At 47.3% G+C, this 72089-nt stretch overlaps 1 pseudogene; it reads left to right on the top strand.

Annotated features, from left to right (window-relative positions):
* Positions 1 to 36735: 36735 nt before the first annotated feature.
* LOC123129661 (uncharacterized) lies at positions 36736 to 37634 on the top strand (annotated as a pseudogene).
* The last annotated feature ends 34455 nt before the right edge of the window (positions 37635 to 72089 follow it).

The following is a 72089-nucleotide window of genomic DNA, read 5'->3' as shown; positions in this document are numbered from 1 at the left end:
CAGAGTTGACTGGATCCTTGAAAGCAAACTCAACGGGCTCCTCGTTAGCGAACTCGTCTCCCGGCTCTACCCAAACAAGACAAACAAGCAACAAGCATACAATCAACCACGTGCAAACTCAAACAACACAATGCAAGGATGATATGCTATGCGGGATGCGATGCGGGATGCAAAATGCAAGATTTGACAGGAAATGCATGAACCTGGCCTCAACTTGGAAAACCAAGTGTGCCACTGGAAAGATGAGATGAAATCTCTTGGAAATGATATAAAGAACACCGGAATCGGAGTTACGGTTTAGAAATGGCAAGCGATTCAAAAAATGACACCGGTCTGCGATTTACAGCAAGTAGGCATCTAAATGCAACGAAATGAACATCCTACAGCCACCAAACATGATAACAAAATACATGGCAGGGATGCACACAAGATGCTTAACAAAAGTCTAGCACTCAGCTACGAACAATTCATCCATTAAGAGGTTCAAACAAGCATGGCAAAAACGCAAATGGTAAAACAGATATCAGACTTAGTGAAATTAACACTTGTCTGGAGTTTCAGATCATATAGCCCTCTTCGGAGTAACAAAACAACATGCTACAGGACCTAAACATGACAAAGAAAGACATGGCATGGAGCTACTCAACAAGCTTAACAAAAGTCCCTTAGTGACCTTGAGCCAAAAGGGATCATAAAATATACTAACAAGCACACGAACATAGCAAAAACATAATCAGTTTTCAGACTTAGTGAAAACTGAGACATGCTGAAATATAACTCAAGTAGGCATGTTTACGAGCTCGATGCACTCACCACGGTGCAAGTCATGGCAAGACAAGCATACACCCATGGATAAGGCACAAAATACAAGCCATACATGGCAAGAACAATGGCATAGCACGCACGGATCAACTACAATAACATCGGCAAAATCGCAAACAAGTTGACGATCTGCCCCGATTCGCAACGAAGCAAAAGTAGAGCTCGATTGACTCAAGCTAGGGTGCTCCATTATTGCAAACAAAGACATGGATGGATAGAGCACTACAAGATTAACAAAACTCCCTTACTGATCATCCTCAAAATAGGCACAGATCACTAGGAAACAACAAGAACATAAGGCATCATGAGATAAACAGCTCCAGGACAGTGAAATCACTAAGTCCCTGAAAACAGAATTAGCAAGTGCACCACTTTGCAAGCTTGCACAAGTCACCACACACATCCTAAAAATACATGGGTTGCACCTCTAGAGAGATGACAAAACCCTTATCAAAACATATGAAGAACTCACGGGCATATCATGCACACAAAAATCATGGCAAAAATGACAAAAGTGCTAAACGGAGTAGCAGGTCTGACAATTAACTCAATTAGCCCTCTTCTAACAGCATTTCGAGCATCAAGATGAGCTCAAATAAAAATAATGCAATGGAATGAAATGATGTACTCTCTGAGTTGAACATTTTGATATGCTATATGCATGAATCGGAGCTACGGATGCAAAGTTACGGAGCCGCGAACATGTGCACTTGGGCTAAAAATCCTGGGGACTTGGTGAAATTATACCCTCTGGAAACTGGATGGGGTGATGCGGGACGAGGAGATCCGGGCGGAGACGACGGCGTTTGGATCGCTGAACTGGTGGATCTGGTCCACCTGACCAGATCGGATCCGGCCGGAGCTCCGGCGAGGCGAGGTCTTCGGCGAGCGGCGGATGGCGGCCGGGGCGGTAGCGGCCGGCGGCCGAGGTGGCGGCGGACGGCGGGCACTGCGGGCGGCGCCGGCGATGCGGTGGCGGAGGCCGGCGACCGGCAAGGCGGCGGGGAGAGCGGGTCGGCTCGAGCGGCGCGAACGGCGAGGGAGCTCGCCGAGGCGGAGCTCGCCGGCGGCGGGGAGAGCGGTGAAGGCGGCGGGGCACTCGGGCGGCGCGGTGGCGGAGTGAGGAGTGCAGGCCAGGAGGGCCCGCGGCGGGCTTCGGCGGGCCGGCCGTGCGGCGAAGTGGGCGCGGCGGCTCGCCCTGTCAGTGGGCGACACGTGGCGCAGTGGGGGCGTCGGACATGTCCGGCCGGCGAGATTTCATCCGGCCGCGTGTGGAGAGGGAGAGGGTTAGGGTTTGATCCGGAATTTGGAATGGGGGGTGTATATATAGGCATAGAGGGAGCTAGGAGAGTCCAAATGAGGTGCGGTTTTCGGCCACGCGATCGTGATCGAACACTCTAGGACATGGAGCAGAGTTTGGTGGATTTTGGACCAAATTGGAGGGGTGTTGGGCTGCAACACACACGAGGCCTTTTCGGTCCCTCGGTTAACCGTTGGAGTATCGAACGAAGTCCAAATGGTACGAAACTTGACAGGCGGTCTACCAGTAGTAAACCAAGGCTGCTTGGCAAGTCTCGGTCCAATCCGGAAATGTTTAATCCCCACACACGAAAGAAAGCTAGAAATGACCACCGGAGGAGAACGAAGCGCCGGAATGCAAAACGGACAACGGGGAAAATGCTCGAATGCATGAGACGAACACGCATGCAAATGCAATGCACATGATGACATGATATGAGATGCATGACAACGACAACAACACACGGAGACAAAACCCAAACCCGAGGAAATAAAATAACTTAACGCCGGAAACGGCAACAGTTGGAGTACAAATTGGGAAAGTTACATCCGGGGTGTTACACCCCCAGACCACGAAGGGCCAAGTGATGGGGATAGTTTGGAGGGCGGTGGGTGGCATATGGCTTTGGTTTGCAAAAAGCTGGCAACCGACGCATCATTGGACTAAGTCCTGGGCGTCTGCCCGGGCCATCGGCCAATAAAAGCCTGTATGGAAGGCCTTGCTTACAAGGGACCGAGCTGCAGCGTGATGACCGCCGAGACCAGCATGAATTTCAGCCAGGAGGTTCCGCCCTTCCTCTTCATAGATGCACCTTTGAAGGACTCCGGTAGTGCTTTTCTTATAAAGCTCTCCCTCATGGACTTTATAGGCTTTAGATCGCCGCACTATGCAGCGTGCCTCATTTTGGTCCTCGGGGAGTTCATGCCTAGTAAGGTAGGCAAGGAATGGTTCTGTCCACGGGGCGATGATAGCCATTATTACGTGGGCTGAAGGTGTTATTTCATTGGCAGAGCCTCTAATTATGTCAGAGTGTTCGGTGTCGGGCAGTGCGGTTGGGTCCAGACTATTATTGCCGGGTTCCCCTTCCCATACTACGGATGGCTTGAACAACCTTTCCAAGAAGATGTTAGGGGGGACTACATCACGTTTTGCGCCGATGCGTGCCAGGACATCTGCCGCCTGATTATTTTCCCGGGCTATATGGTGAAATTCGAGCCCTTCGAACCGAGCTAACATTTTTAGGACGGCATTGCGATAAGCTGCCATTTTTGGATCCTTGGCATCAAAGTCTCCATTTGTTTGGGATATTGCGAGGTTCAAGTCCCCGCACACCTCTAGGTGTTGAATGCCCATGGATACTGCCATCCGGAGACCATGTAAAAGGGTGTCATATTCGGCTGCATTGTTGGAGTATGTGTACATTATCTGGAGTACGTATTGAACTGTGTCTCCTGTGGGGGACGTCAAAACGACGCCAGCCCCTAGACTGGCCAACATTTTGGAGTCGTCGAAGTGCATGACCCAGTTTGAATATGTGTCGTACTCTTTAGGGAGTTCGGCCTCCGTCCATTCTGCAATGAAGTCGGCCAAAATTTGCGACTTGATAGCTCGCCGTGGCTTGTAAGTTATGTCGAACGGGAGGAGCTCAATGGCCCATTTTGCAATCCAGCCCGTCGTGTGACGGTTGTTTATAATATCGTTAAGTGGCACTTCCGAGGCTACCATTATTGAACACTCTTGAAAGTAGTGTCGCAGCTTCCGGGATGCCATAAATACCGCGTACGCAATCTTTTGATAATGCGGGTACCGTGACTTGCACGGAGTAAGGACAGTGGACACATAGTAGACCGGCTTTTGAAGGGGGAATTTATGTCTGTCCGTTTCTCGTTCGACGACGAGCACTGCGCTTACGACCTGATGGGTTGCTGCAATGTATAATAGAATTGGTTCGCCAATGTTTGGTGCGGCCAGGACTGGGTTTGTTGCCAAGATGGCTTTTATTTCGTTGAGTCCGGCCGTGGTTGCATCCGTCCACTCGAAGTGTTCGGTGCACCGAAGGAGGCGGTAAAGGGGTAGGGCCTTTTCTCCCAAGCGGGAGATAAAGCGGCTTAGGGCCGCCACACATCCGGTTAATTTTTGTATTTGTTTGAGGTCCTTCGGGATATCCAATTGTGACAGAGCTCGGATCTTGGCTGGATTTGCTTCAATTCCTCTACCGGATACAATGAAGCCCAAGAGCTTTCCGGCTGGAACGCCGAAAACGCATTTTTCCGGGTTGAGCTTGATGTCGTATGTTCGGAGGTTATCGAATGTTAGCCTCAAGTCGTCTACTAGAGATTCGACATGTCTTGTTTTAACGACCACATCATCTATGTATGCCTCCACTGTTTTGCCGATCTGGTTTGCCGGACATGTCTGAATCATGCGTTGATATGTTGCGCCGGCGTTTTTGAGCCTGAAGGGCATTGTGTTGAAGCAGAATGGGCCGTATGGTGTGATGAATGCCGTTGCGGCTTGGTCTGACTCTGCCATCTTTATTTGATGGTAGCCGGAGTATGCGTCGAGGAAACACAACGAATCGTGTCCTGCGATAGCGTCGATAATTTGATCGATGCGGGGGAGGGGGAAGGATCCTTTGGGCAAGCCTTGTTAAGGTCTTTAAAATCAATGCACAGGCGCCAGGATTTGTCCTTCTTTGGTACCATCACCAGGTTGGCTAGCCAGTCCGGGTGTTTTATATCTTTGATGAATCCGGCCTCCAATAGCTTGGCTAGTTCCTCTCCCATGGCATGTCTCTTAGGTTCGGAAAAACACCGAAGAGCTTGTTTGACTGGCTTGAATCCTTTTAGGATATTTAAGCTGTGTTCGGCTAGCCTGCGTGGGATTCCTGGCATGTCTGAAGGGTGCCAGGCAAAAATGTCCCAGTTCTCTCGTAGGAACTCTCGCAGTGTGGTGTCTACATCAGGGTTTAACTGTGCCCCGATGGAAGCTGTTTTATTGGGGTCTGTTGGATGGACCTGGAATTTGACTATTTCGTCCGCCAGTTTAAAGGAGGTGGACTTGGATCTTTTGTCGAGTATCACATCGTCCCTATTCACCATGGAGCGCAGCGCAGTCAGTTCCTCAGCTGCTAGGGCTTCGGATAGTGCCTCGAGGGCCAGTGCGGCTGTCTTGTTTTCGGCGCGGAGTGCTATGTCCGGATCACTAGCGAGAGTGATGATTCTGGTAGGCCCGGGCATCTTGAGCTTCATGTACCCGTAATGGGGTATTGCTTGGAAGATTGTAAACGCTTCCCGCCCTAGCAGAGAGTGGTATCCGCTACTGAACGGGGCCACCTGGAACGTGACCTCTTCGGACCTGTAATTATCCGGCGTGCCGAACACCACATCTAGTGTGATTTTTCCTGTATAGCGCGCTTCCCGACTGGGGATTCTTCCTCTAAAGGTTGTGCTGCTTCGCTCAATGCGGTTCCAGTCTATTTCCATTTTTTGAAGGGTTTCCTCATAAATGAGGTTCAATCCGCTGCCGCCATCCATGAGTACCTTGGTAAGACGAAAGCCGTCCACTATTGGACTGAGGACCAATGCGGCTGGTGCTCGGGCTGTTCGGAATTTAGGTTCATCACTAGCGTTAAAAGTAAAAGCCGTGTCACTCCATGGGTTTATTGTTGCTACTTGGTAGACTTCGGCAAGGCCGCAGAGTGTTCTTTTTCGCATATTATTTGATGCGAAAGTCTCGAAGACTATTAATACCGTACTGGTGTCTCTGGGGTGGCTTTCTGTGGCTTGTGGAATTAGAAGGTCTTCGCCAATTTTTGCCACCTGCCGGAGTATCCAACATGCTCTAAGGCTGTGAGTTGGTGTGGCGCCCTCTGCACTGTGAATTTTGCAGGGTCCATTAAGCCATCCTTCTAGTACGGTTCCATGCCCTGTAGAGGGCTTTTGCTTTTTGGTATTGAACCCGGGTGTCTGGCGATGATGCACCCTTTTATTTCGGACTGGGTTTGTATTCAGGGCCGGATTGTCCCAAAATTTTATTTTGGTTTTCCAGGCGCTTTCCATCACACAGTACTTTCGTACTATGGACGCCAAGTCAGTGAAGCGTGTAATATCACGGCGACTTATGGCGTTGAGGATTCCCTTGTCCGTGCAATTATTGCAGAAGAATGAAATTGCGTCTTCCTCGCGGCAGTCCTTTATCCTGTCCATAGCCAGGAGGAATCTGGCCCAGTAATGATGTACTGTTTCTTCAGGCTCTTGCCTAATTTGGGATAGATCGCTTATGTACAGGTGGGTGAGTGGAATCAAATCCGAAACCTCACCCAATCTGAGACCCAGAGGCCAAGGAGTTTCCGAACTTGGAAGTTTGGATTCTTGGATGTTGTCCAATGAATCTAGCCCGTCGCCTGACTTCAAGTTCAGGTCTTGAGTGATGTCCTCCCCTCCGCGGGTATCTGGCTTGGAGGGATCGGGAATTCGGACATAGCTAGTCCTTAAGATAGATGAAGGGTCGCCGCACTGTCCCTCTACCACGGCAACATGATGGGTGACCTAGGGAGAGTTAATCTCTCTCAGATCGGGTTTAGGCCCAATCTGGTCGTAATCTGTAGCGACTCCCAGGGCGGCGATGCGATCCAACAGCTCATTTAGGGAAGAGAGCTCCATTGGATCTAGCTGCTCGGCGAATTCCGAGCTGACGTGAAGATTGCTTTCGATGACCCGAGAGGTCATCGTCGGCGCAGCAGCCAAACAGGCGGTCATAAGGAAACCACCTAGCCTGAGAGTTTGGCCGACAGCCAAAGCTCCCTTAGCAATGGTGCCATCTTTAAAGACGGGATGAGGCATCCTTCCTGATGGGGACGGCACAAAGGAACTTTCAATGAAAGCACTAATGTCGGTGTCAAAACTGGCGGATCCCGGGTAGGGGGTCCCGAACTGTGCATCTAGGCGGATGGTAACAAGAGACAAGGGACATGATGTTTTTACCCAGGTTCGGGCCCTCTCGATGGAGGTAAAACCCTACTCCTGCTTGATTAATATTGATGATGTGGGTAGTACAAGAGTAGATCTACCAAGAGATCAAGGAGGCTAAACCCTAGAAGCTAGCCTATGGTATGATTGTTGTTTCTACGGACTAAAACCCTCCGGTTTATATAGACACCGGAGAGGGCTAGGGTTACACAGAGTCGGTTACAATGGTAGGAGATCTACATATCCGTATCGCCAAGCTTGCCTTCCACGCCAAGGAAAGTCCCTTCCGGACACGGGACGAAGTCTTCAATCTTGTATCTTCATAGTCCAGGAGTCCGGCCGAAGGTATAGTCCGGCTATCCGAACACCCCCTAATCCAGGACTCCCTCACACCCTAATCCAGGTCTCCCTCAGTAGCCCCTGAACCAGGCTTCAATGATGATGAGTCCGGCGCGCAGTGTTGCCTTCGGCATTGCAAGGCGGGTTCCTCCTTCGAATACACCATGGAAGAGTTTGAAATACAAGGATAGTGTCCGACCCTGCAAAGTAAGTTCCACATTCCACCGTAGAGAGAATAATATTTCCACAAATCTAATCTGCTGACACATTATTACAGCATGACATCACGCCACGGCCCGGTCATTATTCGAACCGTTTTTCTTAACGAGCTCCGCACATAACGCGAGGCGGATTACTTAACACGTCTTGTCAAAGCAGAGATCGTGTTCCCCTTATCACGAGATTCTCATCAATACAAACGTGGGTAACCAACCGTGCCTGTTGGTATGAATCCAAGATCTTAGGTAAGTCTCAAACAGCCACGAGGAGGACACCTGATATTCACCCTCTTTATAAAGGGGACAAGGGTTTTTCTTTTCCCTCCCGTGCTCAATCGAATCCTTCCCCTGCCTCGAGTTCTAACACCCAAAGCTCAAGTCAGGTGCTTCAGACCTTCAACTATGTCCGGATCTGACCTTCAAGGTCGGTGGATGCCTTCCTTCGTCACAGAGGAGGACATCAAAAAGTTGAGAGAGGCCAGATATCTGATCGACGAAATTTCACATAGGCTGCCCGCCCGAGGGCAGGTCGTCCCTACTCCCGAACCCAATGAGAGCGTCGTGTTTGTCTCCCACTTCCTCCGAGAGCTAGGCCTCGCTCTGGATCCCTTTGTTAGGGGTCTTATGTTCTATTACGGGCTGGATTTTCACGATCTGGCCCCCGATTCCCTTCTTCACATCTCGTCATTTATTGTCGTATGTGAGGCCTTCCTCCGCATTACCCCTCACTTCGGCCTGTGGCTCAAGACCTTCGATGTGAAGCCGAAGATGATCGAGGGGCAGCATGCAGCATGCAGAGGTGCTTTAATAAGCAAAGTCGCTGACGCTCCATGGCCATAGGGTTCCTTCCCAGAGGTGTCCGGATTGTGGCAGCGGGAGTGGTTTTACATCACAGCTCCCCGAAGTGACAAGTGGGTAGTTGCCCCTACCTTTCGCTCGGGCCGCCCACCATAACTGATGTCATGGATCAGCAGGGGGCTGAGCTGGGGTCCAGCCAAGGACGTGCCAATACTGCAAAGCCATATCTGAGATCTCTTCTAGGGAGATTTCAGCCTGGTTATGGTAATGCAAGTTATGCTGGTTCGTCGAGTCCAACCTTGCAAACGCCAGCCCCTCCGCATGTGGGAATTCAACCCGAAAGGACCGTGTGCTATTCAGCATTTCCTCAGCATGACACATGAAGAGATGTACAAATCGTCCTTCGGACCCCAAATAGAGTGTCCGGACACCACCGAGGACGTGGGCCTGAGCTGCAACCGCCCCGTTGCCCAAGTAAGTAATCCCATGCCGAACCTGCTGTCCTTTTATTTATCATGGCATCATTCTAAAGAGCCACCTTTTGACCAGGACTGGATAACAAAGGCGATGATGATCAGGTGTTCGGACCCCCTTCCCGAGGGCTTGGACAATCCGGTACTGGACAATATGCTCGAGCCGGCGCCTTATCCAGTGTCCTCAAAGGAAGATGATGGGGGGAATAAAGAGGGCGAAAGAGGCCTCACTCGCATCTTATTCCAGCCGGGGGAATGAGAACCTCCGCGAGGGAGGACAATCAAAGGGAAGAATTTGACATTCTCTCTCCCCGGGTAAGGAAGAGGACTACCTCTGAAGATCCGAAAACTAAGGTTTCCAAACGGGAGAAGAAACCTTCATCAGAGGGTCCTACCTCGGAGGGTATTCTTGCCGCACAGTGCCCACGCGGAGATCAGCCCTCTACCGAGCTGTAAGTAATCGAGAAGTACTTTAATAGTGGAAATATCCTACCTTACTTCCGAAGACAATAACCAGTGCTTATAAATTGTAGTCCGGATCGTAGCCCGTCTCGACAGAGTTCGTCTTCGGGGGATCTTCTTCCGGAGATGATGGAGAGTGAAATGCCTCCCCCCGACACCCTGCCTCATGAAACGGGCGACCTTGAAGTGTCGTCGCGAAGGGTATCTCCGGATCCACTAAGGCCGGAGGTAACCCTTTGGCTACCCGGGATTCCCAGTATCTGGCTCTTAAAGAGAGCGATAGCAAGGGTCCGTACAGTGTGCGGTCGGACGCGCTGAAGGATCTTCTGGGCAAGCGGCCATCTCGGAAGCGCATCGTACGCTAATGGGTATGGTAATTGAAAGGATTTCATCCGCTGAAAGCAGTTTGCATGAAGCTTTTATGAGTCTGCTGAAAGGCTTCGAGGTACGTGAAATAATGTATGTTTATAACAGTATCGCATATGTTAGGTATGCCCTATGCAGATAGTAGGCCCTAAGACTCTAGTTGTCGTCGGAAGCGGCGGTAAACAGAGGATCGTAGTTGTCGGTGTCAAAATCGGCGGATCTCGGGTAGGGGGTCCCGAACTGTGCGTCTAGGCCGGATGGTAACAGGAGGCTGGGGACACTTTGTTTTACCCAGGTTCGGGCCCTCTCGATGGAGTTTATCCCCTACTCCTGCTTGAATAATATTGATGATATGGGTAGTACAAGAGTAGATCTACCACGAGATCAAGGAGGCTGAACCCTAGAAGCTAGCCTATGGTATGATTGTTGTGTATGGAGTTGATTCTGTCCTACGGACTACAACCCTCCAGTTTATATAGACATCGGATAGGGTTAGGGTTACACAGAGTCGGTTACAATGGTAGGAGATCTTGAATATCCGCATCACCAAGCTTGCCTTCCACGCCAAGGAAAGTCCCATCCGGACACGGGACGAAGTCTTCAATCTTGTATCTTCATAGTCCAGGAGTCCGGCTGAAGGTATAGTCCGGCTACCCGAACACCCCCTAATCCAGGACTCCCTTAGTAGCCCTCGAACCAGGCTTCAATGACGACGAGTCCGGCGCGCAAGTTGTCCGGCATTGCAAGGCGGGTTCTTCTCCAAATCTTGTGTACCTGTAGGAATAATGTCCGATTCTTGTAGTGCCCCTCGGCTTCCATGCCCAATAATGGCCGTCTTCCACGTATAAAGCAGATGCGAAAAGCCAGGGCATTTTTACATTCACACCCCTGGCCGTATAAACGAGCCACATATTTAACGGGATGGGGATTTAGATCCAAACCACATCTTCTTCTTTCCGCGAGTGATCATCAGAGCGCTTCCAGCAAAGGTCTATTCCAACATGACCAGCCGCCGTAGCTCCTCCCCTCGCCCCTCCGGTCCCAAACCCGGGGACTGGGAGAGTTGTACCATCCCGAATAGCAAGTTAGCGTCACTTCAAGCCCAGGGATTCCTCCCCCAGGCAGGCATGGTCCCGGTCCGAGCCGGTCTCGCCACCTATAATGGCGGAAAACAAGCGGAGAGCACCCCCAATCCTTCTAGAGGAGAGCGGGTGTGCCTCGTCCCCCATCTATTAAGGGGACTGGGATTTCCAATTCACCCATTTCTCCGCGGGCTTCTGGAGTTTTACGGCCTCCAACTGCACAATCTCACGCCCGCCTCCGTGTTGCATATTGCGGGCTTCGTCGCCCTTTGCGAGCTATTTTTAGGCGTTGAGGCTCATTTCGCACTGCGGAAGAGGTTATTCTGCTTGGTGCCCTGTTCTCAGAAGGGGTCCATATACCAAGTGGGCGGAGCCGAAGTATGGCGCATCGCCGGGACCGGATACCTATCTGGAACCCCAAAGGAAGCGTCCGAGGACTGGCCTTCGGAATGGTTTTATATAGATGACATCCCGCTACCGGACCCTATCCAGGTCGGTCTCCCTGAGTTCAACAGTGCTCCATTGAAGAAACGCTTGAGCTGGCGTGCGCGGAGCTCTCAGAGAGAAAACGACAGAGACGTCCTTTATCTGATGGGCCGGATAAGACTGTTGGCTCATTCTGGACTAACCATGATTGGAGTCATGGCCACATGCATTATGCGGGGGGTGCAGCCGCTTCAATATAGAGTCCACCCAATGTGGGAATTCAACGGGGAGGATGACACCACCCGTTACGGCCGTAAAGGGCCGGACTCGGCTGCTGCTCTAGAAAAGATCTTATCCTCTTTGTACAAGGAAGAAAAGGAGGAATTCCTCCGCGTCAATCCGCAGGACGGATTCAGTATGTACGATCCTCCAAGTTGGGTAAGTGAACAATTGCACTTTGTTTGTTTTATACTCCCATGGTTAGATAGGTAGTCTAACGACTTCAATGCAGGAACTGCGACAGGAGGTAAAGAATATAAGCAGCTGCCCTCCACAGCCCGAGGATCCAGAATGGTCCCTCGATCCGGACTCCGAAGAGGATCCGGACATATCGGTGGAGCTTATCGACAGGGTGTTCTATCAGCTAAGCAAGGACAATACCTTGGTAGCCATCACAGCTGATTACCCAGGATTAATCCCGGCCTCCCAGGTGACGGAAACCGAAGTCTTATTCCCTTGAGAGGGACTCCCCTCTCGTGTATTTTGGCGTTTCTGACGACAACCGTGTTTTGCAGGGGAGATTTCCAAGGAAAGGGGCCGAACCTACGGCGGCTAGCCAACGAGGGGCCGCAGAGCCCCATAGGGCAAAAAGGACTGAAGTCCGGACTGAAATGCCGGCGCAAAGGTATAGTGCACCCTCTGTTTCCCTGGAGTTATTCTGTCAGGGTATATTAACGTCCGTGCTATCTTCAGGACGAAGAGACCTCGCCGGACTACATCCGGAGAGGTTGCCAATCGCGCCTCCACCAGCCAGGCTCCAACGTCTGGCCAGGAAGCGGAGGCGAGTACAAGGCGCGCACCGGACGTTCCTCCGACAGAGGGTGTGGACAGGCTGTCCGCCACAAATTCAGAAGTGGAGAGTGCCATGAACCACAGGCGTCGCCGGACAACTCTACGTGACGCTTGTTTCTCCCGAGAGGCTTTAGATGCCTTTAATTCGGGAGATGCGTACCTTCGTGCCGCTCAAAATGGTTTAGCCAGAGCCACGGAGCAGTATGTGAAAGACATACGGGTAAGAAAATTTTGGTTAAATATATATATATATGCCAGTAGCCCCCGAGACTTGAAACAGTTAGAGCAACTGATTTAAGGATCTTTTAATATGCAGGTTCTTATAGAGAAGAATATTGTACTGTCTCAGGAGCTGGAAAAGTGCAAGGCCCAACTAGAGGCCGCACTAGCCGCAGCAGGGGAGTCCAAAGAGACCCCCTTAGGTAAGATACACTTCGAAAGAGTAGTACTGTGCGGTCTGGGTGTAAATCTGACAAATCATATTGCAGATGGTGCCGGACTCGATCCGGACAAACAACAACTCTTACGCCAGCTAAAGGCCGGTGAGAGTATGTTGACAAGGGTGAGGCGAGAGAAGAATGATCTTCAGGATGCCAACACCAAGTTGGACGTCGAACTTAAAGATGTTCGTGGCCAGCTGTCGGACTTCACGAAGGAGAATTAGCGACTTCGACGCGGCATTTTTAGTGAGTGCTTGAACGAACTTTGAAAAAAGAGTTCGGTGAGGAAGTCGACTAACAGAGTAATGTCTGTAGGTATGCTCACAGGTCGTCCTGCAGAGGAGATGCCCGGTTCCACGGGTGACCTTCTTCTCGAACTCATGCAACTGCACAAACGAATTTGGCAGGCGATGCGAGGTGTTGCCCAAGCCTTATGGCCTGCCCACTCCATGCCCGAGGGCCTTGGAGAGCTTGCGGAGAGGCTGAAGGGAGCTCGGCGGCGCTTCCGGTTGTTTAAGATATCGGCCTGCCGACAAGGCGCTAGAGAGGCCTGGGCCATGGTGAAGACCCGTTTTACGAAGTCGGACCCGAACCACATGGCCGAGGTCGGACCAGTGGGGCCTGACGGGAAGGAGATCCCTGTGAGCTTGGTATACGGCCAAGTAGAGCTGGCCGCAAAGTATTCCCAGCAGGACTATAAATTAGACAGCCTGTTAGATGGTATAGAAGAGGAATACAATCAGTCAGAATAACTATGTAATTTTGAATTGACATGTATAATGCCTTCTAGCCGGATTGTAGATCGTTTGTCGTTGCCAACCTTTTCGCTTCGACCTCGGGACCTGATGGTCCGGAGTGTGTCCGAATACCATAGCGGTTATATAAGAACCGTGGTATGCGTGGAGACCAGGCGTAGGGGTCATTAGTGCTTTATCAGACAAGTGCCCAACTAGTTATGTTATATTACATGGTTAGTAAGAAACATCTTCCAGAGAGAATAGTTCCGTTAGGGGTTCCTTTCGCTGGGAGGCATGCCCTAAAGTGCATGTCCGGACTGCGTAAAAAGACGCAGAAAAAAGCATCTGGGGGCGCATAAAAAGACGCAGAAAAAAGCGTCTGAGTAAAAAGATCATCTTTTATCTCACTGACCGAATATTCCCTTAAGAACGCTAGCTTTCGGTTTCACCCAGTCTGAGGTACACATCCGGCTGACTCGGCAGTAACAATCGCAGAGGTGCTCCCTTTACCACCTAGCCGAACAATCGGGAACGTAGGGGTAAGCACAGGAGCCAGGCAACCCAGCTTGGCCAAAACTTAAGTCATATCGATGCATATAATGGTGAAGAAAAAGGTACATGCGGAAGCTTGACGCATGTGTTGGGCATAAACCCCGTATAAATAAGCTTCTGTTAAAGAAGCCCCCGGGTTTAATGAGCGCGAGTAGCGCGTCACTATGTGAGCCTTTAAGGGCTATAAAAGAAAAGAGGGGAAGGAGAGAAATGTAAGACAGAAAAAAATGCAAAAAATGGACAGCGGAAGGAGACGAACACAGAGTCTGGCGCTAGGCATAGAATCTTCGGAGACGGGCGGCGTTCCACGGGTTCGGCTCGAGTCGGTTATCCGACGCATCTCGCAAGTGGTACGCCCCACCAGTCAGGACTTGGTCGATGATGAATGGACCTTCCCACTTGGGCTTGAGTTTGTCCTTTTTCTTATCCGGCAGGCGTAGAACTAGTTCGCCAACATTGTAATTTTTGGCCCATACTTCTCTGCTTTGATATCTTCGAGCCTGCTGTTGATAGAATGCAGAACGGGCTTTTGCCACGTCGCGCTCCTCCTCCAAAGCGTCCAAATTGTGCTGCCGATCGATCTCGGCTTCTCTTTCTTCGTACATGCGCACCCGAGGTGAGTCATGAATTATGTCGCAGGGCAAAACTGCCTCTGTGCCATACACCATGAAGAATGGTGTGTATCCGGTGGTGCGGTTCGGCGTGGTCCGCAGCCCCCAGAGTACGGAGTCGAGCTCCTCTACCTAGTGCGTATTAGATTCCTTGAGGGACCACACTAGTCTGGGTTTAATGCCGCTCATGATAAGACCATTTGCACGTTCGACCTGGCCGTTGGTTTGTGGGTGATAGACGGAAGCATAATCGAGCTTATGCCCATGTTTTTGCACCAGAATTTTACCTTGTCGGCGGTAAATTTGTACCGTTATCGGTTATGATGTTGTGGGGGACGCCATAACGGTGTACAACCCCGGATATGAAGTCTATCACAGGTCCGGATTCGGCCGTTTTAACAGGCTTGGCTTCTATCCATTTGGTGAATTTATCCACCATGACCAGCAAGTATTTTTTCCTATCGGTCCCACCTTGAAGGGGTCCGACCATGTCAAGCCCCCAGAACGTGAAAGCCCAGGTGATGGGTATAGTTTGGAGTGCGGTGGGTGGCATATGGCTTTGGTTGGCAAAAAGTTGGCAACCGGCGCATCGTTGGACTAAGTCCTGAGCGTCTGCCTGGGCTGTCGGCCAATAAAAGCCTGTACGGAAAGCCTTGCTAACAAGGGACCGAGCAGCGGCGTGGTAACCATCGAGTCCGGCATGAATTTCAGCCAGAAGGTTCCACCCTTCCTCTTCGGAGATGCACCTTTGAAGGACTCCGGTAGTGCTTTTCTTATAAAGCTCTCCCTCATGAACTCTATAGGCTTTAGACCGCCGGACTATGCGGCGGGCCTCGTTTTGGTCCTTCGGAAGTTCCTGCCTGGTAAGGTAGTCTAGGAATGGTTCTGTCCACGGGCGATGACCGCCATTATTACGTGGGCTGAAGGTGTAATTTCATTGGCAGAGCCTCCAATTGTGTCAGATTGTTCGGCGTCGAGTGGTGCGGCTGGGTCCGGGCTGTTGGGTTCCCCCTCCCATGTTACGGATGGCTTGAACAATCTTTCCAAAAAGATGTTGGGGGGGACTGCATCGCGTTTTGCTCTGATGCGTGCTAGGACGTCCGCTGCTTGATTGTTTTCTCGGGCTATATGGTGAAACTCCAGCCCTTCGAACCGAGCTGACATTTTTAGGACGGTGTTGCGGTAAGCTGCCATTTTTGGGTCCTTGGTGTCGAAGTCACCATTTATTTGGGATATCGCGAGGTTCGAATCCCTGCGCACCTCTAGGCGTTGGATGCCCATGGATACCGCCATCCGGAGGCCATGTAGAAGGGCCTCATATTCGGTTGCGTTGTTGGAGTCCATGTACATAATTTGGAGTACATATTGGACTGTGTCTCCTGTGGGGGACGTCAAGACGACGCCAGCCCCCAGTCCGGCCAACATTTTGGAGCCGTCGAAATGCATGATCCAGTTTGAGTTTGTGTCGTACTCTTTAGGGAGTTCGACCTCCGTCCATTCTGCGACGAAGTCGGCCAAAACTTGTGATTTGATCGCTCGTCGTGGCTTATAGGTAATATCGAACGGGAGGAGCTCGATGGCCCATTTTGCGATCCGGCCCGTTGCATCGCGGTTGTTGATAATATCGTTAAGTGGTACTTCCGAGGCTACCGTTATGGAGCACTCTTGAAAGTAGTGTCGTAGCTTTCGGGATGCCATGAATACCGCGTATGCAATTTTTTGATAATGCGAGTACCGTGATTTGCATGGAGTGAGGACAGTGGACACGTAGTAGACCGGCCTTTGAAGGGGGAATTTGTGTCCGTCCGTTTCCCGCTCGACGACGAGCACTGCGCTGACAACTTGATGTGTTGCTGCAATGTACAACAGCATTGGTTCGCCGGTGTTTGGTGCGGCCAGGACTGGGTTTGTTGCCAATATGGCTTTTATTTCATCGAGTCCGGCCGTGGCGGCATCCGTCCACTCAAAGTGTTCGGTGCGCCGGAGTAGGCGATAAAGGGGCAGTGCCTTTTCTCCCAAGCGGGAGATGAAGCGGCTTAGAGCCGCCACGCATCCGGTTAATTTTTGTATTTGTTTGAGGTCCTTTGGGATATCCAATTGTGACAAAGCTCGGATCTTGGCTGGATTTGCTTCGATTCCTCTACCGGATACAATGAAGCCCAAGAGCTTTCCGGCTGGAACGCCGAAGACGCATTTTTCCGGGTTGAGCTTGATGTCGTATTTTCGGAGGTTATCGAATGTGAGCCTCAAGTCGTCTACTAGAGATTCGACATGTCTTGATTTGATGACCACATCATCCACATATTCCTCCACTGTTTTGCCGATCTGATTTGCCAGACATGTCTGGATCATGCGCTGATATGTTGCGTCGGCGTTTTTTAGCCCGAAGGGCATTGTGTTGAAGCAGAATGGGCTGTATGGTGTGATGAATGCTGTTGCAGCTTGGTCTGATTCTGCCATCTTGATTTGATGGTAACCGGAGTATGCACCGAGGAAACACAACGAGTCGTGTCCTGTGGTGGCATCGATAATTTGATCGATACGGGGGAGGGGGAAGGGATCCTTTGGGCAAGCCTTGTTAAGGTCTTTAAAATCGACACACAGGCGCCAGGATTTGTCCTTCTTTGGTACCATCACCAGGTTTGCTAGCCAGTCCGGATGCTTTATGTCTCTAATGAATCCGGCCTCCAATAGTTTGGCTAGCTCCTCTCCCATAGCATGTCTCTTGGGTTCGGAAAAACACCGAAGAGCTTGTTTGACAGGTTTGAATCCTTTTAGGATATTTAGGCTGTGTTCGGCCAGCCTGTGTGGGATCCCTGGCATGTCTGAAGGGTGCTAGGCGAAAATGCCCCAGTTCTCTCGTAGGAACTCTCGCAGTGCAGCGTCTACATCAGGGTTCAGTCGTGCCCCAATGGAAGCTGTTTTATTGGGGTCCGTTGGATGGACCTGGAATTTGACTATTTCGTCAGCTGGCTTGAAGGACGTGGATTTGGATCTTTTATCGAGTATCACATCATCCTTGTTAACCGTGGAGCGCAGCGCAGTGAGTTCCTCAGCCACTAAGGCTTCGGATAGTGCCTCAAGGGCTAGTGCGGCTATCTTGTTTTCGGCGCGGAGTGCTATGTCCGTATCACTAGCTAGAGTGATAATTCCATTCGGCCCGGGCATCTTAAGCTTCATGTACCCGTAATGGGGTATCGCTTGGAAGATTGTGAATGCTTCCCGCCCTAGTAAGGCGTGATGTCCGCTCTTAAACGGGGCCACCTGAAACGTGACTTCTTCAGACCTGTAATTATCTGGCGTGCCGAACACCACATCTAGTGTGATTTTTCCTGTGCAGCGCGCTTCCCGACTGGGGATTATTCCTCTAAAGGTTGTGCTGCTTCGCTCGACGCGGTTCCAGTCTATTTCCATTTTTTGAAGGGTTTCCTCATAAATGAGGTTCAATCCGCTGCCTCCATCCATGAGCACCTTGGTGAGGCGAAAGCCATCCACTATGGGACTGAGGACCAATGCGGCTGGTGCTCGGGCTGTTCGGAATCTAGGTTCATCACTTGCGTTGAAGGTAATGGCAGTGTCGCTTCATGGATTTATTGTTGCAACTTGATAGACTTCGGCGAGGTTGCGGAGTGTTCTTTTTCGCATATTGTTTGATGCGAAAGTCTCGAAGACTGTGAGAATGGTACTGGTGTCCTCGAGCTGGCTTTCTGCGGCCTCCCAATTTAAGAGGTCCTCGCCAATTTTGGCTACCTGCCGGAGTATCCAACATGCTCTAAGGCTGTGAGTTGGTGTGGCGTCCTCTGTACTGTGAATTCTACAGGGTCCATCAAGCCACCTTTCCAGTATGGTTCCATGCCCTGTAGAGGGTTTTGGCTTTTTACTATTTATCCCGGGTGTCTTATGATGATGCACCCTCTTAGTTCGGACGGGATTACTATTCAAGGCCGGATTGTCCCAAAATTTTATTTCGGTTTTCTAGGCACTTTCCATCGCACAGTACTTTTGTACTATGGACGCCAAGTCAGCAAAGCGTGTAATATCACGACGACTTATGGCGTTAAGGATTCCCTCGTCCGTGCAATTACTGTAGAAGATTGATATTGCGTCTCCCTCGCGGCAATCCTTTATCATGTTCATAACCAGGAGGAATCTGGCCCAGTAATGATGTACTGTTTCGTCAGGCCTCTGCCTGACTTGGGAGAGATCGCTTATGTTCAGGTGGGCGGGTGTCATTGAATCTGAAACCTCACCCAATCCAAGATTCGGAGGCCGAAGAGTTTCCGAACTCTGGAGTTCGGATCCTTGGACATTATCCAACGAGTCCGGCCCGTTGCCTGATACTAAGCTCAGGTCTTGAGTTACATCATCCCCTCCGCGGGTATCCGGCTTGGAGGGATCGAGAATTCAGACGTAACTGGTCCTTAAAATAGATGAAGGGTCGCCGCACTGCGCCTCTACCACGGCAACGTGGTGGGTGACTTGGGGAGAGTTAATTTCTCTTAGATCGTGTTTAAGCCCAACCTGGTCGTAATCCGTAGCGACCCCCAGGGCGGCGATGCGATCCAAGAGATCTTTTACGGAAGAGAGCTCCATTTGATCTAGCTGCTCGACGAGCTCCGAGCTGACGTGCAGGTCGCTTTTGATGACCCGAGAGGTCACCGTCGGTGCAACAGCGGAACAGGTGGTCATGAGGAAACCACCTAGCCGGAGGGTTTGGCCGACAGCCAAGGCTCCCTTAGCAACGGCACCGTCTTTGAAGACGGGAGAAGGCATCCTTCCTGATTGTGACGGCACAGAGGAACTCCCAATGAAAGCACCAATGTCGGTGTCAAAACCGGAGGATCTCGGGTAGGGGGTCCCGAACTATGCGTCTAGGCCGGATGGTAACAGGAGGCTGGGGACACTTTGTTTTACCCAGGTTCGGGCCCTCTCGATGGAGTTTATCCCCTACTCCTGCTTGAATAATATTGATGATATGGGTAGTACAAGAGTAGATCTACCACGAGATCAAGGAGGCTAAACCCTAGAAGCTAGCCTATGGTATGATTGTTGTGTATGGAGTTGATTCTGTCCTACGGACTACAACCCTCCGGTTTATATAGACACGGATAGGGTTAGGGTTACACAGAGTCAGTTACAATGGTAGGAGATCTTGAATATCTGCATCGCCAAGCTTGCCTTCCACGCCAAGGAAAGTCCCATCCGGACACGGGACGAAGTCTTCAATCTTGTATCTTCATAGTTCAGGAGTCCGGCTGAAGGTATAGTCCGGCTACCCGAACACCCCCTAATCCAGGACTCCCTCAGTAGTCCGAGGTAATAACCAGACCGCCTTTATGTGCAGGTGGCTGAAGCTCTGGTTGCTAGCCGGACTGATGGGTTTGCCGAGCTAAAGCGGCAACTTGATGCAGCAGATGCCGACATCGTGCTTGTCAACAAGCGGCTTGACGAGGCACAGGGTGAGTCTTTTTTCTGGTGATCATCACATAATAAGAGTAGCATGATGCCAGTATCTTTAATATGTTGTGACTGCAGATGGAGTTGCCACTGTGGAGACCCTTCGGGCGGAGCTTGCCCGAGCCAAGGAGCAAGCAAGGAGTAGCAATGCGGCCGCTTTAAAGGCGACCGAAGAGTTAAGGGCCGAACATGCCGCGCATTGCGAGAGAAAGGAAAAAATAGCCAAGATGGCTGTAGAGTTAAAAGATGCCGCTGACCATTACCAGCTTCTTGAATAAGAAAACCGGGCGAAGGCGACGGACCTGGAGAAGGCCCTGATGGCTGCCAAGGAAGCCCACTCGAAAGTTAGAGCGACGAAGGAGGAGCTGAATCAAGCTGCAAATATCGTGTCTGGGAAGCCCTTCTTGTTGCGGACTAAGTTCGGAGATCCGAAGTATGCTCCTCTGGACCGGCTATGGAGTTCTGTGGACGCGTACATGGATTTGGCTGCAAGTGCTGCTGATGCGGCCGAGTACTTCAAAGATCAGAAAGGTCCCGAAGTGGAAAAGTTGTTCTGGTCACAGTTTCACGCTCCAGTCCGTCCGCTGCTATTGAATGAGCGATTGGCCGAGTGGGCCAAACTCCATAGGTTGTCCGGACTTGCCATGAGGTCCGTTGTGGATCACCTGTGGCCGGGAGGGCCTAGGCCTAATAGCTACTTTAGCTCAGTGCAACAATTCCTTGGTGCTGTGCCACGCATCGATGCTGTAAAGAGATTGGCGTGCATAGAAGGTGCGCGGATGGCCCTTGCCCGTGTCAAGACATACTGGGCGGAGATGGAGGCCACCACTGTTGTGACACAGGGTTCGGCCGTAGGCCGAGTGGCTGCCGAGCACTACTTTGAAGAAGTTCTTGAAGGCGCTCGTTCAATAGAGGCTCAGTGCTTGGAGAATATTATTTTCCAGTGACATGTATTCCCATTGTACAAACAATGTTTTACTGAATTATCAAGGCTATATTTCTACTTTTGCCCGAAAGTACTATGATGCCTCCTGTGCGGCCGTTTATGTATATATGTGTATAACCTGAAAGTTTGCAGTCGTCGGCTTCCGCCCCCACGCATATAATGCGGGGGTGTTCACAAAAGATGCATATCCACACTTGATCCAACGTCTTGGTCCGTTAAGGAGGTGATAGCGCAGCGAACGAGGCAATCAGACTATATTGCTTTAACACTTTCACTTAGCCATAGGAGTTTGACAATGGGGCTACTATATAGCCCCTGGTACGTGTGCGCTCGTCCGAATACGGGGCGTGTATGTACATGACTGGGAAACAACCCTTCATTAATGCGGAGGAATCCTGAAGAATCCGATGAGTCATCGAGTGGTTGACCAGTCTCTCGCTATATCATGAGAGTCAGTTTTCGGCTTTCTCTACTGAGGTGCTCATCTGGATGAACCAGGGCACAATCGTAGTAGTTCTCTCGGTGCTACCTTAGCCGATATAACGGAACATAAGGTACCAAAACATGGGAGCCGGGCAAACCCAACATTTGACAAAATACATGATTCGGAGCTGATGCATATAGGGCCAAACTCGCGACGGCGAACACTCCCTAAGGTGTTCGGTCTTTATAATATATATCGGGCTGAACAATGCCCTTAATAATAAACCCCGTGTGTCCAGGTACGTGCAATATCCTGACGTGGCCACATGCCAATAACGTCAGCATCCTTCTCGGTTGTGTGAAGTATCCGGAGGATGTGAGCAACAAGAGACAGTAAAAAAGGTTTACATAGGGTCTTAATCTAAAAAGAAACCTTTGGGCGGGTCCCTCCTGCACGTCTCTACCTGTGTCTCCATTGTGCCGTGTCCTGGACGGGTGTAGCACGATTGTCATTTGTAAAAGGAAAGAACTTAGGTGAAAGTTGCCGTGCCAAAAAAAGAAGAATTGGTTATTATCAATGAACTATCAAAATTCAAGAGAAGTCAAGTTGAGTTGGGCTGGCCCTGATTACTCGTGGGAAGCCCCTGGTATCGTCTAGGAGGGTTTGACCATCAAACCGATCTCATGTATATGTAATGGAATGCCGGACTCGTCTAACCATGTCTGTGGTCTTGACGACCTGCCATTTTTTCTGGTTGGTGAGGCCGTCTAGTTCGCGACTGTTTGAGCAGCCGCATCCTCTTCCGTACGTAAAAAACGTTTGGTATTTCCGCTAACTATGATGATGCCACATGGACCGGGCATCTTGAGCTTGAGAAAAGCATAATGCGGTATTGCGTTAAAACGAGCGAAAGTCGTTCTTTCGAGTAGTGCCTGATAACCACTTCGGAATGGAGCGACATGGAAAGTTAACCTTTCGCTTCGGAAGTTATCGGGAGAACCGAATACCACCTCTAGCAGTAGAGAGCCCGTACATCGGGCCTCTTGGCCTCGTATTACTCCCTTGAAGGTAGTATTACTGTGCCTTATTTGTGTCGGGTCTATCCCCATTTTGCGGACTGTGTCCTGATATATCAGATTTAGATCACTGCCGCCGTCCATGAGGACTCGTGTGAAATGGTACCCATTTATTATTGGGTCTAACACCAAGGCCGCCAGTCCTTTATGCCGGATATTTGCCGCGTGATCCCTATGATCAAAAGTGATCGGGCAGGCCAACCAGGGGTTGAACCTAGGGGTGACGGGCTCTATCGCGCGTGTGTCTCGGAGTGCATGCTTGTTGAACCTAGGATCACGTTTACCGTTTTAACTTCTAGTGGGAACTTTTTCTGTCCTCTGGTGCTTTGCTCGTGAGGTTCATCCTCGTCTTCGCTTGGTGTCTCTTCCCCTTTGTGTTCGGCGTTTAGCTTACCGGCTTGCTTGAAGACCCAACATTCTCTATGGGTATGATTTGCAGGTTTGTCGGGGGTGCCGTGAATCTGACAGAGCTTGTCAAGAATTTTGTTTAGGCCAGATTGTCCTTCTCTGCTGCCTTTGAAAGGCTTTTTCCGCTGACCTGGTCGAGAGCCCCTAAATCTGGCGTTTACCGCCGTGTTATCTGGGCTCCCTTATTTATTTTGATGCTTGTTTTTGTTGCGTCGTAGTTTACCATTGCCATCCGTGACTTCGGATGTGCTTGGGTCACTGGTGCTGCTACGGGCCAACTAGCTGTCCTCGCCCGCACAAAAGCAGGTCATGAGGCTTGTTAGGGTTGCCATTGTTCTCGGTTTTTCTTGGCCGAGGTGTCTGGCGAGCCATTCGTCTCGGACACTGTGTTTAAAAGCTGTTAAGGCTTCGGCGTCCGGACAGTCAACGATTTGGTTCTTCTTGGTGAGGAACCTGTTCCAAAGCTCTGGGGTGGACACTACAGACTGTTGGATTATATGACTTAAATCGTCTGCATCCGGAGGTCAGACATAAGTCCCTTGAAAATTAGCCCGAAAAGCGTCCTCGAGCTCCTCCCAACTTCCAATTGAGTTTTCGGGGAGGCTTTTCAGCCAGTGCCGAGCTGGCCCTTTAAGCTTGAGGGGCAAGTATTTAATGGCATGGAGATCGTCTCCGCGAGCCATATGAATATGGAGGATGAAGTCCTCGATCCAGACTCCAGGGTCTGTGGTCCCATCGTACGCCTCTATGCTCACCGGTTTGAATCCTTCTGGGAATTCATGATCCAGCACCTCATTAGTGAAACATAAGGGGTGTGTGGCACCCTTGTATTGGGATGTGCCATGGTGTTCGGACGGTTGTAGTATCCAGTTTTGGTTTTGTACCGGAGCGCGCTTCCTAGATCCATAGATGGATCTGGTCGTGCTGGATTTTTTGCGCAAGTTCTCATGTAGATCGTGTGTTGACTTATGCGCGACTTTTTTAGCCGCTCTATCGCGTTCACAAGGTGGTGGATCCGGCCGGTTGGCCGTATCATTCTTCGGCTGTGTGGGCTCTAAGGCCTCATCGTCGAATTCCGGTAATAGCTTGCGCTTTGGATAGCTATTTTTATGGTAGCTTCCACCATACTTTGTTACTTTGCTCCACCTGTTGTTGAACGTATCTTGTGCGACCTTGAGCCTTTGCTTCTGTTTCTTCAGGCTCCTCGTTGTGGCAATAAGCCTTCTGCGGAGGTTCTCCTGCTCCAAGTGTGTTTCCGGGATGATGTGTGCATCTTCATCCGGACTGTTTTCTACCCTAGACGGGGATTGATGAGGCTTATCTTTGGCGTCATCGTGTTCGGACGTCGGATCCGTACTATGTTTGCAGTTTGCATCTTGATCGTGTTCTGCCACCCGGGTGGTGCAGTCGTCGTTTCTTCCAGAGTCGCGTGGACTATTTTTTCCTCTTGCAATGTTATCGCTATTTTTTCTATGGCGGGACTTAGAGCGGCGCCGCTGATGTCGGCGCTTGGGTTGCTTGGAGGGTGCATCCTCCGTTGTCTCTTCGCCATTGCCATCTCTGGGTGCATCCACCATGTATACGTCATGTGATGAAGTAGCGGTCCAGTGCCCTGTGGGCGGTGGTTTCGGTTCATCTCCTGCATCGTCGTCCATACCACCGATGTCTTCGGGGTCGAAGTCGAGCATGTCGGTTAAGTCGTCGACAGTGGCTACTAAGTGGGTGGTGGGTGGGCAACAAACTTTTTCGTCGTCCGCATCCCATTCTAGCCGGACATAGTTCGGCGAAGGTTCTCCTGACAGGGAGAGAGACCTTAATGAGTTTAGCACATCTCCGAAAGGTGAGTGCTGAAAGATATCCGTGGAGGTGAACTCCATGATCGGCACCCATTCGGATTCGACGGGCACGGATGTGAGCGGCTAGGAGTCTGTGGTCTGGGATAAGTCCGGTGGTTCGGCGACGCGGCTCTCGAAAGGGGTGAAGTCAGTATCTGGCTCTATCGCCGCTGAGAGTGCGGTCTCCATGGCGGGATCTATCCCTCCGCTCTTGGATGGCGCGATTTGCTCCGGATTAACGGTCGGAGTAGCTGCGGATGCGATCTCCCGAACACTGTCCGACGGCAGAGTTACGTCTTGCTCGTCGCGACTATGCGGCGCGTCCGGCATGGGCTTGAATCCGTTGAGGATCAAGTCTCCGCAGATGTCGGCCGTGTAGTTCCAGTTTCAAAATCTGACCTGATGGCTAGGGGTGTAGCTTTCGATCTGCTCCAGATGGCCAAGCGAATTAGCCTGCAGTGCGAAGCCGCAGAATACGAAGATCTGTCCGGGGAGGAAAGCCTCACCCTGGACCGCATCGCTAGCGATGATCGAAGGAGCCATCAAGCCTTATTGTGACGACACAGTGGAACTCTCAATGAAAGCACCAATGTCGGTGTCAAAACCGGCGGATCTCAGGTAGGGGGTCCTAAACTGTGCGTCTAAGGCGGATGGTAACAGGAGGCAGGGGACACGATGTTTACCCAGGTTCGGGCCCTCTTGATGGAGGTAATACCCTATGTCCTGCTTGATTGTTCTTGATGATATGAGTAGTACAAGAGTTGATCTACCACGAGATCAAAGAGGCTAAACCCTAGTAGCTAGCCTATGGTATGATTGTATGTTGTCCTACGGACTAAACCCTCTGGTTTATATAGACACCGGAGGGGGCTAGGGTTACACAAGGTCGGTTACAAAGGAGGAGATATACATATCCGTATTGCCTAGCTTGCCTTCCACGCCAAGTAGAGTCCCATCCGGACATGGGACGAAGTCTTCAATCTCGTATCTTCATAGCCTAACAGTCCGGCCAAAGGATATAGTCCGGCTGTCCGGAGACCCCCTAATCCAAGACTCCCTCAATGGCGGCAACCCGAGGATCATATTCCCAGGTAATAACCCAACTGCCTTTATGTGGAGGTGGCTGAGACTACGGTGGCTAGCCGAACTGATGGTTTTACCGAGCTAAAGCGGCAACTTGATGCGGCCGATGCCGATATCGTGCTTGTCAACCAGCGGCTTAACGAGGCACAGGGTGAGTGATTTCTCTGGTGATCATCACATAATAAGAGGAGCATGATGCCAGTATCTTTAATATGTTGTGACTGCAGATGGAGCTGCCACCGTGGAGACCCTTCGGGCGGAGCTTGCCCGAGCCAAGGAGCAAGCAAGGAGTAGCAATGCGGCCGCTCTAAAGGCGGCCGAAGAGTTAAGGGCCGAACAGGCCGTGCATTGCAAGAGCAAGGAAAGAATAGCCAAAATGGCTATAGAGTTAAAAAATGCCATTGACCGTTACTAACTTCTTGGAGAAGAAAACCAGGCGAAGGCGACGGACCTGGAGAAGGCCCTGGTGGCTGCCAAGGAAGCCCGCTCCAAAATTAGAGCAACGAAGGAGTAGCTAAATCAAGCTGCATATATCGTGTTTGGGAAGCCCTTCTTGTTGCGGACTAAGTTCGGAGATCCGAAGTATGCTCCTCTGGACCGGTTATGGAGTTCTGCGGACGCCTACGTGGATTTGGCTGCAAGTGCTGCTGACCCGGCCGAGTACTTCAAGGATCAAAAAGGACCCGAAGTGGAGAAGCTGTTCTGGTCACAGTTTCACGCTCCAGTCCGTCTGCTGCTGTTGAATGAGCGAATGACCGAGTGGGCCGAGCTCCATAGGTTGTCCGGACTTGCCATGAGGTCCGTTGTGGATCACCTGTGGCCGGGAGGGCCAAGGCTGAATAGCTACTTTAGTTTAGTGCAACAATTCCTTGGTGCTGTGCCGCGCATCGATGCGGTAAAGAGATCAGCGTGCATAGAGGGTGCACGGACGGCCTTTGCCCATGTCAAGACATACTGGGTGGAGATGGAGGCCACCACTGTTGCGACACAGGGTCCGGCCGTAGGCCGAGTGGCTGCCGAGCACTACTTTGAAGAAGTTCTTGAAGGCGCTCGTTCGATAGAGGCTCAGTGCTTGAAGAATATTATGTTCTAGTGACATGCATTCCCATTGTAAAAACAATGTTTTATCGAATTATCAAGGTTGTATTTATACTTTTGCCCGAAAGTACAATGATGCCTCATGTGCGGCCGTTTATGTATACATGTATATAACCTGAAAGTTTGCAGTCGTCGGCTTCCGCCCCAACGCATATAATGCGGGGGTGTTCGCAGAAAGCGCATATCCACACTTGATCCAACGTATTGGTCCATTAAGGAGGTGGTAGCGCAGCGAACGAAGCAATCGGACTATATTGCTTTAACACTTTCACTTAGCCATAGGAGTTTGATGGTGGGGCTACTATATAGCCCCTGGTACTTCTGCGCTCGTTCGAATACGGGGCGCGTACGTACGTGACCGGGAAATGGCCCTTCGTTAATGCAGAGGAATCCCGAAGATTCCGCTGAGTTATCGAGTGGTTGACCAGTCTCTCGCTATATCATGACAGTCAGTTTTCGGATTTCTCTACTGAGGTGCTCATCCGGATGAACCAGGGCACAATCGCAGTAGTTCTCCCAGTGCTACCTTAGCCGATATAATGGAACGTAAGGTACCAAAACGTGGGAGCCTGGCAAACCCAACATTTGACCAAAGACATGATTCGGAGCTGATGCATATGGGCCAAACTCGCAACGCCGAACACTCCCTAAGGTGTTCGGTCTTTAAAATATATATCATGCTGAACAATGCCTTTAATAATAAACCCCATGTGTCCAGGTACGTGCAATATCCTTACGTGGCCACATGCCAATAATGTCAACATCCTTCTTGGTTGTGTGAAATATCCGGAGGATGTGAGCAACAAGAGACAGTCAAAAAGGTTTACGCAGGGTCTTAATCTAAAAAGAAACCTTTGGGCGGGTCCCTGCTGCACGTCTACGCCTGTGTCTCCGTTGTGCCGTGTCCTGGATGGGTGTAACACAATTGTCATCTGTAAAAGGAAAGAACTTAGGTGAAAGTTGCCGTGCCAAAAAAAGAAGAATTTGTTATTATCAATGAACTATCAAAATTCAAGAGAAGTCAAGTTGAGTCGGGCTGGCCCTGATTACTCATGGGAAGCCCCTGGTATCGTCTAGGAGGGTTTGACCATCAAACCGATCTCATGTATATGTAATGGAACACCGGACTCGTCTAACCGTGTCTGTGGTCTTGACGACCTGCCATTTTTTTTGGTTGGTGAGGCCGTCTAGTTCGCGGCTGTTAGAGCCGCCGCATCCTCTTCCGTACGTAAAAAATGTTCGGTATTTCCGCTAACTGTGATGATGCCACATGGACCGGGCATCTTGAGCTTGAGAAAAGCATAATGTGGTATTGCGTTAAAACGAGCGAAAGCCATTCTTCCGAGTAGTGCTTGATAACCACTTCAGAATGGAGCGACATGGAAAGTTAACCTTTCGCTTCGGAAGTTATCGGGAGAACCAAATACCACCTCTAGTAGTAGAGAGCCCGTACATCGGGCCTCTTGGCCTGGTATTACTCCCTTGAAGGTAGTATTACTGTGGCTTATTAGTGTCGGGTCTATCCCCATTTTGCGGACTGTGTCCTGATATATCAGATTTAGATCACTGCCACCATCCATGAGGACTCGTGTGAAATGGTACCCGTTTATTATTGGGTCTAACACCAAGGCCGCCAGTCCTTTGTGCCGTATATTTGTCGCGTGATCCCTATGATCAAAAGTGATTGGGCAAGCCAACCAGGGGTTGAACCTAGGGGTGATGGGCTCTATCGCGCGTGTGTCTCGGAGTGCATGCTTGCTTCTCCTCTTCGTCACATGGATCACGTTTACCGTTTTAACTTCTAGTGGGAACTTTTTCTATCCTCCGGTGCTTTGCTGGTGAGGTTCATCCTCATCTTCGCTTGGTGTCTCTACCCCTTTGTGTTCGGCGTTTAGCTTACCGGCTTCCTTGAAGACCCAACACTCTCTGTGTGTATGATTTGCAGGTTTGTCGGGGGTGTCGTGAATCTGACAGAGCTTGTCAAGAATTTTGTTTAGGCCAGATTGTCCTTCTCTGCTGCCTTTGAAAGGCTTTTTCTGCTGACCTGGTCGAGAGCCCCTGAATCCGGCGTTTACCACCGTGTTATCTGGGCCACCTTCTTTATTTCAACGCTTGTTTTTGTTGCGTCGTGGTTTACCATTGACATCCCTGACTTCGGATGTGCTTGGGTCACTGGTGCTGCTACGGGCCAACCAGCTGCCTCACCAGCACAAAAGCGGGTCATGAGGCTTGTTAGGGCTGCCATTGTTCTCGGTTTTTCTTGGCCGAGGTGTCTGGCGAGCCATTCGTCTCGGACACTGTGTTTAAAAGCTGCTAAGGCTTCGGCGTCCGGACAGTCAACGATTTGGTTCTTCTTGGTGAGGAACCTGTTCCAAAGCTTTCGAGCGGACTCTCCGGACTGTTGAATTATATGACTTAAATCGTCTGCATCCGGAGGTCGGACATAAGTCCCTTGAAAATTAGCCCGAAAAGCGTCCTCGAGCTCCTCCCAACTTCCAATTGAGTTTTCGGGGAGGCTTTTCAGCCAGTGCCGAGCTGACCCTTTAAGCTTGAGGGGAAAGTATTTAATGGCATGGAGATCGTCTCCGTGAGCCATATGAATATGGATGATGAAGTCCTCGATCCAGACTCCAGGGTCTGTGGTCCCGTCGTACGCCTCTATGTTCACCGGTTTGAATCCTTCTGGGAATTCGTGATCCAGTACCTCATCAGTGAAACATAAGGGGTGTGCGGCACCCTTGTATTGGGATGTGGCATGGTGTTCGGACGGTTGTAGTATCCGGTTTTGGTTTTGTACCGGAGCGCGCTTCCTAGATCCATAGATGGATCTGGTCGCGCCGGATTTTTGGCGCAAGTTCTCACGGTGATCGTGTGTTGACTTATGTGTGACTTTTTTAGCCGCTCTATCGCGTTCACAAGGTGGTGGATCCGGCTGGTTGGCCATATCATTCTTCGGTTGTGTGGGCTCTAAGGCCTCATGAATTCCGGTAATAGCTTGCGCTTTGGATAGCTATTTGTGTGGTAACTTCCACCATACTTTGTTTCCTTGTCGAGCACTTTGTTCCACCTGCTGTTGAGCGTATCTTGTGCGGCCTTAAGCCTTTGCTTCTATTTCTTCAGGCTCCTCGCTGTGGCAATAAGCCTTCTGCGGAGGTTCTCTTGCTCCAAGTGCGTTTCCGGGATGATGTGTGCATCTTTGTCCGGATTGTTTTCCTCCCCGGACGGGGTTTGATGAGGTTTATCCTTGGCGTCGCTGTGTTCGGATGCCGGATCCGTACTATGTTTGCCATTTGCATCTTGATCATGCTCTGGCACCGGGGTGGTGCAGTCGTCGTTTCTTCTAGAGTCGACTGGACTGTTATTTCCTCTTGCGCTGTTACCGCTATTTTTGCTATGGCGGGACTTAGAGCGGCGCCGCTGACATCGGCGCTTGGGTTGTTTGGAGGGGGCATCCTCCGTTATCTCTTCGCCATTGCCCTCTTTGGGTGTATCCACCATGTATATGTCATGTGATGTAGTGGTTGTCCGGCGCCCTGTGGGCGGTGGTTCCTGTTCGTCTCCTGCATCGTCGTCCATACCGTCGATGTCTTCGGAGTCGAAGTTGAGCATGTCGGTTAAGTCGTCGACAGCGGCTACCAAGTGGGTGGTGGGTGGGCAGCGAATTTCTTTGTTGTCCGCATCCCATTCTAGCCGGACATAGTTCGGCCAAGGTTCTCCTGACAGGGAGAGAGACCTTAATGAATTTAGCACATCGCCGAAAGGTGAGTGCTGAAAGATATCCGCGGAGGTGAACTCCATGATCGGCGCCCACTCGGATTCGACGGTTTCGGAGTCCGTGGCCGAAGATGAATCCACTGGTTCGGCGACATGGCTCTTGTTAGGGGTGAAGTCAGTATCTGGCTCTATCGCCACTGAAAGTGCGGCCTCCATGGCGGGGTCTATCCCTGCGCTCTCGGATGGCACGATTTGCTCCGGATTAATGGCCGGAGTAGTTGCAGATGCGATCTCGCGGACACTGTCCGACGACAGAGTTATGTCATGCTCATGATGACTGTGCGGCGTACCTGACATGGGCTTGAATCCATCGAATATAAAGTCTTCGCGGATGTCGGAAGTGTAGTTTAAGTTTCCGAGAACCTGACCTGATGGCCAGGGGTGTAGCTCTCGATCTGCTCCAGATGGCCAAGCGAATTGACCCGCAGTGCGAAGCCGCCGAATACAAAGATCTGTCCGGGGAGGAAAACCTCACCCTAGACCGCATCATTGCCGATGACCAAAGGAGCCATCGAGCCTTATGGTGACGACACAGTGGAACTCTCAATGAAAGCACCAATGTCGGTGTCAAAACCAGCGGATCTCAGGTAGGGGGTTCCGAACTATGCGTCTAAGGCGGATGGTAACAGGAGGCAGGGGACACGATGTTTACCCAGGTTCGGGCCCTCTTGGTGGAGGTAATACCCTACGTCCTGCTTGATTGTTCTTGATGATATGAGTATTACAAGAGTTGATCTACCATGAGATCGTAGAGGCTAAACCCTAGAAGCTAGCCTATGGTATGATTGTATGTTGTCCTATGGACTACTAAAACCCTCCGGTTTATATAGACACCGGAGGGGGCTAGGGTTACATGAGGTCGGTTACAAGGGAGGAGATATACATATCCGTATTGCCTAGCTTGCCTTCCACGCCAAGTAGAGTCTCATCCGGACACAGGACGAAGTCTTCAATCTTGTATCTTCATAGTCCAATAGTCCGGCCAAAGGATATAGTCCGGTTGTCTGGAGACCCCCTAATCCAGGACTCCCTTAGGGGGGTTGGGGGTTTTGGAGGATTAATTTAGGGGTTTCATATATTGTTTTAGCTAGCTAATAGAGAGAAGTGACCTCTCTTATCTCTGCGCTTGGTCGACGTTACGTACTATACGTATAGAGAGAACTCGCGACACGCTAGCTAGTAAGCAAATGAAGGAAACCATTAAGTACACAAGATCGTCATGAACATATACAGATAGAAGTGATCGACCTCCTCCTTCTCTGAGAGATTGATCGAACAAAAAGTTTTCGTATATCTATCCAACACTACTAGCTACATATATACAATATAAGATCTCTTACAATCCCTAACATCCGAAGTCAAGTTCCACATGGTATTCTCCGGATTTATTGATGACGTGGTCAAGAAAGAATCCCGCGAATACCTCTTGAATTGCTTTTATGCGATCTTGTGGTAGGAGATCATCCCGCATCTGCGAGGTCTAAATCGAAGAAGAGGGTCAACACATGTGTATGAATGAAACTCAACACAAATGATGGTAATAAAATAAAATTGTGAATAATTTTGCTTACGCACTTCATATTGTTTTTCAGAGTAGCCCCGCTTATTCTTGGCCATCTCGTTGTAGATGAACTCGCAAACGTAGTATCCACATAAATCATTCCCGGCTTCCTACCACAAGCACTTTACGATAAATAGAGGTCAATCAAACTAATAAGCAAGCATGCTAAATGGTATTGATGAAACTAGCTAGAATCAATGGGAGATGCGCGGAACTAGGTAGTAGTACTTACTTATGGGTGTTTAAATTTCGGCTCGGTCGGCAGTCCCAGAGAAATTGCGGTGAACTCTTTCCAAACCCTGCCAGACAAAGAAAATAATTACTTGATATCAGGAAATGAACAAAGTTGCCGATATGGTGCGACAATCATTGATTGAACTTACTTCTAGAGCATCTCAGTCATGTTCGCATACTCCTGGGGATCTTTTTGTCTCGAGTCTAAGGCGGTTACTAGTCCCTGATCAAGCTTAATCTCTTAAGGAAAGAGTATTTTATCTTTGCTTTGATTTTTGAACAATTGCGGCAAGTTGTCCTCGGTATCTGTGACTCTATTTTTAACCATCCATTTATGTATGATATTTGGGTTAATGAACCCAATGTCATAGATTTGTGCTTTTCTGCATTCGACAATCTTCAATCTGCATAATATAGTGAGGATAATTATATATACATGCAAATGAAAGTGCTGAGCTATATATATAGAGACTTAATTACAGAAAGTAGTACTTACAGACAATAGCAAGCCACGAGTGATCTTTCGAGGGCCTTTGGATTGTAGAACTGGAAAAACTCATCAAAATCAACATTTAGCAGTTCTTGTCCAATGAAGTCGTGGTCGTCTTTGATTCTCATCGACAAAGCATCCTTCCCAGACTCGTGGCAGGTTTTCATGTACCATTGATGAAATCTTCACATCATCGTTGTTAGGGAGGACTTCCATATTTGACGAGAGGCTTCCCGTACTAGTATTTGAATTCGTCCGCCTCCATTATATCAAAATGTACATCGTCGGGCAGGTAATCACCAGGATTGGTACCGGGCAACATCTGCGGCAGATTTGTGATGATGTTGCTAGACACCTTGAGTGGGGGGCACGGTTGGTTCTCCTGTTCTCCGAGTTGGGGAATTTTTTCCCACTTCTTCGATCTGCTAACCTTTTTTCACTTGAAGTAGTTCCTGACCGCCGCGCATCTTCATATGTACATTTAAGACAGCGGACATGGTTGTCATCAGGCGGAGGCGATGGTGGTCACTTCAGGGCATTGATAGTGCGCTTCAGTTTCATCGGATCTATCTTCTCCTCCGGAGGTGGATGTTTCATAGCTCTTCGTGTTTCAAAGAAGTCCTTCACTTGGGCTTCATAGATCTTTGCATTTTCCTCCTCGGTCATCTCGTATGGTAACTTCTCTACAGACTTGAGAGATGGAGCGAATCTGTATTGCCTCCCTCCCTTGGTTGTACTGCTAGATGCTGAAGCGGCGACGTCTCTCTTCCGTTGCTGCTGACGAGTAGTAGAAGGAGGCGGAGTCCTCCGACGTGCCGGAGCAGCCGGAGCGGCAATGTCTGGCTTCCACCGTTGCTGACGAGGCAGAGGAGGAGGCGGGCTGCTCAAACACGCCGGAGCAGGCGGAGGAGGAGGCGGAGTGCCCCGATCACTCGCCGAAGGAGGAGGAGGCGGAGTGCCCTGACTCGCCGGAGGAGGAGGAGGCAGAGGCATCTAGTTCGGAAGCTTGATGTGCTCCTTCCGCCATAGACATGGAGTCTTCAGAGCAAGACCCAGCTGAGTCTCCCCTTCACCGGTAGGGTGGTCAAGCTCGAGCTCCTCAAATCCCTCCATTATTTCATCCACCATCACAACAGCATAGCCTTGTGGAATCGGACGGCAGTGAAAAGTTGCATCGGGTTCAGGAGGTGCAACAGAGCCGACAGCTGCCTTGACTTTGAGGTTCTGCCATTGCGTCATAAGGTGGCAATGTTGAGCCTACGTGATAGCATCCACGGGGTAGCTAGGAGCCGTGAAGTCAGGCTGCTGAACGAGCTCGGTGGAAGCCATGCTGCTTCTCCGCTGAGATGGCGGGGTAGCTTTTGGGGTAGCTCCGGCAGGTCGCTGGCTGTCAGCTTGTTCCTCTAGCTTTCGTACCCTTGCATTCAGCTTCTATAGTTCGCTCTGATCCACTTTCCTCCTCCTCTCCCGGGTTTTGTAACCGCCTGCGCCGGGAAACCCAACCTTCCACACACAATGGAGTCTGGTGTGCCACATGTTCGTCCAGGGTGCTCAGGATTCCCTAGGGCCTCTGTGAGCTCGTCGTTCTCTCTGTCGGGAACGAACGTCCCTTGCTGCGCTGCGGCGATATACTTCTGAATCTTCTTGACGGGTATTTCGAGTTGATTGTTCGTCCAAACGGACTTCCCTGTTTCAGGGTCCAAGGTTCCCCTGACTCCGAAGAACCAAGTCCTTGAACGGTCTGGCTGGTTCAGTGTCTCTGGTTCGACCCCTTTAGCAATCAGGTCATTCTCAGCCTTGTCCCACAACGGCCGGGCTTTGAGGTAGCCACATGACCCCATGCGATGGTGATGCTCCTTCTTTGCAGCATTTATCTTGTTTGTCGTTGACATCTTCTTACTCTTCTCCGATGTCTTGTAGGCCACAAATGCGGGCCAGTGATCTCTTATCTTCTCAAATTGGTCGGTGAATTCTAGAGTCTTCCCTTTGTCATTATACGTTGATTTCAACTCATTCTTCTACCTCCTGAATAGATCTGCCATCTTCTTAAGAGCATGATCCTTGGCCAATGGCTCTATAACTGGCTTATCTGGTTCCTCCTCTGGCGGTAGGGTGAAATTTTCCTTCAGCATGGTCCAAAGATCATCTTTCTGTCTAAAATTGACATAAGGAACTTGAGGGTCTTTGTTCTTAGGCTTATTCCATTGGTGGATGCTGATCGGGATCATGTCCCTAACAAGAAGCCCACACTGAGAAGAAAATGCTTCCTTGGTCCAGCTGGGTTCAATCGGTTTGCCATCGCCCGCGATTGCTGCGATCGTGAACCTTTCATCCCGGCGCAACCTTTTCTTTGGGCCTCGTCTCATTACTAAAGTTTGGCTCGATCCAGAGGGCTAGAAAATAAGAAAGAAGAGTTAATATGTGTACATACCAAAACAATTAATGCATCAATTAGCTAGTAAGTACAGGCTTAATTAATATATATACCTTGCCAGACTTTGCAACAGCTCCTCCTCTGTTCGGTCACCGGAGCCATCATCACGGTCGCCTTCTTCCACCGGCATTCGGTCGCCGGAGCCATCATGATCATGTCCTTCCTCCGCCATTGTTCGATCACTGGAGCCTACTTCACCCTCTCCTTCCAGACCATTGGTGTCGTTGAGATACGACATGACATCACCTCTGCCGAGGATTATGTCCCCCAACAATTGTTCTGCTTCCAAGTCTCGGTGCTCCATAGTTTCTGCAAATATTACAGCATGGCAATTAATATACAAACATGACAGATGGATATATTAGTGGCAAACATAGACCTAGCTAGCTCGACGCTTCTACTGTTTGGGGTGGCCTCGACAACGCTTCTAGGGTTTGGGGTGGCCTCGATGCTTCTAGGATTTAACAAAGTGGCGCCATTCTGGATGTGCAGAAAATGGTCCCTATTTTTCCTGATCTCATCTACCCTTCTATATGTCACGTTGTCTAGTGTCAAGGAATTCAAGAAAACCATGGCTTCATCATTAGCTAGAAGTAAAAGGCGCATGATGGTATGAAGCTCTCCAGAGTTATTTTGCAACGGAGTCTTGATAGGATAATTCGCTTTTTGGTACGTTGTTCAGCAAGAGCTTTTTGAATATCACTATTTGGAAGGCCTTTGATGAACTTCCTACCAAAAGGCGAATTATCCTATTGGGACTCCGTTCCAAAATAATTTTGGAGAGCTTCATACCATCATGCACCTGTTACTTCCGGCTAATTATGAAACCATGGGTTTCTTCAATACTTTGACATGAGAGAACGTGCACATATAGAATGGTAGATGAGATCAGAAAAAATATGGATCAACTTAATTATGCACATCCATAATGGGGGCATTCTTGATAAATATTTACCTAATATTAAAGGATGGAGGCTTTCATAGTTCTCTATAAGTCACTCCTTTATATCCGTTGACTTTATGCTAATTATAAAGATTGATGGCTGAGATTTCTCTTCACTTTTTCCTTCGAGCGATCGATTTCAACCTGATTTGTCCGACACATCTATCGGATAGGGTAGCGATCGATAGGACCAGCAAACGGACCAGTCCGGCAATCCCAACCTACTTAGTGATCAATTGGATCAAACCTAGACAAAGCCTTGGCCCGCCGCGCCGTGGCCGGCTCCAAGGCCGTCGTCTCCAGCCATGCTGGCGCCCAAGCCATCGTCTCCCCCTGTTGCATCGTCGGCTCCGAAGCAGACACCCAGCCCTTTGGCGTCGCCGGTGCCAAAGATGTCGTTCTTCACCCGCGTAATCAAGAGATCAACTTTCTCCATCGTTGACGCCGAAGCCAGAGCCAGCAGCTTCATGTCCATGTTCCGTCCGCCCGAGCCCAGCGAGGCGAACAAATGAGCTGCCGCTGCCTTCCAGAGTGTACCTCAGCCCGATGCATCAGGATAGTTTGGGGTTTCTCAACCGGTGCACCTCCGGTGAAGAGAAGATGCCCGACGTGCAGGGCTTCATCTTCCACGCCGACATGTATGCCAAGGACCCCTAAGCGCTGCAGCAGCTGTACCAGTCGGCCAGCGCTTGCGCGGTAGTTCCTCGGCGTGTCCAAAGTTCCAGAGCCCATGCATGACCAAGACCAAGTGCGCTGACTGTGGAGTCCAGACCAGCAAGCACTGGCAGCTGGAGCAGATCAGGGAGGAGCTGGTGCTAGTCCAAGACAGCGGGCTCAAGAACAGCTTCGGGTTCTACCTCGGCACGTCCAACAAGTGCAATACACCGTGGTTCATGCAAGAGTTCACAAGCGACTGGGAAAAGGGCACCGGCAGGAAGGGCGTGCCTGCGCTCCACAAGCTCTACGTCACACGGCGCGCCACTAACGACGACCTGAGGGAAGTCTACAGGGAGGATGGCGACGGGAACAAGTAGCCTGTCATGGACTCATGGTAGTCTATTTTGCCGACGCCGCCACACTACTGTCGCCGGGGAGTGCCCGTGGTCTCGGGCAAGAGCACGTTGAGCTGCCACAAGCGCCGCAGCCTCCGCCTCTGCTCTTCTTCATTACGATGATGACCTCTAAATCTTCATGGTTGACATAATGTGGGTGGGTCTTCTTCATGACGATGACAGCAAGACTGGGCAGAACTACATGGGGCCAGCATTAGCAATGCCAGCAAACGTTCTTGGTCCGGACCAGCAGCATATGGCTGCACCACTGGGCCTCCATGATGAGGATGTGCCATCGGATAATCTCAGCATGCCAATGGACCAATTCATGAGAATACTTCACGATCCAGTGCGAGCGCCAGCGGAGACGGTTGAGGTGGACTCTTTTGGGGATATCCAAGTTTGTGAAATTCAACGAGTATAGGACAGCGACACCGTACACTACAGTTATTTCCACTTATTAGACTGAGATATGCAAGTTCCATTTAGACTGACAGATCAATTAATTAATCCACTGGAGATGATTCTCTGGTTAATTTGGTTTGGTGGATTGATTTGATTTTCTCTTCGACAGTTCACCTTTGTAGCATTTCCATCTCCCGTGCGAGTAATCCTCCTCTGTCCTCTCCATGACCTACATCTGTGTACAACTACCGCAACTTCGTCAATGGTCACCCTCCCTGCTACCTCTTGAGCACTGCGTTGGTTTTTCTTTGAAGAGAAAAGGGTGATGCAGCAAAGTAGCGTAAGTATTTCCCTCAGTTTTTGAGAACCAAGGTATCAATCCAGTAGGAGGCCACGCACGAGTCCCTCGCACCTACACAAACAAATAAAATCCTCGCAACCAACACAATAAAGGGGTTGTCAATCCCTTCACGGTCACTTACGAAAGTGAGATCTGATAGATATGATAAGATAATATTTTTGGTATTTTTATGATAAAGATGCAAAGTAAATAAAGCAAAATAAAAACGATGCAAGAAATAGCTTGTTGATGGAAGATTAATATGATAGAAAATAGACCCGGGGCCATAGGTTTCACTAGTGGCTTCTCTTGAGAGCATAAGTATTATGGTGGGTAAACAAATTACTGTTGGGCAATTGACAGAATTGAGCATGGTTATGAGAATATCTAGGTATGATCATGTATATAGGCATCACGTCCGAGACAAGTAGACCGACTCCTGCCTGCATCTACTACTATTACTCCACACATCGACCGCTATCCAGCATGCATGTAGAGTATTAAGTTCAAAAGAATAGAGTAACGCTTTAAGCAAGATGACATGATGTAGAGGGATAAACTCATGCAATATGATATAAACCCCATCTTGTTATCCTCGATGGCAACAATACAATACTTGCCTTGCTGCCCCTACAGTCACTGGGAAAGGACACCGCAAGATTGAACCCAAAGCTAAGCACTTCTCCCGTTGCAAGAAAGATCAATCTAGTAGGCCAAACCAAACTGATAATTCGAAGAGACTTTCATTCCATTTGGACTCCGTTTGATATATATTTTTCTGCGAAACTCTGAAATAGGCAAAAACAACAATTCTGGGCTGGGCCTCCGGTTAATAGGTTAGGCCCAAAAATAATATAAAAGTGTATAATAAAGCCCAATAATGTCCAAAACGGAATATAATATAGCATGGAACAATAAAAGTTTATAGATACGTTGGAGACGTATCAAGCAACCCCAAGCTTAATTCCTGCTCGCCCTCGAGTAGGTAAATGATAAAAACAGAATTTTTGATGTGGAATGCTACTTGGCATAATTTCAATGTAATTCTCTTAATTGTGGTATGAATATTCAGATCTGAAAGATTCAAGACAAAAGTTTAATATTGACATAGAAATAATAATACTTCAAGCATGCTAACTAAGTAATTATGTCTTCTCAAAATAACATGGCCAAAGAAAGTTATCCCTACAAAATCATATAGTCTGGCTATGCTCTATCTTCACCACACAAAGTATTTAAATCATGCACACCCTTGATGACAAGCCAAGCAATTGTTTCATACTTTTGGTGTTCTCAAACTTTTTCAATCTTCACGCAATACATGAGCGTGAGCCAAGGACATATCACTATATGTGGAATAGAATGGTGGTTGTGGAGTAGACAAAAAGGGAGAAGATAGTATCACATCGACTAGGCGTATCAACGGGCTATGGAGATGCCCATTAATAGATATCAATGTGAGTGAGTAGGGATTGCCATGCAATGGATGCACTAGAGCTATAAGTATATGAAACCTCAACAAAAGGAACTAAGTGGGTGTGCATCCTACTCGCTTGCTCACGAAGACCTAGGGCATTTTGAGGAAGCCCATCATTGGAATATACAAGCCAAGTTCTATAATGAAAAATTCCCACTAGTATATGAAAGTGATATCATAGGAGACTCTCTATCATGAAGATCATGGTGCTACTTTGAAGCACAAGTGTGGTAAAAGGATAGTAGCATTGTCCCTTCTCTCTTTTCTTCTCTCTTTTTTGGGCCTTTTCTCTTTTTTTATGGCCTCCCCTTTTTTTAGTCCAGAGTCTCATCCCGACTTGTGGGGGAATCATAGTCTCCATCATCCTTTCCTCACTTGGGACAATGCTCTAAAAATGATGATCATCACACTTTTATTTACTTACAACTCAACAATTACAACTCAATACTTAGAAAAAAATATGACTCTATGTGACTGCCTCCGGCGGTGTACTGGGATGTGCAATGATGCATGATTTACATGTATGAAAGAATTATGAACGGTGGCTTTGCCACAAATACAGTGTCAACTACACGATCATGCAAAGCAATATGACAATGGAGTGTGTCATAGTAAACGGAACGGTGGAAAGTTGCATGGCAATATATCTCAGAATGGCTATGGAAATGCCATGATAGGTAGGTATGGTGGCTGTTTTGAGGAAGGTATATGATGGGTGTATGATACCGGCGAAAGGTGTGCGGTATTAGAGAGGCTAGCAATGGTGGAAGGGTGAGAGTGCGTATAATCCATGGACTCAACATTAGTCATAAAGAACTCACATACTTATTGCAAAAATCTATTAGTTATCGAAACAAAGTATTACGCGCATGCTCCTAGGGGGATAGATTGGTAGGATAAGACCATCGTTCGTCCCCAACCGCCACTCATAAGGAAGACAATCAATAAATAAATCATGCTCCGACTTCATCACACAACAGTTCACCATACATGCATGCTACGGGAATCACAAACTTCAACACAAGTATTTCTCAAATTCACAACTAGTCAACTAGCATGACTCTAATATCACCATCTCCATATCTCAAAACAATTATCAAATATCAAACTTCTCTTAGTATTCAGCACACTCATAAGAATTTTTTTCACTAATCTTGAATGCCTAGCATATTAGGATTAATTTCCCAATCTAAGTAAATTACCATGCTGTTTAAGACTCTCAAAATAATATAAGTGAAGCATGAGAGAATAATAGTTTCTATAAAACAAATCCACCACTGTGCTCTAAAAGATATAAGTGAAGTATTAGAGCAAAAACTATATAACTCAAACGATATAAGTGAAGCACATAGAGTATTCTAATAATTTTCAAATCATGTGTGTTTATCTCAAAAGGTGCGTACAGAAAAGATGATTGTGGCAAACTAACAAATAAAGACTCAGATAATACAAGATGCTCCAAGCAAAACACATATCATGTGGTGAATAAAAATATAGCTCCAAGTAAAGTTACCGATGGAAGTAGACGAAAGAGGGGATGCCTTCCGGGGCATCCCCAAGCTTTGGCTTTATGTGTCCTTAGATTATCTTGGGGTGCCATGGGAATCCCCAAGCTTAGGATCTTGTCACTCCTTGTTCCATAATCCATCAAATCTTTTACCCAAAACTAGAAAACTTCACAACACAAAACTCAAAATAGAAAATCTTGTGAGCTTCGTTAGCGAAAGAAAATAAAACACCCCTTCAAGGCACTGTAATGAACTCATTATTTATTTATATTGGTGTTAAACCTACTGTATTCCAACTTCTCTATGGTTTATAAACTATTTTACTAGCCATAGATTCATCAAAATAAGCAACCAACACACAAAAAACAGAATCTGTCAAAAAACATAACAGTCTGTAGTAATCTGTAGCTAACGCAAACTTCTGGAACCCCAAAAATTCTAAAATAAATTTCTGGACGTGAGGAATTTATCTATTAATCATATGCAAAAATAATTAACTAAATAGCACTTTCGAAGTAAAAATGGCAGCAATTCTCGTGAGCGCTAAAGTTTCTGTTTTTACAGCAAGATCAAAAAGACTTTCCCCAAGTCTTCCCAACGGTTCTACTTGGCACAAACAGTAATTAAACACAAAAAATAAAACCAAAACAGAGGATAGATAAATTATATATTAATAAACAGGAGCAAAAAGCAAGGAATAAAAATAAAATTGGGTTGCCTCCCAACAAGCGCTATCGTTTAACGCCCCTAGCTAGGCATAAAAGTGAAGATAGATCTAGGTATTGCCATCTTTTAATTTTTTTAGCGGAGTCATGCTCGAATCCGGGAGGTCCTTTACGTTTCCCTTCATATTTGGAAATTTTTAGATCTAAAGAGTAGAACCGCTTATTACAAAGGGTGATCAACATATTCATGCGGTGAAGATTCCCGCTAACAATCTTAAGAGGTTCAAGAGATTTTTTTAGTATTTTCGTTACTTCGCAAATTTTCTCAAAAACTTGGGTTTCTTCCTGGGTATGATGAGGCCCCTTTTGTTGAGGTAGTGTTCCCACTATCCCCTCTATAATTTTATGTGCAATACTGGGATCAATTTTGATAAAATTTCCTTTGGCAACGCAGTCCAAGAGTTGTCTATGAGACATATTTAGTCCAACATGAAAATTGCGAAGCAAAATTCTAAAATTCACCTCTAGGATGCAATTACGATAAGATTCCATCATCCTAAACCAAGCATCTTTTAATTTTTCTCCTTGTCTTTGTTTGAAGTGAAGAACCTCAAACTCGGGAGACCAAGGAGCGGATAAGGGACTAGCCATAACGACAAGCAAGCAATCCAACACACGAGCAAACAAGAAGCGGGCAAAAAGAGGCAGATAGGGAAAGAGAAGGAGGATGGAGAGAGAGAGGGCAAATAACACAGCAAGGGTGAAGTGGGGGAGAGGAAAACGAGAGGCAAATGGCAAATAATGTAATGCGGGAGATAAGGGTTTGTGATGGGTACTTGGTATGTTGACTTTTGCGTAGACTCCCCGGCAACGGCGCCAGAAATCCTTCTTGCTACCTCTTGAGCACTGCGTTGGTTTTCCCTTGAAGATGAAAGGGTGATGCAGCAAAGTAGCGTAAGTATTTCCCTCAGTTTTTGAGAACCAAGGTATCAATCCAGTAGGAGGCCACGCACGAGTCCCTCGCACCTACACAAACAAATAAAATCCTCACAACCAACGCAATAAAGGGGTTGTCAATCCCTTCACGGTCACTTATGAAAGTGAGATCTGATAGATATGATAAGATAATATTTTTGGTATTTTTATGATAAAGATGCAAAGTAAATAAAGCAAAATAAAAACGGTGCAAGAAATAGCTTGTTGATGGAAGATTAATATGATAGAAAATAGACCCGGGGCCATAGGTTTCACTAGTGGCTTCTCTTGAGAGCATAAGTATTACGGTGGGTAAACAAATTACTATTGAGCAATTGACAGAATTGAGCATGGTTATGAGAATATCTAGGTATGATCATGTATATAGGCATCACGTCCGAGACAAGTAGACCGACTCCTGCCTGCATCTACTACTATTACTCCACACATCGACCGCTATCCAGCATGCACCTAGAGTATTAAGTTCAAAAGAACAGAGTAACACTTTAAGCAAGATGACATGATGTAGAGGGATAAACTCATGCAATATGATATAAACCCCATCTTGTTATCCTCGATGGCAACAATACAATACTTGCCTTGCTGCCCCTACAGTCACTAGGAAAGGACACCGCAAGATTGAACCCAAAGCTAAGCACTGCTCCAATTGCAAGAAAGATCAATCTAGTAGGCCAAACCAAACTGATAATTCGAAGAGACTTGCAAACATAACCAATCATACATAAAAGAATTCAGAGAAGATTCAAATATTGTTCATAGATAAACTTGATCATAAACCCACAATTCATCGGTCTCAACAAACACACCGCAAAAGAAGATTACATCGAATAGATCTCCACAAGAGAGGGGGAGAACATTGTATTGAGATCCAAAAAGAGAGAAGAAGCCATCTAGCTAATAATTATGGACCCGAAGGTCTGAGGTAAACTACTCACACATCGTCGGAGATGCTATGGTGTTGATGTAGAAGCCCTCCGTGATCGATGCCCCCTCCGGCGGAGCTCCTGAAAAGGCCCCAAGATGGGATCTCATGGGTACAGAAGGTTGCGGCGGTGGAATTAGGGTTTTGGCTCCGTATCTGGTAGTTTGGGGGTACGTAGGTATATATAGGAGGAAGAAGTACGTCGGTGGAGCAACGTGGGCCCCACAAGGGTGGAGGGCGCGCATGGGGGGGTAGGTGCGCCCCCTACATCGTGCCTTCCTGGTTGCTTTCTTGTCGTAGGGTCCAAGTCCTCTGGATCACGTTCATTCCAAAAATCACGTTCCCGAAGGTTTCATTCCGTTTGGACTCCGTTTGATATTCTTTTTCTGCGAAACTCTGAAATAGGCAAAAAAAACAGCAATTCTGGGTTGGGCCTCCGGTTAATAGGTTAGTCCCAAAAATAATATAAAAGTGTATAATAAAGCCCAATAATGTCCAAAACAGAATATAATATAGAATGGAACAATAAAAAATTATAGAGACGGTGGAGACGTATCACTCCCTGTCAGGCGTCAGTGATCTTAGTTGCAAGACATGGCTACCTCCTGCGAGCCACGAGGCACGAGAGACTCACCATTCTTTCGCCGCCGCCACCCGTCGGCATCTGGTACTGCTCTTGCTATACCGTTGTACTGATCGGCATTCCATATCCCCATCAAACAACACAGGAGGCCCTTCCCCTTTAGTCGTACCCCATCCTTTTTACTTCTAGACGATTGTCCGAAGTCAAACTTCGTAAAAGTTGATTATATTTATATTGAAAATATCACCGTTAATATAATACTCAAGTTATACACTATAAAAAGTAAATTAATGATGCATCTAATGTTTTGATTTCATGTTGTGAATGTTGATATTTTTTCCATAACTATAAAATTGGTCAAACTTTACAAAGATTGACTTCAACAAATCATATATGCTGAGTAAAGAAGACCGGAGGGAGTACTTAGTTTTATATTCTACTCTTCCAACTTTCATTTTTCACAAGTTGTATAGTTGGAAGTAACATAAAATAAAATAAAATTATTTTGATCTCATTTTTCTTAGCAAAGTTTCACTTCTATGTAAAATCTGCCATTACTAAAGCTTGACATCACAATGTTTAGATCCTCTCACCGCCACTGGGGCCGGCCTTTTAGACCGATTGGGTAAGGAGATGCAGACAGATGTGGTTAGTTGATCTATCCCAAATAAATATGGGTAGTACTTGGGGTCTTGGTCCCTCGATCTCCTGCGACGACTACAAGCCTCCATGCTATATGGTAATACATTAAATTTGAGTCACTTAGCACATGCTATATGGTAATACATTAAATTTTATTTTGTTTTCATCAAGTTCGATTCACTTACCATGTGTGCATGTCATAATATGTACAGTGTTCCAATAAACCAATAAACTCAGACGGAGGGATACATACAGTCTTCATTGTCACCTCATATGCATTTTTTTAATAATATTCTTTTTAGCTAAAATTTTGAAACACAATAAACTTACACCTCTCTTGCTCGATAAACAACAAGAACCGACGAGAAGCCAAGCGAAGTGAAGAGAAAGTTTGAGTGTAGGTCCCTGACCCTCGAATTGCATGGGAGTATGGTGCGATAGAGGTAATGCCCACCAACATTACAAGTTTGAAGCAAGATTGAGTATTAAGGACAACACATGCATCCAATGGAGGTCAGAAGGTGGTGATGTTGACCATCGAAATAATTATGATTCGATGCATGAAGGGGCCGTCACAAACGGAGGGGTCTTGGGCTAGGGGGCATACATGTGGGGATGATGCATGCACCAAGTGTAGTTAAGATGGAATGAAGCCCGTTATCGTTACAAGTTCAATGGATTGCGAGATTTATGAAAGTGGTGTGCCAGAGTGTAAGGAGCAAATTCATCACCTTGGGATTGATCATGTTCATCGTGAGTGGTTAGACAATGTGACCACCATCGATGATGGTGGCTGGTGAAGTGGCAACGCGGATGGGTCATTTGAAATGTTTGAGATTTTTTTTCTCCCGTTGCAACGCACAGGCACATTTACTAGTCTCTTATAAATCTCGAGAGAGTTTGTCGGGTAGGGTCGGGAGGGGTAGGAGATCGACAACATTTTTTCTAGGGTTTGGATGTCCTCGAGAGTTGGTCGAGTGAGAGGGGTTTGATCGACATCCCCCCCTCCCTCGACCCCTCGGTGACCCTCGACCCTCTACCCTAGTTCCCGATCCTCGACCGCTTGGCAATCCTTGGAGAGTTGGTCGAGCGAGAGGGGGTTGATCGACGCTCGAAGAAGAAAAAATATAAGAACAAAAAAAGAGGAGAAGAAGAAGGAATAGAGGAGAAGAAGAAAAAAATATAATTATTCTATTTTTTCTTCTTCTCCTTTATTCCTTCTTCTTCTCCTTTCTTCTTTTTTCTTTTTCTCCTCTATTCCTTCTTCTTCTCCTTTTTTTTCTTCGTCTTCCTCTTCTAATTTTTTTCTCCTCTTCTTCCTCTCCTCTTCTTCTCCTTCTTCTCCTCCTTCTTCCTCTTCTTAATTTCCTTTTTCCTCTACTTCTTTTTCTTCTTCTTCCTTCTTCCTTCTTCCTCTTTTCATCTTTTTCCTTATTTTCCTTTTTCCTCTCCACTAACCTAAAATCTACTAACCTAAAATGCACTAACAACAACTAACCTAAAATGCAATATAAATCAACTAACCTAAAATGCACTAACCTAAATCAACTAACTCAACATATGAAAAAGGAAATGTTATCGAGGAGGGGGTATATCGACGACGACATACGTACATATATGGAAAAAATGTTATCGAAGAGGGGGTATATCGACCCCCCCCTCATGTATCCACATACATAATTCTATACATACATACATACATCTATACATACATAGCCACATACATATATAAATGGAAAAAATGCTATGAAAAAATATATATATGAACAAAAATACATATATACTTGGTAAATATTCTATGAACATCATTCCTCATATATATCAATGCATACATCCATGGATCATCATTGCTCATATATCCATAGTCATCTATAAAAACTTCCTATATATGAACAAAAAACTTTCTATGAACAGAAAAACATTTTTGACATATTTAGCATATTCTAAATTTTACTAACTCTTTTACAACCAGAAAAATTACTCCAAGTTCATGACAATACCCACACTCCATTTCACCAAAAACCTTCTGATCCATAGTTCAATTTTTTTAAATTTCATTCAAATGAAACTTGAATCAGATTCAAATTACTTCCTGAAACCTATTCTAAACCACTCCAAAAATTCTGAAATTTTGCCATCGCCTTTGTCTTGCATCAGTACCTCACCACAAAAAATTTCAGAAATTCCAAAAATGCCTAAAGCCATCTAGCATTTCATCAAACACCTTCTATATGCATTGTTCATATTTGTAAAAAATCAGAAATTGCAGAAAAGTGGACAGCGCGTTGCTGCTGCTCCACCCCTTCTCCTCTCCTCTCCTTCTGCTCTTCAATGCGTCGGGGCCAGCGGTGACCATGGAGCAGGGGCAGAGCAAGGGGCGCTCGGGCGCAAGGGGCGCTCAGGACCATGGGAAAGGGGGGCTCACTTCGAGGGGGCGGCGATGGCTGGAGTCCGGTGACGAAGACAGCGGGCTCGGGGCGGCACGCGGTGACAGGGACGGCTGGCTCGGGGCGGCACGCGGCGACGGGGATGAGGAGGCGGGCTTGGGAAGGCACGCGGCGACGGGGACGAGGATGGCGGGCTCGGGGATGCCGGCAATGAGGACGGCGCGGGCTCGGGGAGGCGATGACGAGGACGAGAGCAGCCTGGCATCATCGTCGGAGGAGAGGACAAGGAGATCGATCGAACTGAATGAAAATTTCTATGTGTTTGCTTATATAGACGAAGCATTGGTCCCGGTTCGTGGCACCAACCGGGACCAATGCCCCCCTTTGGTCTCGATTCGTGCCACCAACCGGGACCAAAGGTCTGACCTTTGGTCCCGGTTGGTGGCACCAACCGGGACTAAAGAAGGCATTGGTCCCGGTTGGTGCCACAAACCGGTACCGATGCACCCCATTCGTCCCGGTTGCTGCTACCAACCGAGACCAAAGGCCTTGTTCTGCCAGCGCCCAAAAGTTTAGTCCCACCTCGCTAGTTGAGAGGAGCTCGGAGTGGTTTATAAGCCCCACTGCGGCTGCCCTCTTGAGGTCCTCTCAAATGCAGGCTTACTGGGCCTAATCACACACTATGCTGCATATGGGCCTACTGGGCCTTCTGCGAGCCTGAATGCTGGCCAATGGTTGGGTTTGTCGTCGTATTTAGGCCGTGCTGGCCGAGTAGGTGGCATTTTTTCAAGCTTTTTGTTTTCTTTTTTTTCTTTATTTATTTTTATTTTGTTTCTACTTACAGCAAAATACTTACTGTTTTTCAGCGATTCTTTTTGCTTTTAGGTAATAAAAATTATAAACTTTCTATTAGTGCCATTAGTTTTCCAATTTGAATAGTTTAAATTTGATATTTTTGCAATTTGTGTGAATCACTAGTTTGTGAATAACTTTACTATAAAAATAGATTTTTGAGTGATTCTTTTTCTTGCTATTTAATATTATTGTGTTTTATCATTCTATTTAATTCGGTAATTTTTAGGTTATTCGAAATATATGTTTTAATCAAAAACAGATTTTTTTATTTTAGTTTGCTGTTAAAGTTTCAAACAAAAAATTTCTCAAAAATTCTTTTGCTATTAATGTTTTGAACAAAAAATACTTTGATAATTTTAGTTGCATAAATTTTATATAATTTTATAAAAGCTTTTTAGTTGATTCCTTTTGCTATTAGAGTTTCATTAAAGTTTTCTAGTTCATTCTTTAGGCTATTAGAGTTTCATTAAAGTTTTCTAGTTCGTTCTTTTAGTTTATTATTTTTGCTATTAGAGTTTCATAAAAGTTTTCTGGTTCATTCTTTTTTATATTAGTTCATTCTTTGAGCTAAATGACCCTGAAATTGAAAAACATTCGAATGAACTCTGAAGAGGTTAAAAATTGGCATGGTATCATAATTTCACCCACATAGCATGTGCTAAAAAGTTGAGTGGGTTACGGCAAAAACTGGATGCACTTCATGTACAAAATGGATAATCTCTTTCGAAGTATGAGGGTTTCGGACAAAAACTCATCTGTTACAAAGGATTTCATTTTTCTGAACTTATTTGAACTCTAGATTTTTTGTGTGTTCAAAATGCACCATTCAAAGCCACATCATCAATTTTCAACCTTTTTTGACTTCATTTGTTATTTTTCATGCATTTACAGATTTTTTTTGAGCTAAATGACCCTGAAATTGAAAAACACTACAAATGAACTCTGAAGAGATTGAAAGTTGGCATGGAATCTTCAATTCACCCACATAGCATGTGCTAAAAAGTTGAGAGGGTTACGAAAAAAACTGGATGCACTCCATGTACAAAATGGACAATCTCTTTTGAAGTATCAGGGTTTCGGATGAAAACTCATCTGTTACAAAGGGATTTCATGTTTTTGAACTTATTTGAACTCCAGACTTTTTATGTGTTCAAAATGCACCATTCAAAGCCACATCATCAATTTTCAACCCTTTCTGACTTCATTTGTTATTTTTCATGCATTTACTATTTTTTTATCTAAGTGAACCTGAAATTGAAAATGACTACAAATGAACTCTAAAGAGGTTGAAAGTTGGCATCTTATCATCATTTCACCCACATAGCATGTGCTAAAAAGTTGAGAAGGTCACGGCAAAAACTGGATGCACTTCGTGTACAAAATGGACAATCTCTTTCGAAGTATCAAGGTTTCGGACGAAAACTCATCTGTTACAAAGGGATTTCATTTTTTGAACTTATTTGAACTCCAGACTTTTTGTGTGTTCAAAATGCACCATTCAAAGCCACATCATCAATTTTCAACCCTTTCTGACTTCATTTGGTATTTTTCATGCATTTACTAATTTTTTTGAGCTAAATGACCCTGAAATTGAAAAGCACTATAAATGAACTCTGAAAAGGTTGAAAGTTGTCATGGTATCATAATTTCACCCACATAGCATGTGCTAAAAAGTTGAGAGGGTTACGGCAAAAACTGGATGCACTTCGTGTACAAAATGGACAATCTCTTTCGAAGTATCAGGGTTTCGGACGAAAACTCATCTGTTACAAAGGGATTTCATTTTTTGAACTTATTTGAACTCCAGACTTTTTGTGTGTTCAAAATGCACCATTCAAAGCCACACCATCAATTTTCAACCCTTTATGACTTCATTTGTTGTTTTTCATGCATTTACTGATTTTTTGAGCTAAATGACCCTGAAATTGAAAAGCACTACAAATGAACTCTAAAGAGGCTGGTAGTTGGTATGGTATCATCATTTCACCCACATAGCATGTGCTAAAAAGTTGAGAGGGTTACAGCAAAACTGGATGCACTTCGTGTACAAAACGGACAATCTCTTTTGAAGTACCAGGGTTACATACGGAAACTCATCTGTTACAAAAGGCATTTCATTTCTTCACATGTAACTGCAGTGATATTCTAGATCAAAGGCATCATCATAATAGTTGTGGAGAGAAAGTCTTCACTTTTTCTTCGCTTGTGTCCTTTGCTTATTGCGCTGTAACCATGGATAATCTTCATCGTTTAACAGGGTGCTCGGGTCAGCCTTGACTTTGAAGGGAGGAATTTCATGAAACTTTTCATAATCTTCAGACATGTATGTCTTGCCCTCCAATCCCACGATGTATCTTTTTCTTGAAAGAACTATGTGGCGCTTTGGCTCATCGTATGATGTATTCGCTTCCTTATCTTTTCTTTTTCTCGGTTTGGTAGACATGTCCTTCACATAGGAAACCTGCGCCACATCATTGGCTAGGACGAATGGTTCATCTGTGTACTCAAGATTGTTCAGATCCACTGTTGTCATTCCGTACTGTGGGTCTATCTGTACCCCGCCTCCTGACAGATTGACCCATTTGCACTAAAACAAAGGGACCTTAAAATCATGTCCGTAGTCAAGTTCCCATATGTCCACTATGTAACCATAATATGTGCCATTTCCCCTCTTGGTTGCTGCATCAAAGCGGACACCGTTGTTTTGGTTGGTGCTCTTTTGATCTTTGGCGATCATGTAAAATGTATTCCCATTTATCTTGTATCCTTTATAAGTCAATACAGTCGAAGATGGTCCCCTACACAACGAGTACAGCTCATCAGAAACAGTGTTGTCACCTCTGAGATGTGTTTCCAACCAACTGCCGAAAGTTTTGATGTGTTCACATGTAATCCAGTCATCACACTTCTCTGGGTGTTTGGAGCGCAGAATGTTCTTGTGTTCATCGGCATACACGGTCACCAAGGTAGAGTTTTGTAGAACTGTGTAGTGTGCTTGAGACCAAGAATGCCCGTCCCTACATATTATTGAGTCCCCTCCTAGCGTGCCTTTTCCAGTTAGTCTCCCCTCATACCGCGATTGAGGGAGACCAATCTTCTTAAGGTCAGGAATGAAGTCAACACAAAACCCAATGACATCCTCTGTTTCATGGCCCATGGAGATGCTTCCTTCTGGCCTAGCGCGGTTACGGACATATTTCTTTAGGACTCCCATGAACCTCTCAAAGGGGAACATATTGTGTAGAAATACGGGACCCAGAACGACAATCTCGTCGACTAGATGAACTAGGACGCACGTCATGATATTGAAGAAGGATGGTGGGAACACCAGCTCGAAACTAACAAGACATTGCGCCACATCACTCCTTAACCTTGGTAGGATTTCTGGATCGATCACCTTCTGAGAGATTGCATTGAGGAATGCACATAGCTTCACAATGGCTAATCGAACATTTTCCGGTAGAAGCCCCCTCAATGCAACTGGAAGCAGTTGCGTCATAATCACGTGGCGGTCATGGGACTTTAGGTTCTGGAACTTTTTCTCTGGCATATTTATTATTTCCTTTATATTTGACGAGAAGCCAGACGGGACCTTCATACTGAGCATGCATTCAAAGAAGATTTCCTTCTCTTCTTTGGTAAGAGCGTAGCTGGCAAGACCTTCATACTGCTTTGGAGGCATGTTGTCTTTTCCGTGCAAAAGTTGCAGGTCCTCACGTGCCTCCGGTGTATCTTTTGTCTTCCCATACACGCCCAAGAAGCCTAGCAGGTTCACACAAAGGTTCTTCGTCACGTGCATCACATCGATTGAAGAGCGGACCTCTAGGTCTTTCCAGTAGGGTAGGTCCCAAAATATAGGTTTCTTCTTCCACATGGGTGCGCGTCCCCTCAGCGTCATTCGGAACAGATAGTCCGCCGGGACCCTTTCCAAAGATTACGTGTAAATATTGACCATAGCAAGTGCGTGATCACCGGTACACATGGAGGGCTTCTTCCGGTGATCTGCCTCACCTTTGAAATGCTTTCCTTTATTTCGACATTGATGGTTGGTCGGAAGAAATCGATGATGCCCCAAGTACACATTCTTCCTGCATTTGTCCAGGTATATACTTGAGGTGTCAGCTAAACAGTGTGTGCATGCGTGGTATCCCTTGTTTGTCTGTCCTGGAAGGTTACTGAGAGCAGGCCAATCATTGATGGTTACAAACAGCAATGCATGCAGGTCAAATTCCTCCTGTCTGTGCTCATCCCACACACATACACCGTTTCCATTCCACAACTGTAAAAGTTCTTCAACTAATGGTCGGGTGCTGTGATTGCTGCTCTGCTCCCCAAAAGGATTAATGCCATCCGCGCTTAAACCAAACCATGCATTCCTTGCATCACCTGCAAACTCCTCCCAGTGATTTCTCTCGAATTTTCTCCACTGCGCCCCGTCAGCGGGTGCTCTCAACTTCCCATCTTTCTTACGGTCCTCTCTGTGCCATCGCATCAACTTGGCATGCTCTTTGTTTCTGAACAGACGTTTCAACCATGGTTGAAAGTGCTAGTTATCGACTAGAGGGGGGGTGAATAGTCGATTTTCATGGAAGTCTTCAAAACATGGAAGTTTCGAAGACAATCGATAGAAATGAACCTATTACCATGCAGCGGAAGGTAGACTACACTAGGCAAGCCATAGTCAAGTGTTCAATGAAGTGAAAGCACAAAAACTAATAGCAGCTAGGCAGTATGGATCGGGATGGAAGACAGTATGAAGCCAATCAGAACAAGCAGTCACACAGTGAAGACAAATAGATAATGCAAACAGGCAATGACTTCACAAGGACCAACTGTAAATAAAGAGATGGGAAGGATATAACCAATTGCTCGTTGAAGACAATGATTTGTTGGACCAGTTCTAGTTGTTGTGACAACTGTACGTCTGGTTAGGGAGGCTGAGATTTAACTCAGAAGACCGTGTCTTCACCTTATTCCCCTTGAGCTAAGGACACCCAGTCCTCGTCCAATCACTCTGGTAAGTCTTCAAGGTAGAATTTCAAACATTCACAGACTTTGTTCACCGGCGATCCACAATGACTCTTGGATACTCAACGCGACGCCTAACCGGCTGGAGGATTCACAGTCGTCAAGTGTAACAAGTCTTCAGATCACACAAACGGGAAGACTTCAGTGATGCGTAACACTCTTTGGCTCTGGGTGTTTAGGGCTTTGTCCTCGCAAGGATTTCTCTCTCGAAGGCTTCGAGGTGGGTTGCTCTCAAACGACAAAAGCCGTGCACTAACTCTGAGCAGCCAACCAATTTATGGTGTAGGGGGTGGGATATTTATAGCCACTAGGCAACCCGACCTGATTTGTCCGAAATGACCCTAGGTCACTAAGGGACTTACACGTGTTCCAACGGTCACATTTCAAACACACGCGACAACTTTACTTGGGCTACAAGTAAAGCTGACTCATCCAGCTCTGGATAAGATTTGCTCTCATTGTCTTCGCTCGAAGACATAGGATTTTGGTTAAGCATCACGTGAGTCACTCTGACTTTGTTCATTGGGACCCCACTTAACAGTACGGTGGTTCCTATGACTCAACAAAGAAGAAAAGGAAACAACGAAACAACTAAGTCTTCACGCTCCATAGTCTTCACTCGATGTCTTCTCTTGTCATAGTCTTCAATGTGAATGTCTTCACATACCACCTTTGTCTTCTATGTCTTCATACATTTTTAGAGGCCATCTCCGGTAGGAAAACCGAATCAATGAGGGACTACTACCTGTGTTATCCCGCAATTCTCACAAACACATTAGTCCCTCAACCAAGTTTGTCGTCAATACTCCAAAACCAACTAGGGGTGGCACTATATGCACTTACAACCTCCCCCTTTTTGGTGATTGATGACAAACTGGTTGAAGTTTTCAACGGGGATAAAAGTATGTGAAATTGTAAAGGATTTAGGTATTATCTTCATGAGTAGCAGAAAGGCTCCCCCTGAAGATGTGCATATAAGTATTTTGCTTTTGAATGCAAATGCACATGTCAGGTTGTACTTGCGGAGCTCCTCTTCTACCTATGAAGACAATTGATCATGCATGAAAGGATATAACGAAGATAATGACATGCATAATGAAAAATGGACGTATGCAAAATGACTTCGTGCGGAATTTATCGTCACACATGCGGAATTTATCATCGCATCACATAGTGTCGAAAAGGTAGCAGACGACCATCAACTTTAAGTGTTACAACTCAAAACGAACCAAATGTATCAAATGTGAGAGCTGTAAGCACTTGGCAAATGTAGCAAAAGTATAGCAACCACCCATATGGACCCGCTTGAAGACTATCAACTCATATGCTTGAAGACATAGAGCTTGCTACTCGTTCCCATGTGGAGTAGGCGATGAAGCAGGGTCGTCGTTGAGGTTTGGTGGTGCAGAAGAACTTGGTGCAGTGTCGATACGCGCCGAAGTTTGAGGTGGTGAGGTAGCATCATCTTGATCATCTATGACTCTGGCATTAACTGTTGCAGCTGAGGAAGAATAGTCAGAGTCTTCCAGTGAGGGAGTCCGACGCAAGTGAGCATTCCTTGGAGGAGTTGAGTCAAACATGAATCTCTGTATGAAGCCATCGTCTTGCAGATCAGCTTCAGCACTGAGCAATGTCAAGCTCTTCCAAGACCTCCGACAGGTTTCATGTGTAACAAAGGCATTCTTTGTGGCAAGATTGCGAATGCGATTGACGTCCACCAAGAGGCTTTGCATCTGACGCTTAAGCCAGTCATGATGCTTATCCTGTTTCTGATGTAGAGCGACGAGAAGCTCTCGGTCATTGAGAACACGAGATCGCTTCCGAGGCCTTTGGGAAATGGTACTTGCAGTGGCTTTAGTTTGGGTGCGAGGGGCACATGTATTGCCAGCCAAGGGGTAAACACGAGAAACGGCCTGAACTCCTTCAATGAGCTGGGTGAAGCTTTGACGATCGACATTGTGAAGATAAATTGGCTCCTTTGCAGGCTCTGGGTAAATGGCTTCGACAGACAGATCAACCTCTGGCAAGAATATAATGTGATTGCGCGCAGACGACTGATAGTTGATAGCAGAGTGAAGCTTGATGAGGCGCATTACCCATGGAGCATAGAACTTCAGACCAAAGATGTCGGAGCCAGATGCAGCCAACTGCCTGATGAAAAAGTCTTGAGCATTGAAGCTGATGCCATTGAAGATATAGAAAACCAAAGTCTTCATTGCTCCTTCAAGCTTCGTTGTAGATGAATGTCCTTTGACAGGCCATAGAGTTCGCCTGATGATGTGATAGATGGTGCGGGGCAGATACTCTAGGTCATCAACAAACAATTCCGTTGGGTATTCAGCGTAGCATGGCAGAGGCTTCATCATGCTCAGCATTTGGCTCATGTTAGGCTCTGGCTTTTGAAAAATGCTCTCCAAAGCATTCTGCTGTAGCTGACAACCTAGTTCATAATATTCGCCAGGAGTGGGCAGGGCTGTGAGCTCAATGATGTTTTGGGCTTTAGCTTAATGATGTACATCGCCCGTCATCCACTCAAGGATCCAAGTCTTCAGATCCCTGTTGTATCCACGAATGTGGAGGGTAGCATAGAATTGAAGCAGAAGTTCTTCATTCCAATGTTCCTCGTCAGTCACAAATTTGAGCAGACCCGCATCACGGAAGCAGTCAAGGGCTTCTTCAAGGCAAGGCAATCCAGCAATGGCTTCGCAGTCTAGACGCATATGAGGGAAAATGCGCCCCTGATTGTATAAGATGCAAGAACAGTAGCTGTGCTGCTGATAACTCCAGAATCGATCTGAGGAGATTCTTGGCCTTGTGTAGGGGTTCTTGTCACTGTCAAAGAATGTGTTGTGTGCCTTGAATCCATTCAGATTAAATGATCCTGGTGAGGTTGCAGTACCTGGAAACCGTGGCAACCTTGGCTTTGGCTTCTGGACCTGAGGCCTGTGCTCCACATGATATTCAAATTGCGGACCAACAGGAGGTGGAGGAACCAGAATGGGCCAGCGGACGGTGGTAAGTTGCCCTTGATAGAATGCTTGCTCAATGGTGTGTGGCCTGGGAGGTGGTACAGGAGCAGAGGCATTGTCTTCGAGCTACGGATTTGCTTCGGGTGCAACATTAGCTTTAGGTGCATTCACGTCTGGCACCACATTGGCTTCAGGCGCCACATTAGCTTCGGCCATGACAACGACATTGGCGTCAGTGTTGGTGTTGGTGGCCGCCTCAGTATTGGTAACCTCCACTTCAGGAGCTGGAGGGTCGGACACGTTCTCCTCGAGAACAACTTCAGGGTTAGACGGGGGTGTAGCAACACGTTCTTCTTCTCTTGGTTCTTCTTCTTGGTCATTGGTTGATGCAGCTGGAATATCTTCAGCCACTTTGGCTTCAGATTCAGGGATGTCCGCAGTAGGAGAGGCTTCAGGAAAGACTTCGTGTGAAACGGATTGGCGCTCTTCTCCTTCTGGAACACTTGACAAAGTGACATGTGGCCTTGGTCCTTTGCGAAGCCTGCGAAACGCTGGCGATGCCTGTGGAGATGGAGTTGGTTGGACGAGCCACTAAGATTAGCTCGACAACAAGGGGCTCTGTGGGAGTAACCCGGTCTCTCTTCTTTGTCTTCCTCTTCTTAGTCGGTGGAGCATCATCAGTGGTGGCCTTAGTCTTGCACTTTCGAGCTTCGGCTTCAGCTGCCCTAGTTTTATTGAGCTCCGAAGCCACTGTGGGAACCTTAGGCTTCGAGCCTATCATACTGGCCGGGAAGACAATGTGAGGTTCTTCCTGCCTTGATGCTTCCGATTGGGCCACGGCAGGCTTCTTCTTCTTCTTGGCAGCCATTCTGGGGTCGATGCCTGGTCGCCCCAAAGCCTTGCGCTTTTCAGCTTCATTGTAGCCTTGAACACATTTGGCAGCGAGATTCTTCATGCGCTCACGAGAACCTCTTGCTTCTTGACGTTTCTTGTGAAACGCCTCCTTGATCTCATGCAGCATGACCTTGAAGTTTTGAATGTCTTCAACATTGAGCTTGGCCATGTGCTTCTTGAACTGAGCCTTTTCATAATCAATCTTGTGCTTCAGCTCAACAATCTTCTGTGCAAGAGCCAGCTCAGGAGCAATGGCTCCATGGAAAGAGATATTGAGGCCAATTGGGAGCTGAAGATCATCAAAACAGAGGTCTGGGCTGTCTAACCACCCATCAATAAACTTGTACAGGATCTCCACATCAAAGAGGGGAAGATCATTAAAGATTTCTGCCTCTTACTTGCTCTTTATCAATTGCTCAAGAGCATCATCGCCAAGATCGTTGTTGCTAGACAGATTAATGGCGTCATTCTCGTTTCTCAAAACAGCAACAGGAGTCAGAATAGGGCTAGAGGAGTGCACGGGCTTCTTCTTTTTCTTCTCAGTCTTGGAGATGCGAGAGAGATCTTCAGACTACACACTTGGTGCAGGAGGAGCAGTGGCCAGAGGCTTCGCGCGCGACACTTTTGGTGGAGTGGAAAGCTTCGAAGCCTTAGGTTTCTTCTGCTTCTTTGGCTTTGGTGGTGCAGGCGCTTCGTCAGAGTCAGTGTCGTCTGCAGAGTGATCCAAGGCTGCCCCTTGAACCTGAATGTGAGTGATGAGACCTTCTAAGTTGTAGAAGGGCCCAACAAGATTGGGTTCAGCTTCGCGTGTGCCATCGGCACGTGGTGCAGAGGGGCCTAGGTTGAAGTCTAATCCACAAGACTTCTTGTTTTCCCTGGCCGGGTTCTTGGCAAACTAAAAGTTGCGCTTGAACAGATTGTCATCTCGACACCATAGCAATGACGATGGGTCGACATCAGTAGGTTGTGGCCCTCAGACCATGCAAGGGTAGAATCCTTGAGCAATGGCTTCAGTTCTGGTCTTGGGTTGAAGATTTTTATAGAGAATATCTCCCCAAGGACGCTTGATAGCATTATTCTTAGCATACTCCTTGGTGACGAATCTGTACTTGAACCATTGCTCGGCCCAATATCTTCGAATCCATTGGATTCGTGTCTTGCGTTGACCATAGCTTTCTTCGGGGTCAGTTTTGTATAGTTCATAGAGATCTTCGGGCAGATCCATTGATGTACCCCCACGGCGCTGTCTGCCACCCTTCCTTGCTGATTTCTTTGTTGCCATGAAGTTTAGACTGGAAGACTTCGACATTGTCAAAGTCTTCCATCTGTTGGTCAGACAGGAACTGGCTTCGGGAGAATTTATGTGATGCTGTAGGAACTCTGCAAATGAATGCAGACTATGAGAACCAAGGGATTCTCCCACGGACATGTACCTGTGACAACATTAGAGATGTGAGGGAAGGGGAAGAGGTCATATGCATTCTTAGAAGATTTTGAAGATAAATTAGTTTAGAAGACATTGACCTCATAGTGCGAATACATTCACTCATATGTAGAGAGTTGGTTCCAGATTTGTACGAATCCACAAATAAGTACAAGTGAGGAATCTAACTACTTTGTGAAGCATAAGTGAACATACTAGGCATGTTATGAGATGCAGAACATGATAGATCCAACTTTGTAGGAACAGAAACCACTTGTGGTTGAAAAGGATGACTCTATCAGATCAAAAAGGACTGTAAAAAGAGTTTTTATTTACCACTCGAGGAACTGCTAGACGGAGTAGGAGATGAGTCCGAGCAGTTCGATCTTCCGTGCCATAACTTGGCGACGGTGGACACCTACGGCAACGGCGGAGAAGACGGTGTCCGCGGCCGGCGTGATGATGGTGTCGATGAGGTCGCGGCAGCTAAGCGCTTCGTCGCCGGCATCGTCGAGGGCTAGCGGTGGCGCTAGGGTTTGTGCGAGAAAGAGAAGTGGAAGAATAGATAATGACTGGGGTGTGGCGTGTATTTATAAGGACAGGGACGGTGCAGCGTTATTACGTAGGTGCCCCTGGTGGTTCACATCTGAAGGACATGTGGCAATCATGCAACTCATTGGAGGTTGTTCCACGTTCCCACGTATGCCTGGATTGTCGGGTGATCGTTCCCGCTTCTCCGGGTTTCAGGCAAAAAGGATTGAGCATTTAAAACAGATTTAATGTTTGTCTCTGTATCTTCTGCTGACAAAGACGCAGCGTAGACATTCGACAGTTTCAATAGAATGCATATGATTTGGATAGATGGATTTGAGACGGGAGCATAAAAAGGTTAGGGTCTGATCACATTCACTTAGTTCAAAAGATCCAACGAGAAGACATAGCTATAAGTGAATGTTGTAGAGGACAGAACGCAAATACATGAATATATCCGAATGAGACCAAATCAATATAGTGAAGATAAACATGAAGCCATGTTAATATTGAAGACAAACCAAATGCGAAGACTTTGCAAATATAACGCCAACAGAAAATACTCCAAACAAAAGTTTGGTGGTGGCGTTACCCACCGTATAGGAAGTATTAGACCCAGACACGGTGCACAATTATCGTGGCGCTCTGAAGTCAAATTCCGCGTTAATGTATTCACTCTTAGAGTGTAAGTCTTCATTAGTTGAAGATATATGTTACTTCGTGTGTTGCACATCTAAGTCATCAACATGCATAAGTGTTAGGATGTGTGCATGATCACAGGACATTTGAGGATTCCAAGATATTTACCTCACACCGCAACTTGCAAAACCTTTTCTCATCCAAGGGCTTTGAGAAGATATCTGCCAGTTGCTCTTCAGTGTTGACGTGAATGATATCAATATCTTCCTTCATGACATGATCTCTAAGAAAGTGATGACGGATCTGAATGTGCTTTGTCTTCGAGTGTTGAACTGGGTTGTTGGCAATCTTGGTGGCGCTTTCATTGTCGCAGTAGAGTGGCACTTGCTTCAGATGAATGACATAGTCTTTAAGTGTTTGCTTCATCCAGAGAAGCTGAGCGCAGCAAGATCCAGCAGCAATGTATTCAGATTCAGCAGTGGAGAGAGATACACAATTCTGCTTCTTTGAAGACCAATACACAAGTGATCGTCCCAGAAAGTGACATGTGTCTGATGTAGACTTGCGATCCACCTTGTCACTAGCATAATCAGCATCCGAGAATCCAACTAGATCAAACTCTGAGCCCTTTGGATACCATAATCCTAGAGTTGGGGTGTAAGCCAAATATCGAAGAATTCGCTTCACAGCTAAGTGATGTGATTCATTTGTTGCCGCATGGAATCGGGCACACATGCAAACACTAAGCATGATATCTGGCCTAGATGCACATAAATAAAGCAAAGAAACAATAATGGAGCGGTATACCTTTTGATCGAACTCTTTACCATTGGCGTCAGGATCCAGATGACTCTTGGTAGGCATTGGCGTCGTATAACCTTTCCAGTCTTGCATTCCAAACTTCTTCAGACAATCTTTGAGGTATTTCTCTTCAGATATGAAGATGCCATTGCGTTGCTGCCGTATTTGAAGACCAAGGAAGAACTTCAGCTCACCCATCATTGACATCTGAAATTGCTCTTGCATCATGTATCCAAACTCATCACTGTATTTCTGATTAGTGCAGCCGAAGATAATGTCATCCACATATATTTGGCACACAAACAGTTCACCATCATATGTCTTCGTGAAGAGTGTGGGATCCAGGGAACCAGGTTTGAAGCCTTTGCTCTTCAGGAAGTCTTTGAGTGTGTCATACCAAGCACGAGGGGCTTGTTTGAGGCCATACAGTGCCTTGTTGAGCTTGTAAACCATGTCAGGATGTTTTGGATCTTCAAAACCAGGAGGTTGTGCAACATACACTTCTTCTTCAATCTTGCCATTGAGAAAGGCACTCTTCACATCCATTTGATATAGAAGGATGTTATGATGATTTGCATAGGCTAGCAGTATGCGTATAGCTTCAAGCCTAGCCACAAGAGCAAATGTTTCATCGAAGTCAATTCCTTCAACTTGAGTGTAACCTTGAGCAACGAGACGAGCCTTGTTTCTGATAACTTGACCATGCTCATCTTGCTTGTTGCGATATATCCATTTAGTGCCTATGATATTGTGTTTACGAGGATCAGGACGCTTAACCAGTTCCCATACATTATTCAGCTCGAACTGTTGAAGCTCTTCTTGCATAGCTTGAATCCATTCAGGTTCCATGAAGGCTTCATCAACTTTCTTGGGTTCAGATATTGAGACGAATGCAAAGTGCCCACAGAAATTTGCTAGTTGTGTTGCCCTTGAACGAGTGAGTGGACCAGGTGCATTGATGCTATCAATTATCTTCTCAATCTGTACTTCATTTGCAACACGAGGATGAACTGGACGAAGATTTTGCTCTTGCTAATCATTGTCATCGTTTGAAGAATTGTCTTCAGGCTGAGCATTGTCTTCAGGTTGATTAGGTGCAGAGATGATAAGTTCCTCTTCAGGTTGTACTTCAGACGGTATGATTTCTCCAGTTCCCATAAGCTTGATGGATTCACTGGGTGGAATTTCATCTAGCACATTTGGCAGGTGCTCTCTTTGCGAGCCGTTAGTCTCATCGAACCGCACATCCACAGTTTCAACCACTTTATAGTGAAAGAGGTTGAAGACTCTGTAGGAGTGCGAATCCTTTCCGTAACCAAGCATAAAACCTTCATGTGCTTTCGGTGCAAATTTTGAAGTGTGATGTGGATCCTTGATCCAGCACCTAGCACCAAATACTCTGAAGTAACTGACATTTGGCTTCTTACCAGTGAGGAGTTCATAGGATGTTTTCTTCAGAAGCTTGTGAAGATAAACACGGTTGATGACATGGCATGCAGTATCAATAGCTTCAGGCCAGAACTTTCTTGGTGTCTTGTATTCATCGAGCATCGTCCGAGCCATCTCAATGAGTGTTCTGTTCTTGCGTTCCACGATGCCATTCTGCTGCGGCGTGTACGAGCTGAGAACTCATGAGTGATGCCCATTGTATCAAGATAAGTGTCGAGGCCGGTGTTCTTCAATTCAGTGACATTGTCACTTCTGATGTGCTTGATCTTGACGCCATAGTTGTTCATGGCTTGATTGGTGAAGCGTCTGAAGACATCCTGCACTTCAGTCTTGTAGAGGATTATATGCACCCATGTATATCTTGAATAATCATCAACAATGACGAAGCCATAGAGACAAGCAGTAGTAGTAAGGGTAGAGTAGTGAGTAGGGCTGAAGAGGTCCATGTGTAGCAGTTCGAAGGGTTGAGTCGTTGTCATGATTGTCTTCGAGGGATGCTTGGCCCTCGTCATCTTTCCAGCTTCGCAGGCACCGCATAAGTGATCCTTCTTGAACTTGACGCCCTCGATGCCTATGACGTGCTTCTTCTTTGCAAGAGTATGCCAGTTCCTCATGCCAGCATGCCCTAGCCTCCGATGCCAGATCCAGCATTCTGAAGCTTTTGCAAGAAGACATACGGCAAGCTGTGGTCCTACTGAGAAATCTACCATGTACAAATCATCTTTCTGATACCCTTCAGAGACTAGAGACTTGTCAGATTCCATTAGAACAAGGCAACGATATTTTCCAAATATCACAATCATGTTCAAATCGCAAAGCATTGAGACAGACATTAAGTTGAAACCAAGGGATTCAACAAGCATCACTTTATCCATGTGTTGATCCTTTGAGATTGCAAATCTACCTAGACCCAATACCTTGCTTTTGCCAGTATCAGCAAATGTGATGTGACTTTTGTCAGATGGACGTAGGGTTGAGTCCATGAGAAGACTTCGTTTGCCAGTCATGTGATTAGTACATCCACTATCAATAATCCATTCTGAAGCAGCTGGTGTCATACCCTACAGTGCAGTTAGGGGGATAGGCTTCACGAAGAGCATTGTGAAGCATAAACATTTGACGAGCAAGAGGATTATTAAATCTTAGGTCGAGGTTAGGACTGATAGGACAAGTAGCAAGTGACTCAGGAACAAAATACATAATAAGACCATTTGGGCATTTGATCTTGCGCCCTACAAGATGTTTTAGGTCCCCAGCAATAGCTTCAGACACATTTGATTTTCGGCTGGAGACCTTTCCCTGCAAAAGAGAGTTAAGCTTTCTTAGCCACCCACATCTTCAAGGGTGGCTTCGAAGCAATGAGTCTAAGTGCAGCATCTGAGAACTTTGGCTTTGGAGCCCTAGCAAATAGTCTTGCAGGTGGAGAATAGTACTCATAAGAATAAGCAGAGTAGTTCTGGGTCTTATGAACATGGCGGTTTGATGAAACACGCTCATATTCATAGGCCTGAGTATGGTTTCCCTGCAAAACATTTGTGTTAGTGCGACTCAGGTGAGTCCTCTGTCTGTATGAAGCCTTTGGACCATATGAAGCCTGTGGTCTGGGGTTTGTCTTCTTCCCTTGTGGTGTCATGACGACATTCACAGGAAGATTCTCCAGACACCTTTTCGGCACCCAGACTTTCTTCATAGGTGGCCCATTCCTGCAGTTAGTACCAATATACCTGGCAAACACTTCACCATTCTGATTCTAAAACAGTTTATAGTTTGCATCAAAGGATTCATCAATGACGATGGGATTAGCACAAGTGAAGCCAGATAGGGTGGATGGATCTACTGAAGTTCCATTGCAGCAACCCATGTGGTTTTCGGGTACTGCTCAGGTTTCCAGTAAGAGCCATCAACATTCATTTTCCTTTCGAACCCAACACCCTCTTTCCTAGGGTTTCGGTTCAGAATCTGCCTTTTGAGGACATCACATAGTGTCTGATGCCCTTTGAGACTTTTGTACATCCCTGTTTCAAGCAATGTCTTCAACCTAGCATTTTCATCAGCAATAGCAGTGGCATCCTCAACAGAGGGGTTAGTTTCCACATCAACAGTTGAAGATATTGCAACAGTAGCAGCAGTAGAACATTCAGCAACAGAAGTAGCATTATCACGCTCAAGGCATTTAAGACATGGTGGTTCAAATCCTTCCTGAGCGGGACTGATCTGTTCAGCGCGAAGTGACTCGTTTTCCTTTTGAAGATCTTCATGAGCCGCTCTCAATTTCTCAAGTTCTTGCTTCCTTTGAAGATAATCATAGGAAAGATTTTCATGAGTTGTTGAGAGCGTTTCATGACGACTTTCAAGTTCCTCATACTTAACATGAAGATTTTTTATGTCTTCAATTAAGGACTGAGATCGAGTCATTTCAGCGTCCAACAGGTCATCGCTTTTGTCTAACAGTTTTTGAATATGTTCCATAGCTTTCTGTTGTTCAGTTGCAATTTTAGCAAGTGTTTTGTAGCTGGGTTTGGAATCACAATCAGAGTCATCTTCACTTGATGTTTGAAAGTAAGCATCACGTGAGTTTACCTTGGCACCACGTGCCATGAAGCAGTAGGTTGGAGAGGATGGATCGGGTTCGGGAGACATTGTTTTAAGTGAATCCTTGAAGTCGAGGAACCAGGGATCCTGACATGTCTGATGACCTTCATAAACATCAGAAGTCCGATCCCATATAAGCTTTGCATTGCAGAGATGCATGATGCGCCTGAACTCATCTCTGGATAGAGAGGAGCATATAATGTCCTTCGCCTTGACATCCAGCAGAGTGAACTTCTGAATGTCTTTGGCATCCGCCATCTTGCATAAGTCGGTGAGGCCAATCTCCGTGACCGTCCAAAGCTCACTGTCCATTGCAAGGAGTCACTTCCTCATCATAGTCTTCCATTTGGGATAATCAGTGCCATCGAAGACAGGGCATGCAGCGGAGACTTTGATTATCCCTACAGTCGACATAGCTAAAACTCCAGGTGGTTAAACTGAATCACACAGAACAAGGGAGTACCTTGCTCTGATACCAATTGAAAGTGCTAGTTATCGACTAGAGGGGGTGAATAGGCGATTTTTATGAAAGTCTTCAAAACATGGAAGTTTCGAAGACAATCGATAGAAATGAACCTATTAACATGCAGCGGAAGGTAGACTAAGTGAAAGCACAAAGACTAATAGCAGCTAGGCAGTATGGATCAGGATGGAAGACAGTATGAAGCCAATCAGAACAAGCAGTCACACAGTGAAGACAAATAAATAATGCAAACAGGCAATGACTTCACAAGGACCAACTGTAAATAAAGAGATGGGAAGGATAGAACCAGTTGCTCGTTGAAGACAATGATTTGTTGGACTAGTTCCAGTTGTTCTGACAACTGTACGTCTGGTTAGGGAGGCTAAGATTTAACTCAGAAGACCGTGTCTTCACCTTATTCCTCTTGAGCTAAGGACACCCAGTTCTCACCCAATCACTCTGGTAAGTCTTCAAGGTAGACTTCCAAACCTTCACAGACTTCATTCACCGGCGATCCACAATGACTCTTGGATGCTCAGAATGCGACGCCTAACCGGATGGAGGATTCACAGTCCTCAAGTGTAACAAGTCTTCAGATCACACAGACAGGAAGACTTCAGTGATGCCTAACACTCTTTGGCTCTGGGTGTTTAGGGCTTTGTCCTCGCAAGGATTTCTCTCTCAAAGGCTTCAAGGTGGGTTGCTCTCAAACGACAAAAGACGTGCACTAACTCTGAGTAGCCAACCAATTTATGGTGTAGGGGTGGGCTATTTATAGCCACTAGGCAACCCGACCTGATTTGTCCGAAATGACCCTGGGTCACTAAGGAACTGACACGTGTTCCAACGGTCAGATTTCAAAAACACGCGGCAACTTTACTTGGGCTACAAGTAAAGCTGACTCATCCAGCTCTGGATAAGATTTGCTCTCATTGTCTTCGCTCGAAGACATAGGATTTTGGTTAAGCATCACGTCAGTCACTCTGACTTTGTTCACTGGGACCCCACTTAACAGTGCGGTGTCCTATGACTCAACAAAGAAGAAAAGGAAACAACGAAACAACTAAGCCTTCGCGCTCCATAGTCTTCACGTGATGTCTTCTCTTGTCATAGTCTTCAATGTGAATGTCTTCACATACCACCTTTGTCTTCAATGTCTTCATACATTTTTAGGGGTCATCTCCGGTAAGAAAACCGAATCAATGAGGGACTACTACCTGTGTTATCCTGCAATTCTCACAAACACATTAGTCCCTCAACCAGGTTTGTCGTCAATACTCCAAAAGCAACTAGGGGTGGCACTAGATGCACTTACAGTGGTATTATAGGAGCATACCACATCACCTTGGCAGGAACCCTCTTCCTGGGGGGCTCGCCATCAACATCACCAGGGTCATCTCGTCTGATCTTATACCGCAATGCACCGCATACCGAGCACACGTTCAAATCCTCGTACGCACCGCGGTAGAGGATGCATTCATTAGGGCATGCATGTATCTTCTGCACCTCCAATCCTAGAGGGCATACGGCCTTCTTTGCTACGTATGGACTGTCGGGCAATTCGTTATCCTTTGGAAGCTTCTTCTTCAATATTTTCAGTACCTTCTCAAATCCTTTGTCAGGCACACCATTCTCTGCGTTCCACTGCAACAATTCTAGCATGGTACCGAGCTTTGTGTTGTCATCTTCGCAATTGGGGTACAACCCTTTTTGTGATCATCTATTGCGATCGAACTTCAGCTTCTCTGTCGGTGTCAAAACCGGCGGATCTCGGGTAGGGGGTCCCGAACTGTGCGTCTAAGGCGGATGGAAACAGGAGACAGGGGACACGATTTTTACCCAGGTTCGGGCCCTCTTGATGGAGGTAATACCCTATGTCCTGCTTGATTGTTCTTGATGATATGAGTATTACAAGAGTTTATCTGCCACGAGATCAAAGAGGCTAAACCCTAGAAGCTAGCCTATGGTATGATTGTATGTTGTCCTACGGACTAAAACCCTCCGGTTTATATAGACACCGGAGGGGGCTAGGGTTACACAAGGTTGGTTACAAGGGAGATATACATATCCGTATTGCCTAGCTTTCCTTCCACGCCAAGTAGAGTATCATCCGGACACGGGACGAAGTCTTCAATCTTATATCTTCATAGTCCAGCAGTCCGGCCAAAGGATATAGTCCGGCTGTCCGAAGACCCCCTAATCCAGGACTCCCTCAGTAGCCCCTGAACCAGGCTTCAATGACGATGAGTCTGGCACGCAGTATTGTCTTCGGCATTGCAAGGCGGGTTCCTCCTTCGAATACTCCATGGAAGAATTTGAACACAAGGATAGTGTCTGGTTCTGCAAAACAAGTTCCATATACCACCGTAGAGAGAATAATATTTCCACAAATCTAATCTACTAACATGTTTTGACAGCATGACATCATGCCACGGCCCGGTCATTATTGGAACCATTTTTCTCAACCAACACCGTGCATATCGCGAGGCGGTTTTCTTGACATGTCTTGTCAAAGCAGAGATCGTGCCCCCCTTATCACGGGACTCTCATCAATACGGATGTGGGTAACCCAACCGTGCCTGTTGGTATGACTCCTAGATCTTAGGCAAGTCCAAAACATCCACGAGGAGGACGCTTGATATTCACCCTCTTTATAAAGAGGACAAGGCCTTTTCTTTTTTTCCTCCTGTGCTCAATCGAATCCTTCCCCCGCCTCGAGTTCTAACACCCAAAGCTCAGGTCAGGCGCTTCAGACCTTCAATTATGTCCGGATCCAACCTTCAAGGTTGGTGGATGCCCTCCTCTGTAACAGAGGAGGACATCAAGAAGCTGAGAGAGGCCAGATATCTGACCGCCGAAATTTCACATAGGCTGCCTGCCCGAGGGCAGGTCGTCCCTACTCCCGAACCCACCTAGAGTGTCATGTTCTTCTCCCACCTCCTCCGAGGACTAGGCCTCGCTCTGGATCCCTTTGTTAGGGGTCTTATGTTCTATTATGGGCTGGATTTCCATGTTCTGGCCCCGGACTCCCTTCTTCACATCTCGTCATTTATTGTCGTATGTGAGGCCTTCCTTCGCATTACCCCTCACTTCGGCCTGTGGCTCGAGACCTTCGATGTGAAGCCGAAGATGATCGAGGGGCGGCACGCAGAGTGCGGAGGTGCCTTAATAAGCAAAATCGTTGATGCTCCATGGCCAAAGGGTTCCTTCCCAGAGGTGTCCGGATTGTGGCAGCGGGAGTGGTTTTACATCACAGCTCCCTGAAGTGCCAAGTGGGTAGCCGCCCCCACTGTCGATGTCAAAACCGGCGGATCTCGGGTAGGGGGTCCTGAACTATGCTTCTAGGGTGGATGGTAACAGGAGGCAGGGGACACGATGTTTTACCCAGGTTTAGGCCCTCTTGATGGAGGTAAAACCCTACGTCCTGCTTGATTAATATTGATGATATGGGTAGTACAAGAGTGGATCTACCATGAGATTAGAGAGGCTAAACCCTAGAGGCTAGCCTATGGTGTGATTGTATGTTGTCCTACGGACTAAAACCCTCCGGTTTATATAGACACCGGAAAGGGTTAGGGTTACACAAGGTCGGTTACAAAGGAGGAGATATACATATCCATATCGCCTAGCTTGCCTTCCACGCCAAGTAGAGTCCCATCAGGACACGGGACGAAGTCTTCAATCTTGTATCTTCATAGTCCAATAGTCCAGCCAAAGGATATAGTCCGGCTGTCCGGAGACCCCCTAATCCAGGACTCCCTCAGTAGCCCCTGAACCAGGCTTCAATGACGATGAGTCCGGCACGCAGTGTTGTATTCGGCATTGCAAGGCGGGTTCCTCTTCCGAACATATCACAGAGGAGTTTGAATACCAGGACAGTGTCCGACCCTGTAAAATAAGTTCCACATACCACCGTAGAGAGAATAATATTTCCAAAAATCTAATTTGCTGACTTGTTTTGGCAACACGACATTATGTCATGGCCCGGTGATTATTCGAACTGTTTCCTTTAACTAGCCCCACACATAACGCGAGGCAGTTTCTTGACACGTCTTGTCAAAGCAGAGATCGTGTTCCCCTAATTACGGGATTCTCATCAATATGGTTGTGGGTAACACAACCGTGTCTAGGAATCCTAGATTATAGGCAAGTCCCAAGTGGCTATGGAGAGGACGCTTGATATTCACCCTCTTTATAAAGGGACAAGGCTTTTACTTTTTTCCCTCCCGTGCTCAATCGAATCCTTCCTCCGCCTCGAGTTCTAACACCCAAAGCCCAGGTCAGGTGCTTCGGACCTTCAATCATGTCCGGATCTAGCCTTCAAGGCCGGTGGATGCCCTCCTCCGTTACGGAAGAGGATATCAAGAAGTTGAGGGAGGCCAGATACCTGACCGCCGAGGTTTCGCATCGGCTGCCTGCCCGAGGGCAGGTCGTCCCTACTCCCAAACCCAACGAGAACGTTGTGTTCATATCCCACTTCCTCTGAGGCCTAGGCCTCACCCTGGATCCCTTTGTTAGGGGTTTGATGTTCTATTACGGGCTAGATTTCCACGATCTAGCCCCGGACTCCTTTCTCCACATCTCGGCATTTATTGTCGTGTGTGAGGCCTTCCTCTGCATTACCCCTCACTTCGGCCTGTGGCTCAAGACCTTTGACATGAAGCCGAAGATGGTCGAGGGGCAGTATGCAGCGTTCGGAGGTGCATTAATAGGCAAGATAGAAGGAGCTCCGTGGCCAAAAGGTTCCTTTCTAGAGGTGTCCGGATTATGGCAACGGGAGTGGTTTTATATCACAGCTCCCAGAAGTGCCAAGTGGGTGGCTGCCCCTGCTTTCCGCTCGGGCCCTCCACCACAACTAATGTCATGGATTAGCAGAGGACTGAGCTGGGGTCCAGCCAAGGACGTGCCTATACTACAGAGCCGCATTCAAGATCTCTTCGAAGGAGATTTCAGTCTGGTTACGGTGGTGCAAGTCATGTTGGTTCGTCGAGTCCAGCCTTGCAAACGCCGGCCCCTCCGCATGTGGGAGTTCAACCCAGAAGGGTCGCGCACTATTCAGAATTTCCTTGGCCTGACGCACGAGGAGATGTACAAATCATTCTTCGGACCCCAAATAGAGTGTCCGGATACTACCGAGGATGTGGGCCTGAGCAGCAACCATACCGCCGACCAAGTAAGTAATCCTTTAGCCGAACACACCGTCTTTCATTTACCATGACATCATTCTGAGAAATTGCTCTTTGACCAGGACTGGCTAACAAATGCGAAGATGATTCGGTGTTTGGCCCCCCTTCCTGAGGGTTTGGAAAATCCGGTACTGGAAAAGATGCTCGAGCTAGCACCTTGCACGGAGCCCTCAAAGGAAGATAAAGGGGAGAATAATGAGGTCGAAAGAGGGCCCCCATCGCTACCAATTCCAACCGAGGGAATGAGCGCCTCCATGAAGGAGGATAACCAAGGGGAAGAATCCGACCTTCTCTCGCTTCAGGGAAGGAAGAGGACTGCCTCTGAAGATCCGGAAACAAAGGCTTCCAAACGGGAGAAGAAATCTCCACCAGAGGGTCCTGCCTTGGAGGGTGCTCTTGCCCCACAAAGTCCGCAAGGGGATCAGCCCTCCAATGAGCTATAAGTAATCAAAAAGTACTTTAATAGTGGAGATATACTACCTTACCTCTAAGGAAAATAACCGAAGCATTCCTCTTGCAGTTCGGATCTTAGCCCTTCTCAGCAGAGCTCGTCTTCGGAGGACCTTCTTCCGGAGATGATGGAGAGCAAAACGCCTCCCCCGGACTCCCCAGCTCAAGAAGTGGGCGACCTTGAAGTGTCGTCACGGAGGGCCTCTCCGGATCCGGTGAGGCCAGAAGATAATCCTATAGTCACCCGAAGTCCCCGGCGTCCGGCTCTTGAAGAGAGCAAACAAAAGAGTCCGGCACCGTCTGGTATGCAGTCGGACGTACTGAGGGAGCTGTTGGAGCGAGCGGCCCTCTCAGAAGAACATCGTATGTTGATGGGTGCGGTGATGAAAAGAATTTCGTCCGCTGAAAGCAGATTGCATGAAGCCTTTATGAGTCTACTGACGGGCTTTGAGGTATGCAAAATAATATACTTTTTGATAGCACCGCACATTTTTAGGTGTGCTCTGTGTAGATAGTAGCCCCTGAGACTCTGGTTGTCATCAAAAACGGCGGCGAACAGAGGATCGTAGTCCCAGGTACTAACCATACCGCTTTATGTGCAAGTGATGGGAGCTCCAGTGGCTGGCCGGACTAATGAGTTTGCCGAACTAAAGCGGCAACTAGATGCGGCAGATGCCGACATCGAGCTTGTTAACAAGCGGCTTGACGAGGCACAGGGTAAGTAATGTTCTTCCGGTCAATGTCACATAGTAAGAGCAGCGTGATGCCATTATCTTTAATATGTTGTGACTGCAGATGGAGCTGCCGCCGTGGAGACCCTTCGGGCGGAACTTGCCCGAGCCAACGAACAAACAAGGATTAGTAATGCGGCCTCTTTAAAGGCGGCCGAAGAGTTAAGAGCCGAGAAGGCCGTGCATTGCGAGAGCAAAGAAAAGATGGCCAAGATGGCTGTAAAGTTAAAAGACATTGCCGACCATTGCCGGTTCCTTAAAGAAGAAAACCGAGCGAAGGCGACGGACCTCGAAAAGGCCACGATGGCGGCCAAAGACACCCGCTCTGCCATGAGGGCAAAGAAGGAAGAGCTGCGTGAAGCTGGTGATATTGTGGCTGGGAAGCCCTTTTTGCTGTGGAGGAAGTTCGAAGATCCGCGGTATGCCCCTCTGGATCGGCTGTGGAGTTCGGCAGACGCATATCTGAATTTGACGGCGAGTGTTGTCGATGCGGCCGAATACTTCTGGGATCAAACAGATCATGAAGTGGACAAGCTATTCTGGTCGCAATTTAACATTCCAGAGCGTCTGCTTCCCTTGATGATCAGCTAGCCGAATGGGCCGAACTCAATAGATTGTCCGGACTCGCCATGAGGTCCGTCGTAGATCATCTGTGGCCGGAAAAACCGAAG

Source organism: Triticum aestivum, chromosome 6A, assembly GCF_018294505.1.
Source record: "Triticum aestivum cultivar Chinese Spring chromosome 6A, IWGSC CS RefSeq v2.1, whole genome shotgun sequence".
NCBI lineage: Eukaryota > Viridiplantae > Streptophyta > Magnoliopsida > Poales > Poaceae > Triticum > Triticum aestivum.
This window is presented reverse-complemented; position numbering and strand designations above follow the sequence as displayed.